The sequence below is a fragment of the Platalea leucorodia genome (genome assembly GCF_965183815.1).
Source record: "Platalea leucorodia genome assembly, chromosome: 1".
Classification (NCBI taxonomy): Eukaryota; Metazoa; Chordata; class Aves; order Pelecaniformes; family Threskiornithidae; genus Platalea; species Platalea leucorodia.
In genome coordinates this window covers 34,779,851-34,851,939 of record NC_138823.1, presented here as the reverse complement: position 1 = coordinate 34,851,939, position 72,089 = coordinate 34,779,851, and the positions used below count along the sequence as shown (strand labels likewise).

Below are 72,089 nucleotides of genomic sequence, written 5' to 3'. Positions count from 1 at the left end.
CTTTTATAAATTGCTGAAACTCTGACTTGAAGTATTTAAGCTTTGCCACCAGATCTTTTACTAAAAAAAATACTTGATAGTCTCATGTTTGTGGTTAGAAACCTTCTTCTAATTTCCAGCCTCAATACTGTCATAGCTAATTTATGACTTTGTCTTGTTTCACCACTGTTCTTTAGTTTAAACCGCTGTATTGTCTTCCTGGTGTGGAATGAAAAAACACCTTCAAGACATTTTTATAGAGAATATCTTAACCTGTGATTTGTTAAAAAAATCCAGTTGCTGTCACTTGTTATATAAAAGGCTTTTACTCTTGTGATCTTCCTAGCAGACTTTCTGTGCCTCTGTCCCATTCTGAATCGTTCTTCCCTGGACATGGACAGCTACTGTTATACATGGAGACCTACCAATGATTCATATAAAGGCACTATTATTTCATTCCCTCTTAGCAGATATATCCTTCCTTGCCTGTTTCACAGACACATCACATCATCCAGGTTTCCTGTGACTGACCAGCATACACAAGTTTTCCTCCTCCTCTGTCATTCTCAACAGATGAGCTCCCAAGTTTATAGCAGAGATTCTTGTTATTAGTCCCTAAGTGCATGACCTTTTACTTTGCACTCTTGAATTCCTTCCCATTTCTATTACGTGGGTCTTCAAGGTCATTCAACTTTTGTGCTAATCCCTTCCTTATCCAGCTCAAATACTAGTTTCCCATAAAGCACACTGTAACACAGCAGGCTGTCCTGAAGTTTGATTATACTTTGGTTGAAGTCCTATTTGTTTCTGTGCTCTCATTTCCCATTAACCATCTTGTCTGCCCTATGTTCAGTATAATTACTCTTACTGAGAAGGAAAGCAAAATATTAATCCGGGCTGGGATTATATTTTGATTATCTTTAAACTGTACCTAGTCATCACAGCATGGCATAGTGATTCTTTATTCCTTGACCTCTTTTCCCACACAGATACATGTCTGGCAAATCTGCTATTGGTTTTAACTTTTTTTTCTTTAAAGACAGAGCTTAGTTTAGCTTTCAAAAATCCTCAATTTATCTCAGTATATCTTGGCTTTCTAGGCAGAGCTCTCTTTACTGACCTCTCTGCTCTATGATTAATCCTAATATGCCCCTCTCAGCTTCAAGACCCTTCTTCGATTTTTTGCTTACCTACAAGCCCCGGACAGCTTTCACACAGGCAAACACAAGACTTCTAGCGCTTCTCACCAGTTTCCTTCATTTCTCAGTTCAGCAGAGCCCCACATCAACACAAATCATGCGCAGCATTCATGACTGCTGTGTTTAGACAGACCTTCCTGAGAGTCATGAGAGTCCATGTGATGCACAAAGGATGTTGAGATGCATCTGCAGGGTGATTTCCCATGAGACCCTGCCCTAACAATAGTTTTGGGATTTGCAATTGTAAGATTGCAGGAACAAGAGAACAAGAGCAAGGGAAAAATACTGCCAGAGAAGCTCTGGAAAACACTGGCCTGGGCAACTTGAGTGATACAGAGCTGCAAGTGAAAAGCAGGCTACTGAATTGCAAATGGGAAGTCCTTTACATTACACAGCATAAGGAACTTAAGGCAGTGTGCAACACAGATTTGTGTTACTCCTATTGTATCCAGTTTCATCTACTCTGTGAGTACTTTGAGAGTACTCATTTTATTGCTAAAGCTTACTGTTATATAAATATTTCAGTGATTTTTTTTTTCCCTGACCTCATCTATTTCTAGCTGGGTAAGATACAATACTCTCAGTAAATGCATTGCTTTTGTTGTCATTAATATTAGAACACATTTTTATCATGCTGTCTCTTCTCTTACTCTTCAGTACTTCCTTTTTCTATTGCTACATCTCCATTCATCTGATTTTCCTTCAGCTGTGCACTATAACTATGTGTGAATTTACAGATGTTTCTTCCAAATGTCTCCTATCTGTTTTAAAGACCTTTTTATCAATATTTCCATTCTTGATACTAGAAGGCCCATTCTCCAAGTGTTCAGGTAGCCAAGATTTCCTGTTCAATGAATACATCCCATTTGTTCACCATTCCAACACCTTTCCTTACTCAGAATCACATAATCACAGAATGGCTGAGGTTGGATGGGACCTCTGGAAGTCATCTGGTCCAACCCCCCTGCTCAAGCAGGGCTACCTACAGCAAGCTACTCAGGACCACGTGCAGGCAGTTTTTTAATATCTCCAAGGATGGCGACTCCACAACCTCCCTGGGCAACCTGTGCTATTGCTCAGTCACCCTCACAGTAAAAAAGTGATTCCTGATGTTCAGACGGATCATCCTCTGTTTCAGTTTGTGCTCATTGTCTCTGGTCCTGTCACTGGGGACCAGTGAGAAGAGTCTGGCTCTGTCCTCTTTGCATCCTCCCTTCAGGTATTTACATACATTAATAAGATCCCCCTGAGCCTTCTCTTCTCCAGGCTGAACAGGCCCAGCTTACTTTGCCTTTTCTTATAGGACAGATACTCCCGTCCCTTAATAATATTAGTGGTTCTTTGTTGGACTCTCTCCAGTATGCCCATGTCTTTCTTGTACTGGGGAGCCCAGAACTGGAACCAGCACTCCAGATATGGCCTCACCAGTGCTGAGTAGAGGGAAAGGATCACCTCTCTCAACCTGCTGGCAATACTTTGTCTAATGCAGCCCAGGATACCTTTACCATTCTTTGCCACAAGGACACATTGCTGGCTTGTGTATTCATCATATCATGTCCTTGTCCCCCAAAATGTCTGTTATTCCTGCTGCATTCCTATAAATTATTTGGAATACTTTATGAATTTTCTCAGTTGCGTTCATTATTGTTTTTATAACATTCCCATGCATTATTTTTTTTTTCACTTTAAATTATCTCCTCAGTGTCTGTGTAATAACTGTATTCCTGTCCATTGTATCTTTTTTTTTTCCCCAATGGATGCTTCCTCTTGCTGAATAGCTTTACTCTTCTTGATATATGTCCCACTATTTTTTTAATTGCAGTCAATCTTCGTTAATTTAAAAAAAAAAAAATCCTTTTTGAAACTTCAGTAGTTCTGCATTAATGCTGTTCCCACACTTTTTAAAAGCAGCATTTTAAGTTTAATAGAATGACTAAGAGTCCAGCATCATCCAAATTTCTTTTCAATGGCTGGCTCAGACAAGGTATTAGGTCTAGACTACCTTATGAATTGATTTGACTATGCTAGAAGGAAGCAACATTATGTTTACTTCCTGAATATTTTCCTTGCCAGCTATGGTTTCCCAGATGGTCTTAGTCATTACAATCCCACATGATACATGCTTTGCTTTCTCCCAGTCTGTATTTTATGATGTTTTTCCAACACTATGTGTTCCCTCTTTTATCTTAACCACAACTGTTAAACCTTCAGCATCCAAAACACCAGTCTTTCTTTCATAGGACAAAGCACCAATACCCAAACAAAAAAATAAAAAAACACCAGTTAAAAAATCCCCACAGTGGCTTGCAATAGCATGTTATTGAACAGTTTTTTCCAGTGCAGGAAGTTAGGGATGGATAATGTCTTGAAGCATGAAGGTATGCATCTTTTTGTAATACATATATTGTGTTTTATTGAGTGGAATTTCAGACATTTTTAACAGGTGTAAAAATGCTGAATCCTCCTTAAAGCCCTGCTCTGCTCTGCTCTGTAACATCTTGTGCCAGGGAGCTCCACAGCTCAGTGTGCAGACAGGTGGTTCCCCAAGTATTGTCCATATACCACTGGGGTCTGCGAGGCAAGGGCCCATGGTCTCCAGCATGTTTGTAGTCAGCCTCTGCTCTCTGACAGGTGGTTATATAGGGCTCTGGTGAGCCAGAAGAATTCCTACATGCCTGGCTTTTGTCAGTGGTCCCAAACTATGCCTGTAAACACGTTCTTCTCATTATTTTTAAACATAATATTTAAAAAAAAAACTTTTTGATGTTCCTATGCCCTTTCATTGTGAAATAATTCATACACATTTGAGCAATCTCCTTCTAAAATATTGATTATTGCAAATGCTTGTCTTGTCAGATCTTGTTCTTTCATATAAAAATCATTCCAAGTCTCTAATCATTTGAATTGCCTTCTGCTGGATCTTTTCAATACAAGTGAGTAATACAAAAGTAATGGAATATTATAAGTGAATAGCAAAGTTATAATATTTAATTGCAGCATTACCTGTTGATGCACCTTTGTAATGTATCTTGTTTATTATTCTGAACATTACTGCAAAATGAGGAATTATTTTCAGTGTTGGTCAAGGAAAAATTCTTAGAACTTTATTTGTGTGGCTGTACTCAATGTAGAAGCCATCAGCAGCTCGGATTACTTGAAATCGTCCCTTCTGCTATTACTGACCCTGAGATTTCCGTTCTGAGATTAACCTATTGCTGAGTTGCCAAGTTACCTATGTAGCTTAGTTTCTGTAACAATGCTCATATTAACCTATACAATCTGCATTATTCTCCCTTTTGCTTAACAAAGTCTTCACTGAATTTTAGAAATTCTGTGGTCTGGTCCAATTAAATAGGAGAGAAATATTAATTATGTGAGAAATTTTGAGATTTTACACAGAAGAATAAAAAAAAGAGTTCATAGATTATGTAGTTGGATTCTCTGCTCATGAGCTACACCAAAAGCTCAGGGACAATCTTTCTCAATGCAAGACAAGTCTTAAAATGCTGGCGCTGTAAGAGATACATTAGCTGTATCCATTCAGGCATGATTTCTTTAAGAACTTTTTCACATGCCAGATGTTCCTCTGTGGAAGACAAGTTGGAAACATTGTCTATAAAACTAGTATCTTTTCTCAGGGAAAACAGTGAGAATAACTCAGGTGCTAAATTTATACCTATGGTTTTTGCTACATGTTATCAGACTACTCCAGAGCAGGAATGGTCTAATGAGGACCCCGACAATGAAAGGGATAAAAGTATATCCTTTAAAATAAAAATATAATGGCTATTTCACTTTATCTATGAGATCTAATCAGCTGTTGCCAGTAAGTATCTGGGCTGCTATGCTGTATCTGTGAAATTATCCATAAATTTCAAAAGTTCACAGTGGAAGTGCATTATTATGGGTTTGTATTCATGTTGAGCATCTGCTTAAAATGTTTGTTATCCATTTAATGAGGAAGCAAATCTCCCTCCTGGTCCGTGAATTACTCACTGGTCAAATGCCAAATCACCATTGAGAGTCAACAGTAAATAATCTACATGATTAGCTTTTAGCATTTCAGGGAGTGGGGTTGATCTCAAACAGTGAGTACCATATGCCTCATTGCCTTGTTGTATGACTCCTGGAGTGATTTCCAGAAATTAGCATTACATTATATTTTTATGATACAATTACTTTCTCTATTTTTTCTCTTACCTTTTGTGTATCTAAACTTTACTGCATAATATGCAGAACATAAAGAAGAGAGAGAGAGATTTAGTTCATTACTGCATCTCTGTAAATAGCCAGCACGGGTGCTTTAGGAGGAACATAAGAGCAAGGCAACCATATATACTTCTAGATATAATTTCCCAGTTTTTGGCAACCTGTGGCTCATGGACTTCCTCAGGCATGAGAGAGATATTTGTGTTTGGTATCTTTTGATATTTTTTTCCTCTGGGCATTTGTCAACTCACTTTTTAAGCCCATAATAACTCTTGTCATCTAAACTGCCACGTGATGGTGAGTTTCATAGCTTAAATATGACCTATGTTAAGAAATATCTGTGTTTGGCTTGTTTGTTTTTTTTTAACTTGTCACAGTGTTATGAGAGAGCTGCTAAGTGCTCACAGGTATCAGTGAGTTTATTTGCAGAAGTGAAAGTGTATGCTTGCACTTTTTTGAAGGCCTAAGAAATCATGAAAAGCAGAAGGGAAAAGCCTGAATTGCTTCATGTTGAGTAAAAGTTGAGTCAGGAAGAAATTCCAGGATCATGTAGAAATGATGGCTGGACTTGTAAGACATAGTATATTTTCTGCAGCTTTGTGGAAGATATCTTTTCAGGCTTGCAGGCTCCACATTTTCACCATGTGACAGATGACTCAATCAGAGCTCAAATGAAAAAAGAAATGGAAACAACCCTATTCACTTAGTAGATAACCAGTATACAATTAAGGGATGTATACAACTATGAAGGTTTCATGCTAGATCTGTGTTAGTTTAAATGCATGTTACAGATCCTTGGGGTTTTTTTCTGGAAATTAGTAAAATATCTGACTATTTGCCCAGATACTGTAACTGCTGCTGGCTATAAAGGTCTGTTTTTTTTGTTGTTTGCTGTTTTTATTTTCTTTTCCTGGGTGGAGTCTGCCATTCTCTTCTGACTATAAAGAAACTGTCTATATATATACAAATTCAGGCTGAGCGGACACTTTAAAGGTTGAGAAAAAAATCTATATAAAATCAGAAAGAGGTATGTGTTTATGAATGCAAGAAAATATTAAGAAGCAATTGGTTTGTAGTAAGCTTAAAAAATCCTAGCTGCATCAGCAAATGAAGAAATTTGTTTAAGAAATAGCAGTAAATCTATTGTTTGATAGTTCTGCTAAAGGAAAGTTGAAAGTATTTTCAAAACTGATGTAACTGTGTATTTGTACTTGCAGTTTTATTAAGAAATTAATAAATAGCAATATTATTTTGGTGCAATGCATTTCCCCTTGAAAAATCACAAAAGGTTAAAACTGTGCTTTGTGTTTTAGCAGTGACAGATGCTGATGTGAACAAGTAAAATGTAATAGCTGTATATGTATTTTTACTTCGGTACCCTCCCTAATCCTACTATATCCACACAACAGCTCTTAAAATTCAGGTTAAATGCCTTGTAAATTAGCACATTAAGTAACCAAAACACCAAAATAGTACAGGAAACTGTTCTTAGCAAGACATAATTTTTATAACCAAAAATTAAAACAACAGAAGAATAGAAATGAGGATCAAAACCTTTACCAAGCTAGCAGGCTCTTTGTCAAAGGCTCTTTGCTCTTTTCCCTTGCTCAGAAGTTCTCTACATATATTAGAGAGGGAAAGAAGTCAGTAAGAAATGTCTTGTTTGCTTACTGGTGCTCATGATGACCATATGACAAATTTTGGGCATGAGAAAAAACTTACGTTGAAAATTAGTGGTTGTGCTTAAAAATGTGGCTTATATCACCTTCTTGAAGAGCATACCACACTGTGTTAATGGACAAAATCATGAACAACAATGAACAACATCCGTTCATGCAGAGTACCGTTACCTACTGCAAGCTGCAAGGGAGAAAAAAGTGAGAAAAGGGCAGTCATATGCAAATTGTCACTATTTACCAGTATCAACACATACTAACACAAACTTGAAAACATTACAAACCTTTGAGTAAAACTAGGAAATTCACAAACGCTGCATTAGACAGAAAGAGAGGCTAAGGAAAGGCTCTTAAGCAACTGCAAAATTTGCTGTGTGAGAAACACTTACCTGATTTTGTTATGCTTGTCTTCTGCAATGTCCGTACCACATTGAACTCTGTACCGTGTCAGTAAGGAACTGTGAATTCCTCTCTCGTGCTCCTCAATACCACATCCCAGTGTGGCTGCCTGGCTAGCTCTGTCATTTACCACTAATCCCACCTCAGAGATAGTGCCCCAGTACAAGAGACGATGTGATGCTACATCATGCGTGACGCTATACAAGCCAAAGGACTTGGGGGACCCTGTGTTCACCTGATTGTACTGATACACAACCCAGCATGTGCAATCTGATACACAGGGCCTCTGGGAAAGTGAGAGCACTACAGTATCAATAAGTGCAGCTGCTTCTCTGGGAAACGTTGTTTTTCTCAGATATAGCAATTAAATTCAACACGTCTTCTCAATATTCACTTTTCTACATCATTTTTTGAACTAAAACCAATAAATTAAAAGTGTTGTCTTATCATGCCATACGCCATAAAATGTCATACCACCACAGTATTTTAGCCACTGAGATATCACTGCTACCTCCTGTGGAACCCTGGTGAAAATGTGCTCACGCTTATATTTAACACCTCTAGCATCTGAAAAGTCTATTTTTTTCAGCGTAGGCAGCTTCTTGTATGTAGTTCCTTGTTTTATGAATGCTAGTTTTGTGGTTGCGCCACTGTGGGGCTGCGGCTGCAGTGGTGATTACTGTTTGTCTTCGCTGCCCAGTGTGTCTTTTTTACCACTTATACAAGCAGCCTGATGTTGTGGTGGGGATAGCAGCCAAAGGCTAGCATGTAAAATCCAATATACAGAAGGCAATTCTCTGAAACTGCTTCTTAACATATTAACCTATAATTAGTCAAGAGCCAGTAAGCTACGGAAGAGGAGAAGCTTGAAACAGAGCATTGAGTCAGATGGATAGGATAGCTCATAGCTCCAATAACCTCTCTGAAAATGTTCACCTTTGCCTTCCTGCAAGCACTGAAATCTTTTGTTTTGCAAATCATTTCTTCTCGTATAACCATCCACTTGAATACCTCAACAATACTCAGCAACTCTTTACTGGTGTGAGCTACTTTTATACTTCACTCTACAGACTGTTTTGGTTTGGATTACAACTCTAAAGATGCTGAAGGTACTTGAGCTCAGTCTCTGGGTGGCAAAAGCTTGTACATCTCTTCCACACATAGCCCCTCATGATTATGTTGCAGCATCTCTGAAAACAAGAGGTTCTTACTTGCAATTTATCTCGTGTGTGCTCTTTCCTTTCAGACTGATGTGCCAGCAAGCCATGGTGAACCTGGAAGCCATTGGAATCACAGCTTATCAGTAGCTATGTGAAAGATGTCAGATTGCTAAAATTTCCTATAACCTTGATCTAGTCCATATGATTCAAGCCAAGAAAAAGTAGCAAGCCCTTGCCTGTACGCTTCTGCATTATTGTGTTATGAAGCATTAGAAGTAAGCTGAGTCTTTGTCAATGCCAGAAGAAATTACGTTGCTTGAACTGCTCACTGCATACAGGAAGCTATTATAAAATCGAAGGAAGTACACAAAATGAGGTGCTTTCACATTTTATTCATTAAATATTTTCTGATGGAAATTGTAGATGTTACAATCTACTGTTGATTATAATGGTAGGACCAAAAGTGCTAGAAATTAGTCCACTGGCAATGTAAAGAAGATGAGGAACTCGGACAAAGTACAAAAAATGCTGGCATTCACTTTAAACCATTACTTGATGAAGGCAAATTTACAAGAAATATAGCAGTCGGGATGAAATGTGGATGGAAGTTTGCAGGTAACAGAAGTTTGGAGGTATCACCAGGAAACTACTCCATAGGAATGTGGCTAAAACAAGAACTACAGTTAAACCATCTTTGTGAATACTTCATTTAATGAGATCTGGCTATTTGCAGAGACATAGAAAAGAGGTTATTCACACTGCCTAATTTCAGGCACCTAAACTAGGAGTCTGAGCTCCTGCATAGTCACTGTAGGCTTCTTTAGAGGGCTGGCCAAGATAAGGAGGTTAACTTTGATGTTCAAAGTCATCTTCATAATGGGCATATTTGTCATAACTGATGAAACAGTGAGATCATCTTTACTTAGCTACCTATCTCAAGTATTCCCAGTTAGAAGTTGTGAATAGCCTCTAGCAGATGCTGTCACATTAATAGTCAGCACATTTGTTCATGAAGCAGAGGCCACATTCCAGGTGTAACCATCTGACATTATGTTAGGAATGTATGTTCTGAGACTGTCATTTCAATTCACATAATTAACAAATGCATTATTTGTTTTATTAATGATAACTAAGTCTAAATGAGGTTATTGAAATAAATTGACTCTGATTTTGTAAGGAGAGTGAAAACCATGCTTCCCCAATGAAAATATTAATAAGTAATGAAAGGACAGAATAAGATTTAATTAAAAAGTCATATAAAAGAAGACAGAAAGGCAGAATAAAAAGGCAGAGAAGTAGCACTAACGAATAAATGCAAATGAGGTGTCTTATTTAGCACTCCAGGAAGGCACAGTGACAGACAAGAGTGTTTCTCTTATTTTAAACTACAAAGAATTGCCAACTATAGTACAGCCCTGACCTGAAGGAAAATATTCTTGTAGGTATGAAAAGAAGATGATGATGCAAAATCAAAGTTCTGTGTTAGATTGCTTAAAAAAATGGCAAATTATAAATCCAGATTCTATTAATAGTTTTCTGATAACTAGAATTAATTCTCAAAAAGCAAGTATCTCTCTGAAACTATATCTGCATAGATCTAAGGTAGTCTTTTAAGAAAGGAGGATTACCTCATTAATGAAATATTATTACAGATTTTCTTTTAATGGGGGAAAAAAGCGAGGTGCATTGAAATCAGTTTCCTCACCAGGAGATCTTGCCTTACAAATAACGTAATATAGTTCATTATGGGTTGTTTTCATCAGCTTTTTCTCATCAGCTCATCAGTTTACCTGTGCCAAATCAACATTTCATTTAGTGGATTTAAAGGCTAACCAAAGAATTTTCTTTCCATCCATCTTGTTTTTAGAACTTAGTAACAAAACCATGGATTTTCTTCAAAGACAAGTCATCCTTGAAATGGTCACAATTAAATGGCACACCTGGAACTCAAAGCAGTAGAAATATTATAACCAGCATACCAGTTTGTTACTCTGTGTAAGATTTCTGAAGATGCTTTCAGAGAATGAACAGAAAACATCTGAAAAAAACAAGGCAGACTACAATTTTTCAGTTCCTTACAGAAATCTGAAATGGTGCTTGCTGTTGTTCTTCATTCACTGATATTCCGTAGTATGTCTAATAACCAAGAACATCAAAGCCAGGATCCATATTATATTCTGTAGCCAAGTGAGAGACTGAAGAGATGATAGGTCTCAATCAAGGAGGTAGAGAGAATTGGCATGAGATTAGAAAGTGATTGTACTTGAGAGACACAGTATTATCTGTCAGAAGCTCCATACCCTCCCTACATGCTATGCAGCTTCTACTTCTGTTTTATTAACTATTTTGTAGCAGTGGTATTTAATTGATATTGTACTGCATTGCATCTTGAAGGGTAAAGATAAAAGTAGACATAAAAAAAAGAAAATACAGGCACTTGCCATTTAACAATCAAACTTTTAGTAAAAATCCTATCTGTGTAACATGACCTGGCTGTCTTCTGCCCTTGAGATATTTGGCATTTATAGCTGGAAAGGACATGTTTTTCTGAGTCTAATGCAATGGTATTGGCCTGAACTACCATGCCAAGCTGGTGGAGTAGGAGGGAGAGACAGTGGAGAGAAGATGATAAAAAAAAAAAGGTGAGGAAAGTGAAAACTGTTGGTGAGGAGTTGAAGAAAGAGAGACAGCGAAACATATGCCTGCTTTATTCAAAGAATGAAAGGAAAAGAACAGTGAGCATAAAAAAGGCAGCAGGGAAGAAGACTTCATGATCAAAAAAGGAAAGAAAAACTGTGAAATGAAAGAGATTGAGAAAATTCATTCTGGCAGGCAACAAATGGCTGAAACAATATTGTGGTGAGCAAATTGTGGAAAATATTTTTTAAGGGCTAACTGGAGAAAACTCCTGAATTTGATAAAAGACGGTTGTAAGTGCACAAAGTATAGGGTATAATATTGAATACTGCACAAACAAATTTCAATACATTCCAGTTAAACTTAGTGGATTCCTTGTATTCAGTAGATGGTATGGAACTGTTCATGGGTTATTTATACAAGTCTTCTGGAAATGCTTCAAAATGTAGCAGTCCTGGTTAGGCATTTTTTTAGGCTCTATCAAGAATAGATGGTTGTTCACGAGATCTGAAGTGCCAGCTGGCCTTCTTGAGGGTTCCCCAGGACAACTGGATACTTTCCACTTAGACAGGAGACGTGTGCAGCTTGCCTTGGCTTGTGCTACCAAATGTACTGTGAGATTAGGGAAATGTTGAATCACCAGAGGTCCAAAGTCTGGTTTGAAGAATTTCTGCAGTCCAAGAAAGAATAAACACTTCCCAAACAGTTTTGGGAGTAGCATCTCACATGGAAGGGAAGGTTGGGAGTAGGCATGGAGATACCTCTAAGAACCGATGAAGACACTGTACTAAGAGCAGCAGCCTGGCAAGGTATGGTAGGTATAAGCAGTTGGATATGGGAATTGTGAAATATAACAGAAATAATTTCACTTGGATGTTTTAAATCACTCTTCTACACATGGAAATATATACATTATAATAAATATTCTTATAAAAAAAGCTTTAAAATTAGAAGGAATTTGACCTTTAGTTTCCTTACAGCAATCTCAATAGACATTACCAATGCCAAACCATCTTTCCTGCACTTAGCGCTGTTTCCTTTATGTGCCTTTGTCCCTTAAACTGTCTTAAAAGTTGGAAGAAACTGCTTTCTCAGCATTTTCTAAAGAAACATGCTATTTATTATACATCTGGAAATAATGCATTATATAGCTCCCTCAGAGCATTTTTTCTAATGTATATTTTGGGAACCTTCGAAATTTCAGTTATTTTTATCATGATTAGTTAAGTATAGATGCGAGTCTTGCTGACAGGTCATTTTTCAAAACCTTATCATATGTCAGTGAGTGGGTGGTCCTGATGTCAGAAAGTGATTGTGAAGGGGAAACCTGGCTGAGGGGAGAAAGTGCGTAGAGTTACAATTTGCCCAGTGTCAGGTGGGTTACCACATTAATGCTATGTGGCTTTTTATTATGATAATATTATTTTGAGTATGTGGTATGCTATCATTCATACATAGTAATTCAGTTGTAAATTCGTGTGATATGAAATATTTAGGAGAAAAATGCCATAATGCATAAAAAATGTCATCCACAAGTTTTCACCAAAACCACAAGGATCGGGTTTCACAATCTTCCCAAAAAACTTTCAATCTCTGAAAATTTTCTGAGAAGTATTTACCCCAGGCATAAGCACCTTTTAATAAAACCTCCCTACTATGCACCCTGACAACTTTGCACATAAGTGGCAGTATTTTACCATTTCATTATTTTTCAAAGTGCTATGGTGAGATTTTTTTTTTAAACTGCTGTACACTTATTAGATCTATTACAGAATATATTACAAACCCCTAAATATTCAAATATTAAAACTTTACTTTCCTAATACTAGACTGGAGACCAGAAATTATGTGCTATTCCATTACAACACTGACAAGCAATAACAGAGAACACAAACACAGCAGTATTTTGATTTGGTAACTGCAAAGGACATACAGACTATCAGCAATATTTGAGGGATAGGTCCTTTTTTCCTCCATTACTGAATCAATATGATTTGCACAGAGGAAATGAAGGAATCAGAATATCCCCTTTCTAGCCATGCACTCACATATGGGGAAGTTACATGTCTAGCTCATTAGTGATAATGGAAGCAGACAGTGGTACCATTCCCACGTAGCACAAGCTTCCAGCTCACTGACCCTACCAGATATATGTCTCAATTGCACAATCATACTGTGCCAGCCACAGACTCCTTGGCACCCTCTTTGATGTGTGCCAAAAAAACTTGAGGAAGCCTTCTAACTTTCTGTCCCCACAAGATCCAGACTGTGACTCCGGCAGCCCTACTGCATTTTGAACATTTCACACCTCCTCTGTAGTCAGTGTATTTCTTGCATGGTCCAAACTAATTATAATGAAGCCACATCAAATTTCTTTTCCAAAGGAAGCAAACTTTGAGTAAACATTGTTGCTTCCACTTGGCTGCACTAAATTTTATAGCATCTTCAGGAGGACCAGTCACAAAAGACCATACGGCTCACAAAGTTTATCCTCAGATTGGTCAGGTACCATACTACTGCAAAGATGCCAAGATCCCAAAGCTCTCATCCACATCAGGAAAGACCTGTCCCTTTTCCTGTTTTTTTCAAGGCAAGAAGGAACTGTGGTGTGAAAATATTGCAGTCCATACTCTCTGTAACTGTCTTGTTTGCATATATAAATATTGCTTCTTTAAGAAAAACAGACACTGGCACCAGTGTAAGAATGTATGTTTTAATATTTGCACACATACAGGTATCAGTCTGTTTAGAGCAAGAAGGCTGAAGAACAGGCACACACAACTGGCACAAAAGAGAAGCTGACCTTTCAGTATTTACCCTGGTGGTGTTTTCAATGGCACTTACCTGGCTGACGTTGGCGACGCCGTTTCGGAAAGCGCCAATAGTCTTTGCAAATCTGAAAGCTTCTTTGCAAAACGTTTACTATACTGCTTGCTTGAACTTCCTTTTCTGGGGCCCCACATTCTGTAAGCAATTAATTATGTTTTATAACATAAGCATTCAGAGAACAGGTCAGTGCTTTGATAGGTATAACCTGCACTCCTTTAAAGGTGCAATTCCTTCAGTGCAGCAACTCAAATCCTCACATACCCTCCTTTAGCTGTAACTGTAGCTATAGCTGGAGCTGTGTGAGTTTGCCATTCACTGCAGCAGCTGTGGATGCAGCATATTCCCCAGTCCTTGGCAGAAGTGCTCTGTTTTAACTGTGGGTCAGAGGAAAGGGAGAGTTGGGATTACTGGATGCAGAACAGCAGGGTATGGAAGACTGATGAAATGGGAGATTCCTAGGAAAAAGGAATTCTCTAATAAACATCCCTTTATATTTTTCAGCCACCTGTATACCCATGCCCATACTGCTGCCAAATGTCAGATTTTTTAATTTAAATAAGTAATATATGTACTTAGAAATATGTGCCCAGTTATTCTGAGACGTGAGGTAGGCAGCTAGGGAATTGTAAAGAGATTGCTCCCGAGGAGGATTCAGAGGTCCCAGTATGAGGCAGGTAAGTACATGCAATAACAAAAAGTTGAAGAGGCAGAAAATAAACAGCTGGATCCTACTGTGAGAGAGAGGGAGTATGGGGTCTGGTTGCTTGTTGGTGGAAGGACACAGCAGAAGTGCAGAGGAAGGGGGGAAGCATGGGACTGGGACAGAGGGAAGTAGAGAGGAGAATTCAGTGCTTGGCTGCTCTCATACAATCAACATTTGACACCTTAAGTTTAAAGAATAAGTGAGGGAAGAACAGTTCTTCTTGCACTGCCTGCACTGCAGGTGCAGCAGCTGCTGCTGCTGGTGGGGGTGGCAGCCCATCTGCATCACGGTATCCTTGCGATGGATGGTCTTACTCTTCTACAATCATATCCATCTCTCCTTTGTATAACCAAATGTGCCACATGGATCAATTCCCAAAGCCATCATTGCCTCAAAAAAAGATACTGCATCACAGACCTTTTCCTGATACTGGAAAATAATTTACCCAGTGTGAGGAATGAGTATTTAGAGGTGCTAACAGTCAAGGCTACACATTGAATTGTAAATGACTGGCAAATAAGCTATTAATTAAAATAGAAATTGATTCCATCTTGTGGGATTTAAGGAGAAATAAGATTCTCACAAAGTCTCTTCTGAGTCCTCTTTTAGTACAGCTAAAGGCAGTATTTTAATTTTCAAATAATCCAACCCTATAATTAAAGTTACATTTTTGCCACAAATTTTAAAATATTAATGAAACTTGAATAAGTCTGGCCGAAGTGCTCCCAGGCAAAATATAGAAATATGCTAATGAGCACCTTCTTCAAAGATCTACTTATGAAAGAGCCATATTCCAACTGACAAAGTTCATTGCTTTCGTTGTCCTTTGTAATTCTAATTAAATCTTCCTTTATGAATCAATTTTTAAACCATTCCTTCCTTTCATGTGCTTGTGGAATCATATATTTAATTAGATTTATCTGGAAATTTACAGGAAATATAATGATAAGAAAAATTAATAATCTTAACATCTTTGTTTTAAACATTGTGTTGAATTTTGCCATCTAGAATGAGTTGCTGTTGAAAACTGAGGTGATGTGTAGGATGACATAAATTAAATCTTAATAAGTGGATCATAACTGTCCATGCTGGTATAATTTATAAAGACCCTGTTTTGCACAGCAGGGTATGAGTAATTTATATAGAAGAAAAAAGAATTACTAACAACCTATAATAGAAAAATTAGCATGATTAGTCATGCCAACATAAAATCAGAATTAAATATTCTTATTGATCCTTGAACAGTCCTGTTTCAGAGTGTTCCAGTTGCACTATCAGGATGTGGATAAAGGTAATTTCACCTGACCTTTAGGCTATGGTATCATGACATACTAAAGGACTCCCAGCACTAACTCAGAATTGTAATTGGTAAATAATACAATTTTCCTGTCTGATCTATATGCCTGTACCAGTTCAGATTTGTTCAGGAGGGAAAAAAAAAGTCAATCAACTGTGCAGGAAGTTATTCTGTGTTATTTAAAATTATCCTGTACTCTAGATGTACTAGCTGTACCACAGGCATGATCTCTAGTACCGCCTTTGTTCCTTTGGCTACTGGTGCTCCTGGGGGGTTCTGCCCCCCAGTTCCTTAAAAGCATCAATCCTTTCCCTAGGAGAATGCTACCTATGATCAGTGGAATTATGATGCCTCTGTCTGGTTTTGTCCACATTAAAAAGACATGTGATTCAGCCGAAGCGAAGCCTGAGAGTTGTACATCATTCTGTATTTCACTGCAGGATCCGATATTGAACATCTGTACCTAGGCAGAAGTGCTGGATGTACCAGATCTCTAGAAGAAAGGTTGCTGCAAAGAAGCCGCTTACTAGGGTGGCACGGATGGTATGAGATGTTACAGATACTGATGCAGATGATTCTGTATTGGCACTTGAACATGTTTCTCTCATGAATATGCTCTACCGGTGTCACTATCAGCCCTCTTTGTTGTTCTCTTCCAGTCATAAGAAGCTTGGAGTAAGTAAGTAGACCTGCTCTTCTCCACCTCTTATTCTCAGCATGGCAAACAGCTTTGAAGACCCAGGATGGTGTGGGAAGCAGAGGCTGAGTCCAAGATAGAGACACAATCATGGCAGAGGCTGTCCCAGGGTGAAAATGGGTTTCTTAGAGCTAGATTGCTCCAGGCCAGTCAAGACATCTGAAGTCCTCTGATTATGCTTCAGGGAACTGTGAGAAAAGAAGAGCAGCCTGTGTAGAAGCAGTTCCATAGGTCCTTTTTCACATGTGTTTGATTTAAAAAATAAACAAATATGTACATAACACGGACAAACCAGACCAAATCATTTCTGTCAGCAGGAAAGCCAAGCATTTACGCCTTGCACCATTTCTAGCTCTGGGGTCAGTGTAGTGCTACTTTCTATATTTCTCATCCCCGTAACCAGCCATGCATCACTCCCAGCTCACTCAAAAGAGCTCTGAACCTGCAGGATTTGAAGCACGTCATTGCTATTAGTTCAAGGTACCTCACAGCACTGGTCATACCAGTGCTATGTAACTCACAGGCCCACTGGAAAGAGTTATCTTCCCCCTGTGTCTTTTACAGAGCCTCAGCCTCCCTAAAGAAGCCAAGTCCCTCCCTGTCAGATAAAAGAAATGCCTGGTAGCTGGTGGGTCAATGCCTCAGTGGTGAGTGGAGGTGCTGATGACACAACGGTGAGGGAACCGCTTCTGAGAGTTCCACAACTGGAGGAACAGCAGAGGAGTTGCTCCCTGCAGCTCTCTGTGCCTCTCTAGCCAGCTCTGCCTCCTGGGCCGTCTCTGGGCCATAGCCACAGGCCCACAGGTTACCTTCTCAGGTGTTTCGAGACTTTTCCCACCTTAGAGAGGAATGTGCTAGACCCATGATTTAAACTTGCTGGTTTTGTCCCTCTCCCTGAGGTAACTGGCTAGGGGATCTGGATAGCGGGCCACATGGCAATGTATTAAGAGAAAGGATCAGAAGGCAGGGGAAGGAAGGAAATGGTGTACCCCCTGGAAATGATCCTCTTCCATGCCAGACACAGTTTCCTCTAGTTTGCTGTTCAAGAACCTTGTGTGGCTTTGTCATCTCCAGTCTGTTTTACTGGGTGTAATGGAAAGGGTGTAGGTGGTGGATTCTGCACTTGGGTGGGCTCTTTGGATAGTGTTACAAGGGAAGGGTGACATTCAGCTGAAGTGAGTCAACAGCAATGCCGTAGTCAGTGCTATCCACTGTCTGGGGCACCGGAGCTGCTCCTTGCTGCACCAAAGGGCTGTCCCTCCTGAGGTACTCGCACAGCCAGCAGGAATAGCACCCGGCTGCTCTTGCAGAACAGTTCACCAGGTAGAGGGATCTCTCCTTTACAAAGAAAGGTGACAAAAAACATTTCTATTCCTCTCTGTCACACTGTGTGCTGCCACTGGCATTTGGATGATGTTTTGCTGGCAAAAGGAGAGCATGTGGTAGAAGGCAAGGTATTTGCAGCCCGGTGGGCAAGGGCTGGGGGTGAAACTGGCCTAGTGAGACTAGAAAAGGGAAGAAGGGCAGCATGGGGGAGGGAGAAGAGGAAAGGCAGAAGGGGGATGAAGACTACTTATAAACATAGGGACTCAAAGGGGATGGTGATACTATACACTGAGATGTCCTTCTCCACTGCTGTCAGGGTGTTATCCCTCAATGCAAAGAAGGCCATTCTTATACATCTTAGAGAATTATCACCACAGCTGAGACCCCCATCCTCTCCTCAATGTCTGTGTGAGTCTCAGATTGGGGCAAGACAAGATGATCAATGAGGGTAAAAATTTGCCTTAACTCCCCCCCCCAAACAAACAAACAAAATTTACCTAGATACTCAGGAGGAGCAAAGGAGAAAGGTGAAGCAAGAGGGAAACAGGACAGAAGCCAACAGGAAGGACTTCCCTCTGTCCCTTCCCTTTCAAGGGAGGGTAAACCGAGGAGTCTAGGTATAGCAGGAGATAGCAATCCTGGCAACAGCGACAGTGGTTGCAGCAGTTCAGACAGTAAATGTTTGATGCTTCTCCTCAGCCCCCAGCAAGGCAGTAGAGATTTCCGTTTCCGTGCTGCTGTGGCCAGCAGGCCCTGCCATGAACACAGGCAGTGGGGCAGGGCTTGTCCTTCTGTCATGGCTGGCCTCTGCTGGGCTGCAGCTCACTCTGCCAGGGGAAAAGACAGCAGAAAGTGGCTGGCTCACCTACACTCCCTGAGTAATCTCCTCTATGGCTGGCTTTGGAGACAGCGCACTGGGCTAGATGGACCATTGGTCTGACCCAGCAACGCATTCCTTATGTCCTTCATTTATTCTTACTATTTAAAGTTTTCCTATGCTTAGATTTAGATGTTCAGAAGAAAAAAAATGCTTCTAACTGCCTAAACTTCATAGCATCTCTGTGATACTGTTTCTGTGCCAGCCAACTCAGACAAGCAATCAGGGTGCTTGGGCAGATGGAATTTACCAAAAAACCAAACCAAACCAAAAACCAAACAAACCAAAAGGTCGTTAGCATTTTCATTGGAAAGGTCTTGGTCCAGGGACATCTCCATAAATTCTAATTTTCAAACATTTTCCTCCCTTTTTATTTTGACTCTTTGCTGTAATTCACATGTTGATAGAGATGCTGCTTTTAACAGTGATACTGAAAAAACACTGATATTCCCACCTAACTTTAGAAATGCTGATATGGTTAAGTCAAGCCATTTCTTTTCCAGGGAGTAAACAAGGAATTCATGACTCTCAGTGGGTCAAACTGGACAGGACTGCACCATTACAATTAAACTGTTAAACTGTTAAACCACTGCAGTGTTAAATGCTCTAATTGGCAGGAAAGGATTCAAACTTTGGTTTGCTCTCTCATACATGCAGCTCAAGTGATTCATACATATACATTTATAAATAAATTGTCAGCCACATTTCATACAAAAAACAAGAAAAATACAGGCAGCTCAGTAGTAGGTTTTGTTCAAAACTTACCACGACTAAATCCACCTATCTTGGAGTAGAAGTTGATTTGGGGCAAAATGTGCCAATCCTGTCTCTGCAGCAACACTGAGCACAAGAGCAACATTTAATTCAGTTAAATTATTTCATGGGGCAAATAGCTGGAGACAATACAAACCACCAACAAAGTTCTCAGTCCTATTCCAAATCAATCAGCAGCAAAGGGACTTAGAACAAAGTGTTTCTGCACATAAGGCTTGAATTTGTTGGAGCTTTGGGTATAACTGTTCAGGCAGAAAAAACCAGCATGCTCATAAGTCCCCTATCCCCCCAAAACAAAAAAAAAAAGAGAGAAACATATGGTTGTGAGCTTGAGAGAGAGCAGAAAGAGGAGACTAAATCAACAAGAATATATATGGTACTATATACCTTTCCCAATTAGTTCTTTATTTCAAATACATTAAATGTAAATACTGTTTTTCAGTGCGATTTCATTTTACCAGAAGTGCCCTCATCACTGGGTTACAAAAGCGTTACTACACATCTTCCCGGCTCAAAGTATACTTGATTATTTTGTGAAATAGAAGTGACAGAGAGAATGCCATCCTGACTCACTGTAATGTACAGGTTGGGGGAATTAATCAAGGACAATCAGGCTCAAATTCTTTTAGAGAGGGGTGGAAATGGAAACCTACTCTTTCAGATGCTGACTGATTGTCTCCTGTGGTACCGTGTAAAAGAAAAGGGAGTATGTATTTGTCTTTTGTTATATTTTATGAACAGCCATATTGAAACAACGTGTATATGGGCTAATATCTAAATGTCAGAGAATGTTTCTGTGAGACTCCAATTGTTCTTTACCTCAGGAGTTTTTTTGGTAAACACAATACTTTTTGATCTTTATATACTTAAGAGGCAAGGGGAGAAAAATTAACCAGTTTTATAATAAACAACAGTTCAGAAATCAGAACAATTCCTTCTATCTTTCTTTAAAAATGTATCTTCAAAGTAATTTAAATCATGACATTTTTCTTTTTAATGGTAACCTACCTCCCATTCACCCCAGCTCCCCAGTGGCCTGCAGCTCTGACATTTCTCCATCTGTTAAAATCTTTCTTGGATTTCGTATTAGTTGCAGGATTTTAACTGCTGATAACTCTTATTCATTGTTGATCTTGGGCAAAAGTAAACTAAAAAAAATAATTGCTCTTAATCTCAATTAGAAGCTCCCCTTAGTAGAAATAATTGCTTCCAATCACTGTAAATACACAAGAATGACTTTTTCAAAGTAATACAATGATAATAAAATTATAGTTTTCTCCTCATGCAATCATTGTATTCAAATTTTAAAATGAAACTTTTTAAACTAGTAACATAAAAGGAAAATATTCATGCCATCTATTCATAACAAGTATAAAAAGTTATGTTCAAATAATTGTTCTAGAAAACATTGCATGACTATTTCATGTATTTCATGTATCTTTTATAACCCAATTTATATTTGACTATTTACTTTTACAGACCTCTGTGATTAATTTTTCAGTCACTTGTGTGAAACAGCTGGTGAAGATGGTGCAGAAAAACATTTCTACCAATTTTGTTCTTCATCAGCGTGATGGATAATACATGATAATAGGTATGGCTCCTTTTTCCAAAGGCCAGGAACTGTGGAGTGTTAAGAGTATCTTTGTTAAGTCCTGTTCTTTTAAATATTTTTCAAGCTTCTCGGAGAGACAATGTGAAACCATGATTTTTGTGAACTCTACTGGTGAAATACCAAAAGCAATGGACATAAAATTTTCTCTATGATGCTACAATGTCTAAAGATGACCAATTCTTGAATGAACAGCATGTTGCACAAACTGTGCTAGAGAAAGCATAGTGATGCCTGTTGATAAAAGGAAATGCTTGGAAATGCTAGCTGGTACATGCAAAATGTCCAGGCACTTGAGTGACTTCTGATAGATGATACACGATCTTTATGCATCTTTTTATCCTGGTAAATCTGGCCATAGGAAAGCTATGTCCCATTTCTTTTTTTGGTTGAGTTCTGTCTCCAAATTACCAATATAGCTGCGCTCTTTGACAACAAAACAGTTCACGAAGTCTTCAGCAATGGACGTGGTCAAGACATATTCAGCTGAAAGAATCCATCTATCAAAAGATCTCACAACACTGGAATAATTTTGTTTTGGATAAAGGTTTCCCACCACACCCAGAATAGCACAAATACCAATACCCATCATCTCTTTACTTCATTTGTTGTCCTTGCCAGAAGCCTTTTGTGACAGTTTTTTAAACCTGACCAGGCAGAAAATCAAAAATCTGCAGAGGCAGTTTGGGCAAAAGCTTAAAGCAAGGCTCTGAGCACAGTTCCCCCATTTTAGCCACCGACTTACAGATGAACATATTTGTTTTTTTCTAGTGCTATGTATATTTAATTGTAAAATGGAACAGGAACCACCGAAAGCAAAATCAAATCAGACCTCTCAGCAACATGGTGGGCATATTTAGGTTCCAACAAAGGAGCATTCACGAGCCTGCTCCAAATCAGGAACAGATTAAATTTGAAGACTGCTCTCCCACCTTACAGACATGTCTCCTTCTTGGCTGTATTTGTGGGAGTCTGGAGCAATTTGCCACATTGTTAGGACAGGTAGGCAGGGAGGCCACTGATTTGGGAGAGTCACTGGAGCTTACGTGCCTGTCAGCAGGTTTGTGATACACACAGTAATGCACACCTCCGGGGGTTGAACTTTAGGTGCACAGCAGATTTTTCTGGAAAAAACTTTTTCCATGAGTATTAGCTGCCTACAGGACCAGGCAACAACTAAACACTGGTTTTGTGGGTCTAGTTTTTGGAAAAATAGTGGCACCAAAGTCCTGTAACGGATCATACTTTTTAATAGTTCTTTTTGGTCAATGTAGTGCTGTGATACTGTAATGACAAGCAGCAAACCAGAAGGTATATTAATTAAAGATGTTCAAAATCAACAGAAAGATGGCCTGGATTTTTCTTCTTCCTTCTGTTTTCAATTAAAAGCCCAGCTCTTATAATTTAGCAGATTTGCTAAATATGTGTTTATATGTATTAGAGTCTTTCTCTCTGTCTTTCTTACTTGGTGGTGTCACTCTTTCTTAACCCAATTATCGACACTTGGGGGCCCTGTGTATTATTTCTATTAGGAAAACAAATTGATGATGAAGTAAAATATCTTTCATTCAGGCCTTTGTTTATTTACAATGACTGCTGAAATTCTGTCTCCTTGAACCCAGGAAGACTCAAACAGCAGAAGATACTCTTTCCCTCAAACTTTAAATTATTTTTTAGCCGAAATTTAGGTTAAAAATCTTCTGTTTGAGGATTTTCTCAGTGCCATATTCTCAGTGCTTGTCCAGCATGCATGTGGTGACCCCTTAGTGATTTCTTTCAAGTGGATTTTTTTGTTCCAATTGTTGTTGTTGTTGCTGCTACAGCTATTCACAAAACAGTTACTGAATCTGTCTGTTTGCATATGCCCTGTCTGCATGTGCCTTTGGGAAGAGCGGATAGTTAGTTTTAACTGTTTATTATAACAATTTTAAATTATGGATGGCAGTTATATCCTCAGTGTCAGAGGTTTAAACCAATCCAGAATAACAAAAACGGAGAAAAGGGGCTGCCCCAAGCTGATTAAGACAACATATCCAGGCAATTACGGTTAATTATATACACAAAATTAGTGGATAGGTCAAAATACCATTTGTCAAAGTCACAACACTTTTACCTGGTCACAAATCATATAGCCATAAGCCAATACAAAGGGCATAGTCACAGAGTGCAAAGGGTTTATTCACTTACTGATAAATTAATTGATAAACAAAAAAAAATCAATTTCAACAAGGCCTACCTATCTCTTTTTGTATTACTATTTATTTTATTGAATCTAAAACCTGCATTACAATATAATAAGGTCTTCAATCTGACAAAGACCAAATATGATCAAATGATTTCTAAAAAGTATGATGAATACTCAAAATGAAAGATGGAAAGTGATGTTTGCTCTATATTCTATTTGAAGCCCAGGAGATGTCTAATGCTGATGGAAAGGGGCAACTACGGTGTTTTCCAATGATTGACGGGAACCCCATAAATATCTTCATTCCTTTAGAATTTTTCAGTTTCTTGTGTGCAACCATTAATGGCTATAACAGTAAACCTTTTCTGCTGCTTTATAATGAAATAGCACTTGTGCCTGTACACAGAATAAATGGCTTGGTATGACACATATTCTTTATTATGTGATGATGGTGAAGCTGTGCCTCGATGATATAGAGTCTACGTTTTGACCTCCAGAGGTCTAAAGAGGATGGAAGTCCATCTAGCAAGACAAACGGAATGTATTACAAAAATCCAGATTTGATGTGTAGACTGTATCAAGTTCGTTTAATTTTTAGTTTCCTTCCTCTCTCTTCAAACTCTTCTGAATGACCAGACTATAAGTAAGGCTCATTCTTCTGTGTCAAAAATGTCAGATGTTTAGGCATCTTGGTGCATAAACTCTGAAAAAGCTCGCATCTAGTCTGTGTATCCAGCTGGACAGTGTCATTTTACCTCACACAGTTTTGCTAGGAAAAAAATCTAATGCCTGATACTTGAGTGCAGAAGCCCACTTCCCAGCATTGCAAAGAAAAAGTCGTAAAGATCAACCAATACAGAGCATAACATTTTTTGCGTATCATGGTGCGTAAGTAACAGAGTACCTATAGCATCCTGCAAGACAGGTTAGTTTCACAGTCTTTAGGGAAATTATAACTAAAACTGAGAAAGAGAGAGTACAATAAGAAGCAGTGTGTTGCTTGCATGGCATTGTTTCTCTTGGGCCCATGAAATTTGGAAGCATTCATAGAGCTGGTCTGAAGCCAGTTGGATTCTGACAAATTTTAACCTCAGCCTCTCAGTTTCTGAAAATGAAAATACAGAAAACCTTTGGAAGCTGGTACAGCAGTCCTGTGAAGACTGGAAGCTGGTCAATCCTGCTGTTAGCTCAATGTACCAAATTATACAGAATAAATGAAACATTGTCCCCATCAGCTTGCATAAAAAATTCAGGCTAGAAGATTTTGACACAAATACAATGAAGAAGTACGTATTTGATGCCTAGCCTTGCCGGAAACAGAAATGAGTAGCTACAAGCTTTTGAATTGTACTTCATACCAAGAAGCCTCATGTGGCTGGTCTGAATCCACAGGAACATTCCCATCCTGATACCTCCAGCCATATTCACACGTTCTGGACTTTGCGGAGCTCACGTGTGAACACCCATCTTTCTCACTCTGCTGTCTTTCAGCAGGAGCGGGCTGGCTTAGCATCCTCTTGCCAGCTACCAACGGACGGAGGCGGCAGGGGACGGGGCCCCCCTCGACCTTTTCTGGGCGATAGCTTTTGCAGGACCGAGGCCAGCTTCTGGCAGGAGGCAGGGGTCCCAGCCAACCCTTGCTGCCCGCAGGACTCGAGGCACCGCCCGGGGAGCTGCTGCGGGCTCCGCCGCCCCGGGCCGTTCCCGCGCCCGCCCGGGCGAGGACCGGCGGTGCGGGTGCGGGTGGCGGGGCCGGGGCCGGGCGCAGTGCCCGGAGCGCGGCGCGTCCCGCCCCGCGGGGTGCCGGGGAGGGGTGTCCGCCGCACGTCAGCGCCGCCCGCGATAAATGCCCGGCGGGGCGGGAGCCAGGAGGAGAAGCGCGGAGCTCCTCGGGGCGGCGGCGACCCGGAGGCTGGCGGGGGAGGCGGCGGCAGCGGCAGCGGCGCGCTCGGCGGCAGCCCCTCGCCGCGGCTCCGCTGCTGCACACGTCCGCACCCGCTGCGCCGCTCCCACCGCGGCTGCCCGCCGCAGCGAGCGGGGCGAGGCCGTGCCTGCGCCCCCCGGCCCCGGCCCCGACGCGGGCCTGGCGAGGAGGTAGGCGGTGGAGCGAAGCTGGCTGCGGAGAGAGGAGGCAGCCGCCGCCGGAGGGGTAAGAGCGTTGGTGGGGGTCGCCCGGCGGCTCCCCGCAGCATCCACCCCGCGGCGGGGGGAGGACGGGGGCCGGCGGCATCCAGGGCCCGGCGGCCGCGGGGCGCTCGGGTCGGGGAGCGGCTCCTCGGGGCCGGCTGCCCCACGGAGAGCGGGGCCGGGACCGGGGCCGGGCCGCCGGCTGCGGGCGGCGGCGGCGCGCTGGGGAGGGCCCGGTTCTGCCCGCTTCGCCTCTTTTTGTTTCCCTCCCAGCGGCTGGGTCCAGCGCGGTCGGTGTGGCGGGATTTCGCCCAGGGTGGGGGGGTGACCACGGCTTTCCTACCTAAAGCACTCAGTCATGTAATAGGCGGTGTTGGAATGTTGTGTTCTTGGAAGTGGTGCTACTTTTTCTGAGAGTTATCTGTGCTTTCCTTTGTTCGGTGAATAGGCTATAACCCCATCTCCCCCAGTTTTCTTGGCCGAGTTGAATACCTTTAGTTTTATTAGGCTTTTGGAAATCGTAAAACAATAGCTTTAATCAAAGTCATATTTTGAAATGCACCAAGAGGGGATATTTCATATCAACTTTATTGTGTTTTTCAGTTTGCATTTTGGCAATGAATGCAATCCTTTTAACTTTTTTTGTTCTTAAATTCCAGTACTGGAAGACCTTATCTCCAGTCTAATCTTCATTTATGTCTGGCTCCTTTTAAGTAGATATGAAAAGCATGCTTTCTTGCATGCAGGCAGTGAAGTGTGCATGCCAGTGTAGTATATAAAACCACTCGAACAAACTGAAGTTCATAAGGTTGAAGACAAGCTATCTTCCCCGAGCAACAGTGTATACTAACTAGAGTAAAAAAAAGTAGCGTCCTGGTTTCTCCCTCTAAAACAACAGTGGCAAACTCTGTACAAACTACAGTTTGACTTTTGTTGCTTAGTAAGTTCATACAGGCCAGTACTTCAACCTCCAAATTACATTACTCTCTCTTATGCATTTACAGCCAACAGACCTGGAAGAAAGACTTTGTCTTGGAGCTAACTCCTGTGCATTTTGAGATCATTCATCATGAAGTATGTAGTACAGGAATGGCTCAGAGTAACTACCTTGCTATTCATAGCTCAAGCAGTTTCTGCAATGGTTCTTCCCAATGCCACGCTCTTAGAGGAACTTTTGGAAAAGTACATGGATGAAGATGGTGAGTGGTGGATCGCCAAGCAGAGAGGGAAAAGGGCTATCACAGACAGTGATATGCAAAGTATCTTGGATCTTCATAATAAATTACGGGGTCAGGTGTATCCACCAGCTTCCAATATGGAATATATGGTAAGGAAAAACTGATAGCGACATGCAGAAAGAAATGTTCTTAGAATAGTTACTGTCACTTTATAAAACAGCATACTTTCAGTCTTAGCTTGCTTGTTTTCTCATTTAAAGCACTCGTTACTTGTTTGTCCTTTTTTTGTACAGGGGTAAACTGTGAGATAAAAATGCCTGTTTGTGGATCAAGTGTCATGTTCTGCTGATATTAATGGGTTTAGTCTCTCACAGCTGTGCTGATTAAGTGGCAATTCCTCAGTGTAAGGGGCCGATTTCCAAAACTGCATTAGTCAAAATAGTTGATTGTAGCCTAAGAAGTTACCATCTAAGAAGAGTACTGAACTATGAAGTTTTAAAATAACATGGATTCTCTCCCATGCCTCTAGGTTGGATGGAATTTCTGAGCAAAACGAAGCTCCTCTAACAAGAAAGTTGTCTATTTTAGTTGACATGTGCTACTAGACTGGAGTCCTGTATGTTCCTATGTTTAATAATGTAATACATAGTTTCTCGTTATGTTTTTCCCTTAAGAAGCATCTGTTTCATTTGTTATTAGTAGACTTAAATCTCCCATGTTTTTCAACTTTAATTTTATGCGTAGTTCAAGGCTAACTATATCTCTCCTTCTTAATTAGATCAAATCAAGTCATTAGAGCTTTTAAGAAGTCCAGACGTCTGACAAGAATGGGCAACTTTTCTTCTGTATTCTTATTTCTGCAGAAAAGCTCAAGTCTTTTTTCTGTGTCCACACTGTGTTATCTGTCCAGGCACCAGAGAAATAGCATTATTATAGGTTGGGTTGTTTATACCAAATATTACACAGATTTCCTGACACCTTCCATTGTAAGGTTATGACAGAGGATCATATTAACACATTTCAAGATGTAAATATCTTTCCCATCTTGGAGTGATGTCTCTCAGCTTGGAGATCTGATTGAACTGAGCATATATGTGTCCTGGAGAAACCATCCTTGCTTAAACTGTCAATAAAGGTAGTTTAATTAAGTTTACCTATATAAGTGTTACTATATTAGTCTAAGAGCCATCAGAGAATGAGTTACCACATTCCATCTCCAAACAAAGGGGTGATAATTTCTGAAACCCCTTTAACCCTTTCAGTTACAATTGTCTGCACATATCCTTAAACTTTTTTTCTGTTGTGAAATTTTCAGACCTTTTTGTAATATAGGTTACCTTTTTGTTCCCAGTAACTCAGGTTGATTTATTTCTGGAAAACTTAAGAAAAAGCTGTCCAGCCTTTTTGTAAATTGAGAATAGGGAAGACTATTGTCTTCCCATGTTAAAATACCACAAAACTTTTTACCGAGATTCTACAAAAGGGTAGCTTTGATTTTTAGTTATGCTCCTTTTTTGATTCCTAATGCCATTCTACATTTGCCTGTGTTATATATCTCAGAAAGAAGAATTTGGATGTACTCACTGGAGTTAGATTTTTGACAGCTGTATTCTTCAAAGATTCCTCCTGCACTGCACACACTTTGGCCTAAACTTTGTGTTAGGTCTACATCTGGAACAAGTTTTTTTGGTTTTGTTGTTGTTGTTTTTTCTGTGCTCCTCAATGACCCCTGACCCAGAGTACAAGTAGCATGGAAAAGAGATTACCCAATTTTAACGTTGAGGAGATACTCTTATGTCCCATTATTCAGAACGGGACAGCCGCTTTCAAGAGAGTGGAATTCAATTTTGGCATAATATCCAAGGGGATCAGAGATTGGGATGGGCAAGAGTTTGGGATTTGTGAATGCAAAGGGTCTGGCCAAAGGGATGGATACATGTTCAGGGACAGGGACCTATGAGAAGGGAATGGAGAGAGGCTGAGAGTCTGATCAGGAGGGTGTTGAGAAATCAGTGGTATGGAGGGAAAGAGCATTTAATGAATATATGTGCTTAGGGGAAGAACTGTGACTCTCTGGGCAGAGAAGAATTGGGAGCAGGAGTTTTTGGAGGGAGGTTAAGAGCACAGAAATTTACGAAGAGGCTATTTAAAAAGACTAAGCCTGGGAGTGGGAAGGGAGATTGTACCTGGAAGAATCAGGCGGGAGTCGGTGTTGGGAACCAAGAGAAGATGGTTTAGGAGACAGGGGGAGCCCCCCGCGGCTTGAACAGAAGGATGAAATGACAGGATTTCTGATTGCACATTTTTATGATGCAGTTTGTGATTGTGTGATTGTCCACCTTCTTTTCTATACAAGGTGTCATAAAGGAATCGGGGCTGTTTTATTGTTCAATAAGAGCGAAATTTGAGTACAAAATTGTAAATGTGGTGTGGAGCCACAGATTGAACAGCCAAGAAGGAGCAATAAATGATAGCTCATTAAGGAAGTGTAATTCGTTTTGTGCAAAGAGACTCCTTTGGAAAAACTAATATCTAGTCATTATCATAGTACACATAGGCAAGAAATAAATTACAGGGGCAAACTCCATTCTATCATTTCAGAACTTCTGACAGATATAGCTGTATAACTATTACTGCTAGCTTTTTTGTCCATAATTAAAGCAAATGCCTGTTTTGACACTTAATAGTCACTTTATTTTTCTAGATGCATATTAATAATAGGACAGACAAGTTCCACTTTTCCAGGTAAAGAAATAAGCACTCTTAGATCTGGTCTTCCAAGGGTCTGTGCCCTTTGGATCAGTTTTGTGAATGACAGAAAGTTTAAACACCCAAGTATTGATAGAATTAATACTGTACTTGGCTATTTTTTGTAAAATAAAGGATGGAGATAAATGGGGATGTTTAATTAAAAAAAAAGTTTTAGCCGATAGACCCATACCACTTAAAAAAAAATAAATCCTTGCAATGTGATACGTCGGGTCTTACCAAAGGTGAATTCCTGTGCTCCAGAATAGGGAAAGAATCCCCCTAAATGTTTGGCTGATGTTTAGCGAGCTAGATAAGTACAGCTGAAATACTTTTGTCTACTTTTAGGGTGCTCTATTAGTATAGACATGCTGGCAAAAAAAGTCTCATGCTGTGAGCACAGTCATGTCACTTTAAGCTGCCCCTTGTACTAGTAAAGCCTTTCCTTGTAAGTAGAGTTAGCTCTGCTTGTGGAAGTGAAATTTTATGTCTTACTGAATCCAAGTGGAGGTGGTCAAGGTCCCGGTGCCTCACTGGTACACCTGTCTCTCTAGAAGTCTGTCATATAGTTGAGAAGTTTAAGATATCCAAGAGTGCTTGGAACTGGGAGAAAGTATGTGGGGGCTGCATGCTCTCATTGCACTGTGTGTGACAACTAAGCTCACCTAACAGGTGGCTCTGGCTGAAATGCCTCTCTCCTCCTGCCACTGGCACCTATCTGAGTTGATGATGAGACTGATCCAAGTACATAAAGAATCAGATTTTATTTTTTTAAATGTAATTTTTTGAATTTTTTTCCAGTCTGAGTCATGAAACTGGCTCCCTACATGGCTGAATCAAATGAGTACCAGTGCTGATAAAAGAGGGTGGGAATGCATAGCTAAGGAATGGGAGGGATGAAGAGAGAGAGAGAACTGCAGGGCTAATGCCATATTTTGATTTAAGTTGTGCAGAGGAGAAAAGCTTTTGAGGATGGTCTCCAGCATATAAGATCTTGGTTCTATCAAAAAAAAAAAAAAAGGGAAAACAAAAGCGTTGAATTACTGATTTTCTGTACAGCTCTACACTCTTCCCTTATGCCTTGAAAAAGAAAAAGGGTACTGGGCTATCACAGTTCAGAGACCTAAAGTTACGAGCTGCCGTCAGATTCACAGTAGATATGTCTAATGAACAGAATGTTCTCATGGTTGTTTGGCTGAACTTACCGGATGAAAAGTTCATCTTCCCAAGTACTGTGGCTCTGGTGGTGAGCAGTAATGGATTCCTAGGGTAAGAGGATAAGAATAGAGCATGTGAACAGTGAAACTTCTGCAGTGAAACCCCCCAGCTTCCAGCAAACAGCAGTTTAGGGACTTCCTAAATCTGCTGTTGTACTTTTTATGTCCAGTTGTCTTAGATGGAATTTTCTTCTACGAATCTCGACACTTTTGAGTCCATTTATAGTCTTTGAATCCACGGCATCAAATTGCAGAGCTCTATAAATTTAATTATGCACTCTGTGAAAAAGTACTTTTTTTGCTTTAAACCTATTCTTTTTTTTGATGCCTTGGGCTTTTTTGTATTGTGAGAAATAATAATTTCCTCAGTGGTCACATCTTTTTCAGCTAAGAGTTGTACTTCTCTTAATTGAAAACTGTTCTATCTGAAAAACTATTCCATTTTGTTTTCCTTCTCCATCTGCTGTGGTTCTACTGTTTTCCTTTTAATTCAAAGGGAACAAACCAAACTGTTGATAGTTATGGCATACTGCAAATTGATATAGTTGTATTTTTTTTCTTTTTTTTGCTTCCTAATAATTTCTAACATTCTTTTACTTTTTGACTGTGGCTAAACTAAAGCGGTCATTTTCATAGAGCTATTCACAGTGGCTCCAAGATCTTTCCAACGTACTAAGAGGTCATTTACTACACTACAGTGTATGTATAGTTGGCTGTAATCTCCAGCAATGTCCTCATTATTTTGCATGTGTTCACATTGAATGCTATCTATCATTTTATCTTCCAATCAGTTAGTATTAGTGAGTGTCCTATCTCTATCTTTTAGTTTCCTATCTTGTTTTTAACTACCTTAAGTAGTTAATATAATCTTGCATTCCCTTTTATTGGGCTATTGTGAAGAAGGTATACAGCAGAGGACCATGGACACATCTTGCAGGGAATTTTAAAAATGATTTTGTATTCTTAAATCTGTTTTTTGTCTTTTGTCACTTTTGTCTTTATCTCATGATAGCTTAATTTTATTCATTTATTAATTTTTAAATAATTTAGGACCTTCGTAGAAAGCTTAACTGCACTTAACCCTTTTCCACATGTTGACACCTTCGAAGTCTAATATATTTGGGAGGAATTCATATTATCCATATATTTAATATGTTTGTAACTTGTCCTATGAAATCATCCCAATGGAAGTCAGTTTTTCAGGATCTACTGGAAGCTTTTTAAAATATTAACACCCACGTGCTGTTTTTTTTGTTACTGTGGTAATGAGACCATTTTAAGAGAGGTTGTATACCACACAGTAATTCAGAAGTTTTATGATCAAGTTCTTCCAGATTCTTGAAGGATATTGTCTGGTCCTGGCAATTTGATACTGTTAATATTTTCAGTTTCATCTAATGTATCTTAAGTCTGATATGGATCCTCTGACTTGCCTTCTGTCTCTTTCTCTATATAGAAGGATTCTGGTGTGAGAACCTGTGTAGGTTCCCCTCTGTAGGGAACAGCAATCCAACAAATTCAGCTAACTCCTCTGCAGTGGCCTTATATGACCTTATGACTGCATGTTAGATCATTCTTTCCTAGACCTCTTCCTTCGATGTTGAGAGAGTTTTTGAGTTGTCAACATTATGACTTTAATGGAAAAAAAAATAAAATCTTTCTTGGTGTTATGATGAACAGTTTGTTATGAAAACATACAGCAGATGCATGCTGTATATATGTTTATCCTGCCATATGCTGTACACAATTGTTTCCTAGTAAAGGAAGGAGTAAGGAACACTTTCTTTTTGGCATGCACTAGAATTTAACAGCACTGGAAAGAGAGCAGAGAGAGATGATGTTTCCCTGCGGCCCTTCCAAAATACCCAAACAATGCTTACCAGAGCATTGTATAAAATACGATGCTTTCACCATTTCCCGCCCTGAGCCATTGACGCCAGCATGGCCTTCACACCATGTATGCGCTTGGGGTACATCTGTATGGAAGAGAGATCTGAGCTAGTACTGAAAACGGAAGCCAACTGCTGTTGGCAGTAGTCAGTCAGACCAGAGCAGTGTGCTGTTGTGGCTCTGCTGCTCTGTGGCTGCTCTGCTGTCCCTGCCTGTTCCTCTAGTGTGCTGGAGCTGTTTGTGCCTGCCCAGCCTCCCTTGGCAAAGACCTAGCCTTTAAGACAAAAATGGGAACCATTGTACTTTGTCATATACTTGTCAATATATGTAATAATCTTGGAATATATAAGGCAATACATTCTTTCTGTGGTTAAAATTGTTATTTGGTGGATTGACTTTAGACAACCTTATGCACTCTACTGCCATCAATCCCACCCTTAAATAAGTATCATACAAAGAGACTGTGACCAAATCAGGAAATCAGTACATTGGTTTGTTGTTCAGACTGGATTTATATGGAAGGCCTTATTCTATGTTATTGAGTTAGAAAGGGTTTTATTGCATTATTAATAAATTCTTACTAGATTGTGAAGTGTTAATAAAACTTGAAAAACTTGTTTTAGGCACCATAACCCTACAACTTCCTAACCTCTTGATCTGTTTTTGGTAAGCATTATTTGTGTATCATGGACTGCATTTACAAAAACTTTTTTTCCCTGATAATTTCATCAGCAACATTGCACCTTAAAAAATCTAAACATTTTAATGAAAACTGAGATTTTTTTTTTTTACATGGGTATCATGGTCGACACTTTAAAAATAGCCATTATTATTTGGATAGTGGAAGTTGTTAGTTCCTTTATATTCCAAACAGTTGTACTCTGCGAAATAAAAGCACCCACCAAGAATAAAATTTATAAAAGCAATTTTGATTAATCAATTTATAATGCATTCTATTTTAAACCGTTCTTTTAGTATTCATTCCTTGATTTCATACATATTTTCCCAAACAAATGAATAAGTAAAATAGCTCATGTGAGATCCTCATTCAGTGCATGTGCTTTTGCTATACTGAAAAGTGTTTAGGTTCCCAGCTTGATAGATAGCAATGCATTTTGACCTGGTATTTCTTGGCACCTAGCCACACACTGCATTTTGTAATTACTGTAATTGGAGAACATCAATGTCCTCTAGGGCAAGGAAGTCTTTACTTCTTTAATTATTTTTAGTTGTCTTTTGGCCAGATCCTGACGATAAATGCAGGAATGTCATTGCAAAGCCCGTGCCTTGCTTCTATAAAGTTTTATTTTGCAAACTTTGTGAAGAAAATACAATCTTCTAGAGGTACTTTTTTAAAAGTTCAGATTAGAATAATTTATTTGGTATAGCTGCATGGTTCTTAGGGACAATTATGAATGTGTATCTGGCAGCAGTATTGGATCCATATTTTGTTCACAGGGGAAAAAAAAAAGAAATATATTTATTCTTACTTCGTATTGGTATAATACCTCTGAAGGTCTTAGTTTGAAAACCTTGACAGTGATGTGTTGAAAGTCCTGATACCATATAATTCCCTTTCAAAACCATGACTGACTCGTGACTTCTGTGAGGCCTTATATTTTGGGAGGCTTGAAGGTTTGCCTCACCATTTCAGTAACTTCATGATGACTTCAGAAGATGAAAATTAAGAACGACTGTAAATATTTTTCATTTAGATTTTTCTTAATTTTTCCTCAGGCAAATTCCTACTGTATTTAAATACAGATCACTGGACTTTAGATCATATGATAGAGTACTTGCATGGATAATAGTAAAATGTTGTTCATGTCATCATTGTGACTGAATAGGGATTGAAATAAATTTTTTGGCTGTTTTGTGATGCTTTTAGATCCTGTGATCCGCATAAGTCTGGATGTAGCAGTTTCTCTCTCTGTGTGTGTCTGTCACCTCCCAGCTGAGATTTTTTTGTCTGTAGTATACTTAGGAGAATTGAAACAGCATTAGGAAACATAAAGGAAGGCCTTGTAGTGGACTTAGACATTTTGGTGAATTTTTCTGTGCTGAACAGAAGTGCCCTGTTAAATTCCCTAAACCTTTCTGACAAAACTTTTTCATGTCTCTGTTTAGTGTATCTTGTCCATTTTGCCAAAACTCTTCAGGGTCGCTTGATTAAAAACAATTCCCATTCCTTTCAAGCAGAGGAATTTGGTTTGTGGAATCCCTTAAGTGGCTGGAGAGCACTTTGGGTGCCAAGAACAGAGCAGCTCTTTTCAGAGTGAATCTGCCTGCTTTCCCTCTGGTTTTCCACTTTTCTGCTTCACTTCAAAGGTTGGTGGAAGTGCTTCAGCTCCTTTGCCTGTGCTCAAAGGCTACTGACACTGCATCAAAGAACACAGTGACGTTGACTTATCCTCTTTTTCTCTCTGGCAGTTTTAGCAAAGGATTGTGCAATGTGAAGTGGCCGAGAAAGCAAGTGGATAAGTCCACGGTATGACTTTTATTGATGTAATGCCAACAACAACTAAGCAAGTCCAAGTAAAGAAACTGAAAGTGGAAAGTAGCAGAAAGGCTCACTGTCTCAAAGTTTAAGGGAGCCTTCCCAAAATAAAATAATTAACAACACAGGACAGATACTGTTCATCTTTTATTTTTGTTGTCAGAGAACTTCTTCATCCCCCATATCGAGAAGATTATTAAAAATTAATCAGTAGTAGCAGAATTGGAGCTTAAATACAAAATACAAACCTAACAGTAAAAGAATCAGTGAGATTTATCAAAGGAACTTCATGTAACCTTTCATCTTCATGATATCTGCCTGGGAATCTTCTTTAACTTAAGATTTTTTTAATTGAGAAAAAAATATTTATTTCTTAACATACTTTCATTGAAATGGTAGATATGAATTTATCCTGTTACCTTTAAATATAGCCCTCGACCTTAGATTTGGCATAAGTAGAGTGACTATCATAGTTAGAAAAGCATGATTCATTAAGACTGTCTTCTGTCCATATAGAGAAGGACAATTTTTACTTTATTATGAAGGAAGATAACAGTTTCTTAAGATGAGTCTTTTTCACTCATTTAATCCAGAATTTTGGCTTCCTGATACATATCACAATATATTTGTCCTGAATTCCCTGGTGGATCCCCAAATGGTCAGGAACTCCTTTAGTACATTTTCCAACTCTTTTTTTAGATTTTATTTAAACATATTTCTAACAGTAGTGCCAAGTCACATATGATCAATGGGTGCTCTCTGGCAGTAAGTTCAGTTCGCCTATGTCAAATCACAGTGGTCATCTTTTAAAAGCAAACATTCACTGTGACACATATTTGAGATACTGCAGCTAATTCCTGTTCAAAGTCCAGGAAATTCTGCAGCATCTCTAAAACTCCTGTATGAAAGCAATCAGTTACAGCTAGTTTATTGTAGTAATCACGACTAGGATTTGAGGTAAGGACCCATGCTCTGGTCAATTTGTAATTAACGATAAATATTTATGAATACTATTTGTAATGAATGTGTGTAATTCATACTTTGACAATGGACAAAATGCAGAAATCAAGATCAGCTTTAACGCTGTTGCTTTTCTTGCATTCGTGTCAGAATATAGAAATGAATAGATGATTTTTAGTCATGTTCTAATAGAAAGTCTTTATGCACTGCTTTTAAAAAGTAGCAAAGTAAATGCACTGTTTCAGAACACCTTGGAAAGCTGAATATTCCAGCAAGGTTTTTTTAACATGCTTAGAGTACACACAGAATTAAATGTGATTAGTCATGTCTGCTGGTTCCTATTCCTGGTTTTACTTTTTGAACACAAAAAGCTCAAACACATGAAACGCTAATAGGGAGATACTTCTAAATATTCATGCAATTTATTCAGTGTTCGGGAACAATATTTTTGGCCTCATACCACTTTCCTGTTTCCAGGCAAAAGCCACAGTTTTCCTGCTTTTTACTCTTTTCCAAAAGAGTACCTGAAACCTCAAGGTCTATTCAGGGATCTCTGCCCAGTTTAAAGCTCTATAAACTCCAGTCTACCACATGGTAGCATGTCAGGTCCTTACCATTTCATTTCTAGACAGGCAGTAGTCCTCCAACAGAAAATGGATGCCTAACTTTCTTGGTAGTGGAAAGTTTAACAACTTTAGCTATCCTCTTTCTTTGTGCTTAAAGGATATATCAGTACTGGTTAGTATGGTTTGTTTTGTGTTTTCAAGGAGAGTTCTCTGGTGTTTCAGTACTCCTGAGTTTTTGTGGTCACTCTGCTGCATACTGTAAGGGACCTTGGGCTAGTATGGAGGCCACATTTTTTTCAAATTCAAGTGACTGAAGGTAAGCATCTGAGTTGTGTGCAAGTTATTGACTTTTCAGATGTGCTAATTATCATTGGTTTCCATGGACTTCCTTCAGCAACCTTGGTACAGGTGAAGATGCCTCACCTAAGCGTAACTGAAAGCCAAGCCGATGAAAACTGCCAGTGTCTGTTCAAGAAGAGATCATGTCAAACCAATCTATTTTACTTTTCTTTTGACCCAGTAATTAACCAGCATAGTGTATCAGAGGGAAGTAGTAGGTGTCATGTTTTTGACTCTGGAAAGTTTTTGACACTTTCCACCCCGACATTTTTGCGAGTGAAAACTGATGGAAGATCCCTGTTAACTGGCAGAAGACCGAAGGTGCTGAGGCTGTTGGAGCCCATCCCTTTTTGGTTAAGCACTTAGGTTATGACTTGTGTGAGCAAAGAATACTCTTGAAAACTGCAGAATACATTAACACGGGCACAGGTTGGGCTTGTTTTAGAGAACGTGATCAAAATTAGAAGAACTTGGCAAGTGGAAGTAATGGCCTGGAATCAACATGATGAAATTTAACTGCAAGGTATGGAATAAGGAAGAAATCAAACAGGTAAAATACAAGGAATAAAATGTAGAGGTAACACTGCAATAAAAAGATGCAGGAGTTGCACTGAGTTAAAAAATAATATAAGGCAGCAATCTTTGAAAGGAGACTTCTCTGTGTGAAACGGGTGAGACCTTGTCTGAAATGCAGTGTCCAGGTTTGGTCATTTCTTAAGAATGGTCTAGCCATTCTAGAGAGAATTAAAGAGATTAATGGGACACAGAATATGTGATTTATGAGGAAGATTGAAGGAATGAAGCAGCTGAATTTGTTTAATGTGGGAAATAAACAAAGGTTGTTACAGGAAAGAGAGTGATTTCTTTTTTCTTAGCAGTAAAACATCAGCTAGCATTGCAGGGCAGGAGGTTTAGGTTGCCTACCAAGGAAATCTTCTTTACTCTTACAGTCATAAAACTCCAGAAGAAAATGACAGTAAATATTCTGAAACTACTGTTATTAGTTTTAATTTTAAAAACGTGGATAATACACATATATTTGATTCTGGCTCGGTGGAAGAGGCTAGATAGACTACAGTCATGATCAGTCTCTTGAAGTCATTTTCAGCTCTACCTTTCTGTCATTCTGTGCTGGTGCCATGCAGCTCATTTCTAGTTCTAAACTGTATTTCTGGCTTATTTGCGCATGGCATTTCTCATTCTATGTTTCATCTTTCCTTTTTTCCTTCTCAGTATCATTAGTCTTAAAGAATACAGTGGATTCTATTAAAAAATAAATAAATACCCATACTGTACAGTGGTATTTACTTTACCACTCTCTCCCTATATTTAGAATGTATACAGCAATGAGGTATTTATACTATGCCATGGTAAATGTTTACTTTCAGTGGTGCCCACTGTACTTACTTTTCCATCTTTACTGAGCTTAAATTTTAGCTCTTTTTTTCGTTCCATATAGTCCCATTCCATATGATTTTTTCTGCCTTCCTACATATATGAAAATCTCTCCAGTTAAAATGTTATCACTGTATTTTTTGTATTTTAATGGAAAACATTTTTTGAGCTGCCGGGCTTGCCAGTTCTGTTGCAATACCAGTTGGTATAATTGGTGGACTCACTTATGCTGGCTGGTCTGCCTTGGGTGAGAATGTATTCTTTTAATTTAACACTTGCACCAGACATCTCACCAAGCTTTTGAGGTCTGTGGTGTAGATCTCTGCATTTGAGCCAGTCTTCTTTATAATTAGTAGAGAAAAACGAGAATTTCCAGCACACGGTTTATCTCAATTACAGGTGGGTAGCTAAAATTACCTCCTTCTATAGATGCTTATTTGTCTATGTAACTGCAAAGGTAATTTAGATAATTAGCTCAGATGTAGGTATCTGCTTTGAGGCTGTTTAAATTCAGGGGAGGTTAGTCCCACCCCATGTGATTAGTTTGGCTGTTGATGAATTGTAATTTAAGCTGCGGTATGCTCGCTGAAACATCAGATCCTCTATAAGCAGAACATTGGTTTCAGCCTACACGGTACTTGAACCCCATGTTGACAGAGGTTAAATACCACAATTTGTAGTCCAGTCCGTAAAGTTAAACTGGTGTTGGTTGTGGTTTATTTTAATGTGATATGTTGTAAACCAGAAGCATTCAGAAGATCCATGTTGCGTGCAAAATCCCTGCTGCAAAACTTGTAACCTCCTGGGGTAGAAGAAGAACCGGCAGCTGGAGTCAGTAACTGCTGCTACCATTCAGTTTAATCTGCCACCTGAGTTTTAGCCTCAGCTAGTCTAGCATATGTGGAACATTTGTGAAACACTGATAGTGCCATTTCTGTGTGAATGTCTTTGATGGTCCACTAGGTTTTAACGAAATACTGGTGAAGGCAATGCCTGTGCTGGCACGTGTTCTGGTGCAATAGGAGCAGATTTGTAGAGCAAAAGAATTGGTGCTGAGGACCTGAAAATCAGGCTGCCTGCATTTCAGGGTTTTTTTTTATTTTGAACTAGGTCTAATCTGTGTGGACATGAACCCATGAACAACTGCAGAGTGTTAGATGCACTCCTGGAGCACAACTCCTGGCATTTTATCTGGAAAGGATCCAGTTTGTACTCCAAGAGCACTCTGTGATGCACAGTAAGTGAGACTGATCAGGACTTTAATTTCAAAAGCACATTCCTGATCTAAATTAAAAAAAAAAAAAAAAAAAAAAAAACCAAACAAAAAACACAACAACAAACCTAATCCAATTTGAGTTCAGTCATGGTGCTATTGAAACCCAGTCTAAAAGATCAGCATTGCTTCCTGACTGCTGGCTTCATGAAAGGGAATGTTTTAGATAGTAGATCTGTGTGAACTTGAAGAAATGCAGCAGAAATAGCATAAATAATCACGATACTCGGATGATATGCAAGTTGTTTTCCAAAGCTGAAACAGGAAGACACTAGATAAAGTATACAACCCTACTGAGACTGTAAGGCTGAAGTACATAGAGCTAAATCTTTTCTTCTCTTACTGTAAAATAGATGCTTGCAGGGGCTGGAAGTTTAGGCAATGCTCCTGCTGTACATGGTGGCTCAAATATAAGTTTGAAATAGCAGTTTTACTGTGCGGCTATACTGTTTTGGATAGTAGAAGCATTTGAGCTTTAGACCATGCCATCTTGTCAGTAGTAGACTCTTCAGGGTAGATGATGAAATTAAGCCTAGAGCAGCTCTGAGCCTTGAATGAAGGATTTTTGTGTGTGGATGAATTATACCATGGGAGGAACACGCCTCACAGCAATGGTACCTAAAATGTTAATGTAGACCATTTCTGTCACACAGGAGGATACAAGAGTAAAAGGGAAGTGGTTATGCTGGTAACTTTGTACAGAGAAAGATATATCTGCTTGGATGGCTAAAAAGCTGGTTTCCAGCATCTGGATCTTCTGTTCTGAATGTGCATGTTTCATTAGAAGAAAAGATTGTTATCATAGAGAGGGTATTACTTGAGAATTTAGTCATGTCTGCATGACCTAGATGTTTTACAAAGAGTACATTTGGCAAGCTTAAAAGCTAAGAGAATATCTTCAGTAAATATTCGATAACACTTGCTTGAGGAAGTCTGCCTTGCAGGATGTTGATCTTGAGTATCAGCAAACTCAATATTACCTATGCCTGTTTTGTTGTTTTTTGGTCCTCTCCTTCTGAATTTGGAAATTTTTATGTCAAAAATGGAAGAACAATGAACATCTCTAAAATTACGATCAGCATCACTACCCTACCACTCAGCAATCTCTGCCAGATATTTAAGTTTTTCATTTTGTTCAGCGAAGCACAAACATGCTCTTGTGAATGCCACAAAAAAAAAAAAAAAAAAAAAACAACAACCAAACCAACAAAAAAAACAAAACCAAAGCAACCAACCAACCAAAAAGGCATTAGAATAATAAAAACATGATTTGTTTCTATGGAGGAAGGTCTCGATTAATGAATCTGTCCAGCACTTGGAACTAGTCCAGTAGGCAATAATGGAGGAGGGAGGAACATCATCCTTCATCTTCATAAGAACCTAGATGTCTAAAGTCACTTGTTGCTGCAGTCTTCAGGAGTATGTGTGCACTCAACGCTCCAGCCGTCAGCTATCAGCATAACAGTACCCAAAACCCTTTGGCTGTTAGGACCATTTAATGTACCAGATGTCTGAATTAGTTGTGAATCAGAAGAAATGTATACCTGTATGCTTGCAGAGCAAACATAGACTTGTGGTGATACCATCGTCTGTAGCTGAATTAAAATAGTATTTTTTAAATTACATAGTCCATCCTTAAAGCAGATATGAACAAAAAATCTAAGAAAAATTTCAAAGAGGTGAAACATCAGACGCGGACTGGAATACAAGAGATTAATGTCTTTCTAGTTGAAGCCAGGTCCATAAACTTGTAAAATGGGTACATAACTTGTAAAAGCCATGTATGTGACTTGTGAAAGTTGATAAAGTCAAAGTCTGCAGGACTGCAGTTGTAGAGAAGTCAATTTGTTGGATACAAATAGTTATCTGTGAAAGCGGAAATTAGGAAGGATTCAATGCCTAAGTATAATATAGAAAAGAAGTAAGGCAATGGGATCAAGTTTTCACAGACTGAAATTTCACATTTCAAAGGGTGATCATTCATTATTTCCTGGAGTTTTGGTGCACAATTATTTAAGTATGCAGAAAGTTAGAAAACACTGAACCAAAGGCCATCTTGAAAATTTTACTCTGGGAAAATGTAGTTTATGAGCCAGAAAGCTGTATTTGTCATGATAACCCTGTATTCAATAGTATCAGGGAAGAAACTATGGCACTGAAGAGATTGTGGAGCACAAAATGGTACCATTTTCTTAAACTTGAGTATGTATTGATTTGCACTTGTCTTGCCCTGTTATGTCTGAAGCAGAAAAGTGCATTTCTCAGGTTGGCTGCAGCTGTGAACTTGATCTACGTGACAGGGAGGGAAAGAGAGGTGCATAACTTGGTAGCTATGGCCGCTTTGACTTCGTGACTACTGATGGACGAGAGGGCAAAAAAACCTCTTTAGTTTCTCCCAATCTCTGAAGCAGCACTGCATCTTCCCATTGCTAGGTAACACCTTTTGGTCTTTATAATTAGCATCACTGAGTGATCTTCTCTTGGAAGTAAAAAATGCAAGAAATATTTGGAAAGTAGAAGGACGTTTTTCAATTAAAGACATGCTAGCAACTCCTTTTACATTTATTGCTAGTCTAACAGAGTTCTGTGAAACAAAAGGAATAGCTTCAAGTATGTTTGTGTTATTGAGCAGTTAGTGATATGTTCGGTGTCTACCTGTCTTTCTATCTCAATGTAGAAAGCCAACCCTGATGATGATCCCTTATACAAAACGTAGACCACATGTAGTTTTCCAACGATGTGAGCAATACTTTTTCTTGATAAACAGGCTGAATCATCTTGCATGTAATAACAAACAATTGCTAGTCAAAAAGCTTGTCAGACTTGGGAATCAGCTTCCTAGTTGCACTTTTGTGCTCCCATCAGTACCATGTATTTACCAAAGAAATCTGACAGTGCAAATTCATTGAAACCTGGTCGTGAGAGCATGAATAAGGGAGCTAGTGGATGAGGAATCAGGTGCCACACACATCCACATTTCAAAAGACCATAGTCACCCTTTTTATGAAACGAAACAACTTCTGTTTTTTTTTTAAGTAATTGTGTTTGAAGGGTATATTGATCCTTCGTCAAGCAAAAGGATCCTTGCCTATAGCTATGCAGAGATTTCTTTCAAACTTTTTCTGTACCAATTGTTTCAAAGAGTTAAGTTGTTTTAGAAGTGTCCTTAGTTTAAATCTAAAATACCAGCTGCTGCTGCTGAATGTTGTGAAAGAACTTTCTGAATTAAGTTTAAAGCATCAGAACTATGTCAGGTCAGTTTATATTTCAGAAGCCAGATTTTAATATCACTAAATACTTCTGGTAGGATGTAAAATACCTATGGTGCTGTGGCTCTTTGTGTTCTTCCATTTTCATTCTGGCTTTTTTGAAAATGCCAAGCACCTTGGCATTGTAAAGATGCACTAATTAGTTCGATATTTGTTTGAAGTTCTTCGTTGTGTAACTTGCTCTGAATGGACCTGTCTATGTGTTTTTGGAAAGCTTTCATTACACATTTGCTTTCCTGCCTTTATCTTTTTTCTTCACTGCTTTAAGGAGGAAGGGAACACTAGGAGAACAACAGCCTTTTGAATTTTATGAAAAGAAACATAAAAACATATGCATATATCTTTCTTTATATATGGAGGTGCTTTCATTGTTTGAAGCTAAAAGCTTGCCATCATGTAAGTGAAACAAGGGAATGCTATTAAGAGCACAAGAATGAAACTCCTATTCCAGTAAGGAGATAGGTTTTATGTACTTATATAGTTTATTTTACATGTTTGTTTCATTTAGCCTGCTATGTGAGCAAACACAGAACAAATATGATAGAATGCATTATATTTAGAGCTAATCTGGCTGGATTGGTATGAAAATACTTTAAAATTAACAGTCTTCTAGTCCTTAGAATTAACATGCTCAGTTTTTCTTCATGTAACTTCAATCCGAGTAATTAATTTAGGAAGGAAATGTGGACCCCCTATTTTAACCACTGGAAGAGAAGGACAAAACTGAAGGTGGCATCACCGATGCAAAACAACTTCTTCCTGTTCTTGATCCAATCTCTGAAGCCATGATTAGCCATGTTGGCAAAACAGTAGAAAACCTTTTGAATTGTTTAAGTTCCAACTACATGTAACTGTAGAAATCACCTTTAAAAATACCTTTAAGCTAATTTACTCTGTATCAGCTGTGATATGGAATTCCAGTCTGTCAGATTTCTTGTACAAGTTTTTAATTTGTTTTGAGAAATTCCATACCTGTTCATAATGTTATTAACACCTGTGTAAAATTTTTGCATCACTGGAGTAGTCAGATATAAATTTAAGATAAAATCTTCTCAAGAATTGCATCAGAAATTAGGATATCAGTTTCCCCTTTTTTATTAAAAATCATTAGAGTGATCCTGGAGATTGAGAAAAACTTATTCATTTCTACATTGTGATTTGGAGTTGTGTTGTATTGCTTCTGTCTTGGAAGGGGTTGGAGACCCAAGTAGCTGATTTCTAATCCCTTCTACCTTTTTTTACTGACTTTAGGAGGTTATTGGTGTTTTATCCCCTTTTTAATTTTCTTTTGAAAGTCTCTGGCAATCAAGAAGGTCACTTGGATCTCTAGGAAATTCTTTGGAATGGGGACATTGGGTCATTTCTTCCAGAATATTTCATAGATTTGCTGTAATTTAGGAGAAGTTTTATTTTAATTCTAACTGCTGTTACAGACACTTCGGGAAGCAGTGGTTTTGATGAGAAAATGAGACAGTTGGGCGATGAATACTGCAATTAAAGAGATTGTTTCCTATATCTGATTTGCACTTCACAGGTTTTTTTACATCTGAATATGTAATGGCTTTGAGATGTATCCCATCACACCCCAAAACAATACTTAAATAATTAAAATGACAAATAAATTAAGCTATATCTTGGTAATCTACTTCATGTACCTCCGTTCTGTGGACTGCAGTTTGGCACTGAGATACCTGAAGTAGCTTTGAAATAACTGGCTCCATTAACAACAATAGTCATTGCATATTTGAGCACATTTGAACTCAAACGTAGTCTTGATGAAGAAGAAACAATGTTAAGTTGTACTGTAGGTCAATATTTCTTCATGACCTCCTTCTCATCCAAAAATAACCTGGATCAAACTAAACATTGGCTGGCAAGATAATAGGCAGCGTTTTCTGACAATAAACTCTGCTAGCTATATGTGCACGATATCCATGCCAGGTAGTTTTTGTATATGGCTTTAGAAATAAGGGATTTAGGTGTTAAAGGCTGAGAAACGAATGAGTCCTTTCTTCTACGGCACACACAGAGAATTTCCTGAACAGCTGACTGTTCTGGAGTGACTTTATTGTGTGGTACATGCATAGAGGAGAAAAGCAAGACATGTGGCATCATTTGCTGCAAACCCAAAATATATATGCAGGTTTTTTGACATCTGATTCATTCCAGATATCTCATGACACTTTGAAGTTGGGATTATCTGTTGATTGATCAGTCTACTGTGCATTTGGGTTAGGCAATTAATTCAGTCCTTACACAGCAGCAACTATTTATTGTTAGATTTCTCATTATTTTTATCATAAAACTTTTTATTCACTACTTTTAATCAATATTTTAGTGATTAAGCTTAAATCAAAATTAATGAGTGTATGAAATGTATGCTGTGAAATTTTATAGTGTATTTTTGATAAAAAGATACCTGTCTTTTTATGCTTGTATTTAAATTCTGATTTATGAGACAGTTCCCATGAGACAGTATCACAGACATTTGACAAAGGTACTGAAATAAGAATTACTCAAGTTTTAAAAATCATATTCTTTATCCAGTGTTATAAAGATTAGATTGCTAATTGTTCTTAGAGAACAGTTGATAACTGAATAAATGATGCAAACATATTTTTTATATAAAAAATTTACCATGCTAATTAAAACAGTGCATCTCATTAGGCTAAATAATGACTTTTAGTACATTTTAAAGATTTCTTATTTCTTTGACACACTAATAAACAATTGTCTAGCTTGTTAATGCTAGTTAGAATACTTTTTAATTTTTGATTACAGAAAGGAAAATTGAAAAATTTCAATTGAAACAAAATTTGTTTTTAATCTTCTAATTATTTGTTTTCAATGAAAACTGCCAAAAATTGTGATTAGCTCAGTTCTAACTCCCCTGTTACTTCATTCCCTTCCGTCCCTCTTACATGTGTCATGAACTGATGCCTCTGTGGAGTTTCTGTCATTAGACCTGCCATTATGGTTGACATGGAAGGGCAGTGACCAAGGAAGGCTGATGTTATCACTGTCTTAGAGGACTCCAGAGCAGAATCATAAATGAAGCTGCTTCAAGGAGAGTGCGCTATGATGAGGCTCACTTCACCATAAACAGTAGTAAATAAAACCCCTGGAAAGTACCAATGGGACGGATTTAAACTCTAACATAAAAAGAAATAAGGTGATTACCTCATCATGAGCCTTAAGCTATGACCCCTTGCCCTTCATTAATTGTGCAGATTCCTCTCTCAGATAATCTCACACACATAAACCCATTCTTGGGGAGAGTGGAGATGGCTCTCTAGCTCATATACCAACCTTTTCTGGAGTCAGGAATGACTGTGCAATGAGCGAAATATCCAAGCACCCCAAGCTCCTCATTACTGATATTGTCTCCTGTGCTATGCTTCCTGCAAAGAGCTTCGCTGCATCCCGTCTGCTCAGCCATGAAGATTATTTCTTGGCTGCATGGAACAAATCATCTTGAGTGCCATTATGCAGCAAGTGCACGACAACTGAGGGATCAGGCCCAGCCAGCATGGGTTTATGAAAGGGAGATCCTGCTTCACTAACCTTGTCTCCTTCTATGACAAGGTGACCCGCTTAGTGGGTGAGGGGAAGGCTGTGGATGTTGTCTACTTGGACTTCAGTAAGGCCTTTGACACTGTCTCCCACAGCATTCTCCTGGAGAAGCTGGCTGCGCACGGCTTGGATGGGTGCAGTCTACGCTGGGTTAAAAACTGGCTGGACGGCCGAGCCCAGTTGGCAGCCGGTCATGAGTGGTGTTCCCCAGGGCTCAGTACTGGGGCTGGTCCTGTTCAATATCTTCATTGATGATCTGGATGAGGGGATCGAGTGCACCCTCAGTAAGTTTGCAGATGACACCAAGCTGGGTGGAAGTGTCGATCTGCTGGAGGGTAGGAAGGCCCTACAGAGGGACCTGGACAGGCTGGAACGTTGTGCTGAGGGCAATTGTATGAGATTCAATAAGGCTCAGTGCTGAGTCCTGCACTTGGGTCACAACAGCCCCATGCAACGCTGCAGGCTTGGGGAGGAGTGGCTGGAGAGCTGCCTGGCAGAAAAGGCCCTGGGGGTGTTGGTTGACAGCCGCCTGAACATGAGCCAGCAGTGTGCTCAGGTGGCCAAGAGGGCCAATGGCATCCTGGCCTGTATCAGGAATAGTGTGGCCAGCAGGACCAGGGAGGTGATAGTGCCCCTGTACTTAGCACTGGTGAGGCTGCACCTCGAGTACTGTGTTCAGTTTTGGGCCCCTCACTACAAGAAGGACATTGAGGTGCTGGAGCATGTCCAGAGGAGGGCCACGAAGTTGCTGAAGGGTCTAGAGCACAAGTCTGAGGAGCAGCTGAGGGAACTGGGGTTGTTCAGCCTGGAGAAGACGAGGCTGAGGGGAGACCTTATTGCTCTCTACAACTACCTGAAAGGAGGTTGTAGTGAGGTGGGGGTCGGTCTCTTCTCCCTAGTAATGAGTGATAGGACGAGAGGAAACGGCCTCAAGCTGTGCCAGGGGAAGTTTAGGTTGGATATCAGGAAAAACTTCTTCACCGAAAGGGTGGTCAAGCATTGGAACAGGCTACCCAGGGAAGTGGTTGAGTCTCCATCTCTAGAGGTATTTAAAGAACGGATAGATGTGGTGCTCGAGGACATGGTATAGTGATGGACTTGGCAGTGCTAGGTTAACAGTTGGACTCGATGATCTTAAGGGTCTTTTCCTACCTTAATGATTCTATGATTCTAAGGTTGTGGCCTAGAAGTGTGCCTGTATCTGGCTAGGCAAGCAGGGAGGAGTGAAGAGAATATTTTATACTTGGATGAAGGCAGAGAAACAGTTAAAAAAGACAGAACTTTTTTGAAGATGGTATCCAATCTCAACAATACCTTGCAGTGTGGGTGTTCATCTGTCAGGAGCATTAGCAATGAATTTAACTTTTTCATCAAAAGGCTATTCTTGCAGAAGTCTGGATGGCTCTGTCATGCATAGCTATAATCAGTCTCTAAAAGAAATTTTTGTTAAAGATAACTACTTCACAAGCTTGAGGAAATGATTCAAGCAGCTACTCTTGACTACCTGGCTCTGATCTTCCAAAAAAATCACTATTTCAGTTAAAATAGCTGCATAAAATATTTTGAAACTTGCATGGAGGAAAAAAACCCACAACAACAGTACAATTCCTTTAATCGTGACTGCTGTTTTCAGAGTTGAAAATGTAGAGGGATGCTTTACAAGACTATATATTGTGGCATTTGTTTTAAAATGTTATAGTCTTGTGATTCCGTTGTAGAATGATGAAGCAATTGTACCACAATTTATAAGAAAAAAATACCTATGTGGAAGAAGTGTGTTAATCTTTGTTTTTTACAATGGGTACAATAGGAAGAACTATTTATGACGGTGTGACAAGGAAAGGGAAGAGGAAAAGATTTGTACAGCCTGTCATATAAAACTTTCTTATTTAAGAGTAGAATATTTTCTTATGAAGATTAAAGAATGTTATGGCTTATGACATTGAAATACAGGCCCAGGAGGGTGAATAGAAAATTCCTACTGTTTCCTAAAATCAGTGGGTTTTGTATCCATATTTGGGTTAAAAGCTTTATTCTGTCATTATTATACCATTAGAGTAATTCTGTCAAAATAAATGTTGCATTTTGGGAGTCGAAATGTACCCTGTACATCTCTTATTTGCTGATAATATTAATAATAACAGACAAAATGGAATTCAATGCATTAGAGACTTCTGAATAAGAGAACTAAGAACCAAGGACATATTTGTTTTTAATGAGTAATATGATTAATAAGGTGAAAACTGAATGTCAAAATCAATAGAAAAATACATTCTAGCACATGGAATTTGTCTGTTATATTTCTGTTTTCTTTGGCTGTGTTAAGGAGTTTTTTACCTTTAATTTGTGCCAAAAATTTGTAGTGATCTCCATGATGTCCAGTGTCTGCATGGGAATTTGCATTTGGAAATACTGAATTACTGTTATTTAGATAACACAGTCTCACTCTAAGAAGCTTAGTTTGAACTTATGATGAAATAATTGAGCTTCCATGAAGAAATGCGTTTCCTTCCTGGAAATATTCGGTTTCCTAACCTGAGCATTGGTATCAGAGAGTCAGATATCTGGAAACTACCACTGCAACTACCAGGAGATTTTAAAAGTCAAGCAACGGCACAAGAAGGACCACTTTGAGCAAACCCCAGCTTACTGCAGTAAAAACTATGTATACAGAGTATGGTGTAATTTCTTTCAAGAAGAGTACGTTTTAGTATGCTTTTGAAAGAAAGAAACTTGCGTTTGCCTTTCAGCTGCAAGCCTATTCTTCCATGTCCCTTAAAGAATAAAAAACAACCATAAACAATTGTGATAAACAATAATTTATAATCTTTTTCATTAATTTGTCCTAAGCATGCCTCTTACCAATGTGAATGCTTCCTTTTTTGCCAGCCTAGCCATAAAACCCATGAATGACAACCTTACTCTAGTTTTCATATTTTGTGTTTGTACTGTGTATTATTTCAACAAAAGCTGATTATAGAAAAGGGAGAGAAAAGCTCTTTCATTTCAAATAAACTATTGGCTTAGATGAAATAAAGCCTTATGTTGAAAGTGTGTTGGATAATACCCTTTTGGCTAAGAAAAGTGCCTATTACTAAATAGAAATCTCACAAGACAGAAAATGCACTTAATTTAGCTTGGAAAGTTGAACTAAGCCTTTCAGTTTCATATTTGTCTTTTAGTCACTGCAACATGGCTGCACATGCTTTTAAAGAGAATGCTGTGCAGGAATTAAAACTTTTTTTTTTCTCTTGGTGAAAACTTTTTTTTTTTCCTTATGTAACACAAATGGGGCATACAATTGTCAAGTCCCATTTTTTTCTTCAGTTGTCTGCCCTGGTAACAGAAGCTTTAAAAATGGACAATCCTCTCTTTTTTTTTTTTTTTTTTTTTTTTTTTAAATAAGAGATACCAACCAAGTATTTTGAAGAAGATGTCCCTTTCTTTTCTTTCAAATTTCAGACATGGGACACAGAACTGGAGAGATCTGCAGAGTCGTGGGCTGAAACCTGTCTATGGGAGCATGGGCCTGCAAGCCTTCTTCCATCAATTGGGCAGAATTTGGGGGCACACTGGGGAAGGTAGTTTAAGATACTGTTTTATACTGTTTTATACTGTATGTTTGTTTTATTAAGTCTAACAAAATTTCTTTAAAGTAGAATGATAGAAGCTACAACTTTTGAATGATCTAATAGACTGCTACTGGCTTTCATAGGTACAGACCTCCAACATTTCATGTCCAAGCATGGTATGATGAAGTGAGAGATTTCACATATCCCTATCCTCATGAATGCAACCCATATTGTCCTTACAAATGCTCTGGTCCTGTTTGTACACATTACACACAGGTATGTAGGTGGGTTTGTTTTTTGTCGGCTATGGAAAAGAGTGGTCAAGACCTCCAGTTACTTTGCTGTATGACATGTAGAACTTATTAATCTTGCAGTATATACCATAGCCCTAAAGCACAAAAGGGGCTTGTTGTTATTAGACTCCATAGTTACAAGCATAGGGTATTGGTGACATAGAGTAGGGCTGTCATACAAATCACTTCCTTAACAGGATTAAGGAAAAAGCTCACAAAACCCAGTACTGAGTGTTACTGCTCAGTGCACTTTGTGTAATCCAGTCTCTGTGCTGGTATGCTGGTAGTCCTTTCTGTAATATGCTGAAGAAACAGCACATTTTAAAAAAAAAAGTTTTTCTTAGGTGAATTCCTCAGATCAAACAACAGTTTTTAACATGTTGCTTTAACTTCAGCAAGATTTTGAAATTGCATAAGAACTAGTTTATTTGGTACTTCTGAAATCTGTATATTTAGCCTGAATTTTTCCAGCGGGGAACCAGTCATGTTTTCAGTGAGTGGGAAATACGTGATCCTCAGATTATACTAAAATCCACATATAATATTCAATATAATATTAGAAAACTTCAAAATTATTACTTTTTAAACATTTTTTTGCTTGTTTACTAGCACAATTTTAAGACAGAATTACCTCCATATTCTTATTTACCATTTCTGTAAAAATACCTATAATGACACTTATCCATTACATGCGAGATCTACAATACCTATATTTAGGTCTTTGTGGTACTAATTCTTCACAGTACCTATTTCTTTCAACTCTAAAATCCTTTTGGAACTACATAGTTGGCTTATCTTGAATTAATACAAGTTTAGCACCTGTCATATTTGTCTAATTTGAACATTCCAGCCTTTGTCATTCATATTATTTTGAGATCTGCAACGAAAATGGTTTCAACAGATGAATAAAGGAGCACAGCCACTTTAGATTGCAATGACGTGAAAGCATATTCATTTAAAATCCATGACTTGAGTCTTTTTGGTGTATGAGTTTTTTTATGAATAGTTTTATTGTTTACGTTACCTCCTTTCGTTGCTGACGAATATCTATTCTCTCAGTCTAACCAATCTAAACCCCTCTGGGTCCTTAGGTTGTGCTGAGAACTCCAGGGCGCAGGAACCTAACTTCTAACTCAGGAATATCTTATTAATTGTAATTCCAAGATTCAGTTCTTCAGATCATGTTTTGTAAATATTTTGCTACACTTCCAAATACATGCTTAGACCATTTATATAAAATGAAAGCCATATCTTTTGTATCAAGCTAGAGCTTTTCTTTCGAATAAGGATATAACCGAATGGCCTTTTGACAGTTGTAATTAGGTCACTTCAACCCATTTATAACAGAGAGGAATATAACATCACTTTTGTGATTTGAGTTTTATACATTGAAGTTCAGAGACAGTTTTGATTAGTTAAATCAACTTTGGTTTTCACATGCCTTTCTCTTTCCTTTTCCATAGGTTGTTTGGGCTACAAGTAGCAGAATCGGTTGTGCAATTAATTTGTGTCATAATATGAACATCTGGGGACAGATTTGGCCAAAAGCAGTCTATCTTGTATGCAATTATTCTCCTAAGTAAGTAGGCTGAAATCCAATAATATCTTGAGTGGGCAAGATACTTTATAATAATCCAGGCAATAATCTGAAAGGAAATCAGTCTGGGTTTTCTATTTTTTGTACTATTACAAAGTAGAGCATTGTTCCCAAGGCAGTCTTAGGCTTGCACAAATACTCTTGTGATTTTCTAGAGCTTCAGTTTTCTGGTCTGTGTTTTAGCATACAACATCAGAGATCTTTGTTGTAGTGTGATATTTGTCTGAAAAATTAGTGTATCTCCCCATTGTGACTTTAAGGAATGTGTAACATGAAGCCAATGGTTAAGATCAAATTTATAGAATATTCCATTTAGGAGCGTGGAGCCTGTTCTCATGTAACTGAGGAATTTAGTCTAGCGGTGCTATGCCAATCTAAAAAGATCTTACAGCAGCTTACGGCAGTACTTTCTTCATGAACTTTTCAATTACTTCCTTTGCATTTGGTATATCAAAACAATGTTATGGTCTAAGTGTTTGCTGGTTTTCATCATTTATTTGTCCATATATTAAATGCTGTTTAATGTTAAAATGTTCATTTATTAAGGCATATTTTACTAGGGTGTTTGTTTTTTTTTTTTTTTTTTTTGGTTTAAAGGGGTAACTGGTGGGGTCATGCTCCTTATAAACCTGGCCGCCCTTGTTCCGCATGTCCCCCTAGTTTTGGAGGAGGTTGCAGAGAAAATCTTTGTTACAGAGGTGCGTACTATTTCAACAGTATAACTATAAGTGGACAGAGAAATGTAACCTTTCTTTTGCTTTCTTTCCTCATTATGCTTTAACATAGTGGAATAGAATATATTATGCATGTGCCCAAAGACCTGGTAGGGGCCTACTTTACTATGATGAATGAGGTCACGTACTTATGATACATGAGGCCGAGCCTCACCAGAGGGAGTGGAGTGTATTGAACTCCTGCTGATTTAAGTGCTGATTGAGGGCTTTTAGTACACAAAGATGTATACTGTCGCTGTGTGCTATTTGTATGCCTCTCTGTAATTATAGTGGAAGTCTATGCAGTGATTTGTTTATAGGGAAACATGTTCTCTCAGTGACATTGCCACGTGCATTGCCATAAGAAAAATCAAGAACAAAATGAAGACATTAGTAATTAAACAAAATGTCAGCTAGGGTGATTATTATCTTCTTACAATTTTCATAATCCTGTTCATATTTTATAGCATTGAAACACAGCATATTATGAAGCTGCTATTTCTTTTTGGTTTACTCTGTGTACAAGTAATTATTTTTGTTAGTAACTTTTGAAAGTTATTCATCTATTCATATTGACCATAAATGCTTCACCAGCGTGCCCAAATACCTTCCTTATGGTTCTTGCTTAAATAAGAAATGTATATTCAGTGATAAGTATTTCAAAATTATTTTCATTATGTGTGAATAGAAGGGCCTCATTTTCAGGTGTATGTTTTTATGAAATTGTCATCTTTAATTACAAGTTATCTATGAACTTGCTAAAACCTCTCCCATGTGCAAGAGAAATATTACCTTTGTTCTATTGGGTTTTGGATGGCATAAACAAGATGCTAAAACAGGAGTGTTAAGAGCACTTTAATACCTCAGTTGTGCTGCCTGCCTGTGCTAGAAAAATTCTACCTTTTCTCAGCATCAGAAAGATACTTGAGATGTATTATTAAGCTTGAGGTCTTCAGCTTATGAAACAGCGGAAAGTTTTCCTTGCTTTCTTGCTTGTATTCATCCACCATTTTGTAAGAACAAAGCCAGGTTACCAAAACATGGTAAGGGATTTACATTCCACAAACACTGAATTTTTTTGCCTGAGAGATTATTTTTTGCCTGTTTTCTGAAACAGAGGACTCAGAAAGGCCTTATTCTCCCCATGAACCAGAAGAGGAAACCAATGAGATTGAACGGCAGCGATCCAAAGCCCAGGATGCAGCGGCGCAAAGCCGGCCAAGAACTCATTCACCTTCAGGCTCCACAGGCAGTGATGACAGTGAGAAAAATGAAGTAATAAGCACACAGCAAATGTGTAAGGAATTTACCTGATTTGCAAGTGGTCAACAAATTTTAATTCTGTAGTATCAAATTCATTGCAGTGAAATTGCTTTTTGCTTGTTTTAGCTCAGATTGTTTCATGTGAAGTAAGGCTAAGAGATCAGTGCAAAGGAACAACTTGCAATAGGTATGGTAAATTTTACAGTTGTCATTCTGAGATTATTATAAAAAGCTGTATTTGTATGTGAGCTGGAACATTTTCCCTTTTTGTAATCCCAGGATTTAAGACCAAGTTGTATTTTATTTTCTTAGATATGAATGTCCTGCTGGCTGTTTGGATAGCAAAGCCAAAGTTATTGGAAGTGTACATTATGAAATGGTAAACATTTTTAAATTGGATTTTGTATCAGTAGATTGTTTAATGAAATGTCTTTTCTGTTGGAATACTAGTTAAAATCATATTAAGAATGGATTTTGAAGAAATCAATATTCACCAAAAATAAAAGCCTACACCAAATGTTTAAGATAGCATCAGACGATCTAAGTTTGCATCTGCTGTTCTGCCTGTACTGTCTGAATGTACTTCATACTTCTTATACATGCACAGAAGTAGAATTTTTGTGTCCACATATTTTGGTATAAATAAATTTGGGTGAAAAAAAGTGAAGGTGCGACTTAAGGAGAAATACAGCAATTTGTGGGTATATTCATATAAATTGTTTCAGTAAGGCAGGCCTACTTGTGTAAACTTAATGCTAGCTGAAAATATATAATTTACTCTGTAGAACTGAAAAACAGTATAGGAAATAACAGCTACTGTGAACAAGTATACTGTAAGTGAGTATAGTTTGTCTCTGAGTAAGGCAAAGTGGTGTTTTCTTCATTTGAAATAATATCTACATAGACCAGATCAAACTTAATAGACCATCTACCAAGTTTTTAATGACACATTCTAATTAAAACCTGATTTTTTCACAAATAAATTACAAGGTGAAATAGTGGCTTTGTCTGACATGGAACTGATTTTCCTTCTCTGTTTTTCAGCAATCCAGTATTTGTAAAGCTGCCATACATTATGGCATCCTAGACAATGAAGGTGGTTGGGTTGATGTCACTAGGCAAGGAAGGAAAAATTACTTTATCAAGTCTTACAGAAATGGCATTCAGTCAATTGGGTAAGTTTTCTTAAAATCAAAATGTATAGAAAGTTTTTCACCTGTTCCTTTTTATTTCATACAAAATATATCACAGTAATAACATTTTCTTCATACTTTTTATCATAAAGAATATGAAAATGCTATAAAAAGGCATGTGGATATCCAGGTATTGTACCCATTCTGAAACTTGAGCCATTGTCCAATGATACACAGGAAAGTGATGCAATAATGATGCGAAAGAAGGTGAAATAATTTACAAAACCATTTGGGCAGTAAGTTAGTATTTGTAGTTAAATAATCTCAATATTTGGAGTATTCAGTTAATTCATTTGTAAGTGTATATATTTATTGTAGAAAACTAGTACATATGGGCACTGAACTAGATTGTTTTACATGTTTTGGACAAACCTGGTAGTATTTCTAGGGTTGGCCCATGGACACAGTAATCTATGACAGCTAACAAGGCAATAATCTTTCGAGTTTGTGTTTGCAAGTGACCCTCTTGTAGTGTGCATATGTACAATATGAACCAAGTAGAAATTACACCTCTTCCTATATGTTTGATAGCTTCATCACAATTCCACAATTTACATATGATATTTTGTGCCAATATTTTGCACAATTTCTGCATTGGTCAGTGATGGAATAATAGTGTATACTGTGGAAGCGTCATATGGAGGTGTACCACACTGTTCAGGTCCTTGCCCTAAGACTGGTATGTGAAAACAGGTCCAAGTACTTGTTGACATGCTAAAAGAAAACCCAGAAAAGCAGTGCATAAAGGTGGAGAATACTTGGCTGTTTCCATATGTAATCATCCAATGATAGGACAAAATTGATATTAGTATGTTTGAATCTGAGATTTTATTAGTATTTGCAAATTACACTTCACTATATCTTAATGTATTCTCCAGAGATGTACATTGCTGTCCTTACTTCTGTCTATAGTTGGTATATGTGTAATAGTAGTATGTGTGTAACAGTTAATGTATGAGTAATATCAAACTGAAAGAAAACAGAATTTTGCTGAGTGATATATTTGGCTCAGGTGTGAACCTGAGGGTAAGGAGACAGGTAATTGTTAGAGGCTGTGCTCTCACTCTGCTGTGCAAACAAATGCCACATGCTATGACACCTTTCATAATTTCTCTTTTCAACAGATTTACCTAATCCAGGATAGAGAGAAACACTGACCAGGTAGACTAAATTCAGTGGCCTATAATTTGGGCTACCTGGGTAGCACTTAAGGCATTGATATCAATCTGTTTCTTTGGGTCATCTGAAGATCTGACTGTGGTTTAAGTTACCCCCCCACCCCCCCCCCAAAAAAAAATGAAGATACAGACAAATATCTTTTTTTTAAATTATTTGAGACAAAGAGAGAAGTAAATCTTGATTATATCGATACTAACATACTAGAAGCCAGCTTTTTCATAAATGTAGGAGTAGTTAAACTATAGAAAATCTTCAAACTAGAAGGCATTGATTTCCCATCACTTGAAATCTCTGTGTTTCTATGCCATCTGAGACAAAACTGTACCAGTGTCCAGTCTACTGATTGTGTTTAGTACCTATTGTCTGAGAATCAGAACTCAAAGCGAGGTATTAACACTTAGTTTTGTTTGCTGTGGGCATGGATAATCGTGTCATTGCTGAAAAATAATGGTCATTTGGATTTTGGTTTTGTGATTCAGATGTAAAAAAAAATTAAATGCCTTATAGATAAAAGACTGGTAAAGGACCAAATCTATGCCTTGCTATCTACAAGTATATTTCAGGAAACTCCTGCCGCTGTGTGTGTGCACAGATCACATAGTTCTTCATTAATGTCCTGTAGTATTTAGGACATCACCTTTTAGAGTGAATTTACAAAATACTGTGATGAGGCATCAGCTTTATAAGTCAGTCTATAGATCAAAGTCTTTGGGATAAATAAAGATGATTTACCAAAGTTTGCACCTTCAGAAGGACGGGGATAGCTTGCAGCTACCTGACTCTTGCCGGTGTCTCTAGATGGAGCCTTGCATAAACTATGTATGAATCAGATCTCACCTCTACTGCATATTGCAAAACAGAAAGGCAGAAAAGGGAATATCAGTGCAACATACAGCAAATTTCCTAATCTGCAGCTCCTTTGATTTATAATCAAGATTGCCAATACAGGTGTTTTTTCAACTGTTGCATTTTCATAGTATAGAATACCATTTTTAACAATATCTCAGCCAGCTAATCAACAATAAAATACAGTGAACTATTCCCACATCAGTGTTTGACAACGCTAGGGCAACAGAAGTATGAGCTAACTCCGTGAAAGCAAATTGGAATCCAATAAGTGAGCAAATGTGAAATTGGTGGGCCATACAACTAAATAAACCAGTGCAATAAAAATTGCAGTGCTATGGAGCACACAGGAGTAATTTGTTCCAAAGGTGGGTAGGGAATAATTTCCTTGTTTGTTGTTTTTTTTTTTTTTTTTTTTTAAATAATAAATAACTTTATGGGTGCCAAAGGCATCATCAGCTTCTTTGTTACAGATGAAAGATATTAGAATCAGAGGCATATCCAATGAGTTAAGAGGAGTAAAAGAGAAGTAAAATAGGAGATAAAAAAGGAGTAAAATAGAAGTGTTTATCAGTTGTAATGTAATAACAGAATGTATGTACCTGATTTTATATAACAACAGGAAACATACATCCGAGCAGCGTATAATTACTGAGAAAAACAGACTGTTACATGTTATACTGGGTTTATAGTGATACTGATGATAATTTAACATAGACACAAGATCCAGAAGTGAAATTTACTGACTTTTTTGAAAAGGCTGCCAGGAGAAACTCTTTTCAGTGTTGGAGCTGTTTGTAGGAATGAACCTTTGCGGGAAAGCGAATGATCTCTTCTGGTAGATGGATGCTTCTAGGCAATTCTCAACCACAGGTTTTGGTTGCTACATTTTGAGGGACAAATAGATTGCATAATTTGTTCCTAGCACATGTATTCTCTTAGCAAATTAAATTAGTGAAAGAGTTTAACATGGATTCCTCGTTTTCAAACAGATTCACTAGGAGTACGAAGTAAATGTGTCATTGCAATAGATGCACAACTGGGGAGAGGGGATGCAGTGAATAAAAATTGATTGAGGACAATGTCTTGTGTTTTTTTCTCTAAATTCTCTAATAACAATTCTCCTAGATAGAAGAAATCATTGAGAGGTGTTATTTACTGACTATTTCTATTATTTCTTTTTCAGAAAATACCAGTCTGCTAACTCCTTCACTGTCTCTAAAGTAACAGGTTAGCATTTATTTCTTATAAACTCAGTATTACTTCGAGTTATGTTTTTTCTAAATAGCACACATTTATTCGTTTCTGTTTTACTTTCTTCAGTTCAAGCTATCACCTGTGAAACAACAGTGGAACAATTGTGCCCATTCCAAAAACCAGCCTCACACTGCCCAAGGTAAAATTCTTTGAGTCTTATTAATTCAAAGTGCTGCCATATTTTCTGTCAGTTACTAATTACCTATAGTTGTCATTGATAAAGGTGACAACAGTAGCTGTACAAGTGAAGCCAGAAATGTTTTACCGGTGTTTTAGTCTTTGGTCTAAGGTAGGTAAAGATGGTTTATAGGCTTTTTCGTTAGGAGAATCTCACTTTTGCCCATAATGATCTTTCTTTGGTCCCTTGGCAAATCTTAGTGAAATCATTGTTGGTTAGACCAAAGAGTGTGAGGTGAAACGCATTTTTCTTTTTCATTGTCCATTACTAAATCTATGGACCTTGGGCAAAATACATTTTATTTCAGTTTATTTGCTGGTGAAACAGATACAATAAAAGGATATGATACAGACATTTATCATCAGAAGTTATCAACTTGTTTGGGAATTTTGGAGGATAGAGTGAGCAAATATGTTTGCAAAAAAATTGCAATATGTATTGTTAAGATAAGGTGTGGTCTTCAGGTCAGTTAACAGCTTTAAATATATGTGCCATTTCTTTGAAGCCTACGTTTAACTCTTCGAAAGGAGCCTGTGCCGCAATATTTTGAGGAAGGAAATCGGTAACAGTTCTTAAAACCATAGATGAGTCAAAGGTAAATACACTGTAGCATGATTTACCACAAGCTAAGCTGGAGATATCCACAGGATTACTTTCATAGCAATCCTACAGCCAATACAGGAAGCAAGTACAAAGCCAGAACTGCTAGGAAAACATCCCTTGATGTAGCACTTGGGTCCGTGGACTTGTTTGGTGTTTGGCTATGACTCCTGGCTTTCTAGCTGGAAGATGTGGAGAAGTAAGCGAAGGAGCGGAATGCGGGAATGGATGGGTACAGTCTCATACTTCTATCTTTTTCTTTTTTTCTTCATTATTAAAAACTAAAACTAGCTTCATTAAGAGAAAAATAGGGTCTGTCTTTAAGAAAATTTAAAAATAAAAATAAGGTTGAGAATGACTGACTAATTCTGATACATCAACTTAAGGAACTTCACAACAGCAGTGATTCATTCAAGATTCTGTGCATGCTCTTAACTTAATTCTGAAAATGTTGTCTCAGGAGTTACAAGCAGTAATCAGCTATGGCATTGATTGCACAACCTCGTTTTTCCCTCTCATGCCCTAATCATAAATCACCAGGTCTTCAAAAGGCCTCTTTGACATCTTGTTTCCTTCAGACAAAAATCTCTTTCCTAGCTGCATCAGCCTGTTTTAATTACCCATCTAGTAAGACTGTAGCATGCCCAAGTGGTGTGACATGCCGAACATTGACTAGAGCATGGATGGCATCCCAGAGAAGAATGCTTGCCCAGGGCTGCCCTGTGTAGGATGGCTCCAAAGTCAATAGGGGCATGACCCATTTTTTAAATGAAACAGCTCAGAGTAGACCTGGAGCTGACTGGCACTTCTTCCTTGTAGCATATCACAATTACCAAACAAGATGCTTCCCACATGTTTTTCCCGTGCATTTTGGAGCTATAGCAGGCACAGATAGAGTTTTTCTCAAGGGTTAACAAAATGCAGTTGAATAAAGACAGTCTTTGTTTCAGTGGATTTCTGATTTCCTAGAACCAGCTGGGAATCTCATTACCTTCCAAAGTTTTTCTTTTTAGCCCCAGATGCCAAGTGCTCACCCTCAGTATAAGTTGCTAAATTGGCTTACATCACCAGGTCATCAGCGTAATAGCAGGTCCTCATTCAGATATGCTTGTCCTGTGAAGGTATTAAACTGTACAGTTTGTATAGGATGCTGTAGAAACTAATAATAGTATGGGTGAACAGTCTCTTTTCTCAGTGGCTTTTCTACTGGCCACACATACGTTGAACAAGAACACAATCTGCTTATCCAAAGGGAAGACCAGACCTGTTGAAGTATGTTTTCAAGCACTTTATTATGAAACACAACTTACATCAGCAATGCTTTCACCTGTATTGTCAAAGCCTCAAAAACCAACAGCCTTTTCGTATCAGTATGGACCCATATGTATGCATCATCAAATTGATTTATACTCTAATAATGCTGATGTTGACTATGATATAGTAATACTCTGATATCATTCTTCCTAACTGGGTGTGGTTTATTTTTGATATTTCAGGGTGTATTGTCCTCGCAACTGTATGCAGGCAAATCCACACTATGCTCGTGTAATTGGAACACAAATTTATTCTGATGTAAGTATAGTGATTTACATTGCATTATATAATGAAATATAAAATCCTATGAAAAGCTATAAAGTATTGATAATAAGATATAATACAGGTGTCCAGTTTTCCTCCATATGCTCATTTTTTAGTCTTTTCAGTTCTTTTTCAGGGGCTCCCATTTAAGTTAGTAGTACTCAGCTGCTGAAGATATGGAAAGATTTTTGAAAATTCAGTGTAGACTTCAGTAGTGTCTGGACCCATATTTTCAATTTTTTATCAAAATTCCCACTGATTTGTTCAGCATTGGCAGTGTATACTCATTTAAAACCTTGCTCTTTAGACCCTGATGCAACCATAATGTCTGTCAGATTAAATTAGCCAAAAAAAATTATTCTGAAAATAAATGTCCACAGTCTCATTATTTTGGAGATTTCTTCTCTGTGCAGATAGCTACATACTTGCAGTAGGATTTTGATATATTTGTGTGAAGTATCTCACATTGTCATATTATTTTAACAGACTAATACTGTATTTTTTTTGTCATTCTGTTTCCTAGTCAGCTTTTTCTTTCTGTCTTCTCTACATCATGTTTGGGTCTGAAGTGGGTAGAAATAATGAAAAGAAAGTTCTTTTTTATGCCTCTCCTTTGTCATCTCTCTATGGAGAAGCCAGGATGTAGCGGCAGAGAGAGCAGTTCACATTTTTGCCAGTAAACTGTATGTTTTAACGGTCTTTTAGCTGTCATAAGGAATAGTATGGCAACCAGCTGGGTCAGGTGATGATTTTCACTACTTTCCAGCACTTTGAAATGTGTGAAAATAATATGCAAATATTTATTCATCATTATTTTGAAACTAACTAATGTCCATTAGATTACCTGAGTAACTTGTCTTAAAAACACCCTTGTCCATGAGTAGATGTGTGAGAAGTGCTTCCACTTCAGGAAGTAAATTGATTTGTGCATGTGGCACTGAGTCCTTAATGTGTATAAGAGGGGCAGTGAAAATAGATTCAGTAAAAGTCCATTTTGTGGAAGATAATTTTCTTTCAGTCCTGTGGTTGCAATCAAAGGTTACAGCTGAAGTTTCCTAGCGAGTTAGAAACGATTTTGTTGTAGGAGAAAGAAGACCCATTTCTGTTTAACTTACACAGGAGAACATCTCAGAATATGTACTTGCTTTGGTTGGAGAAGTCCCAGGTGACTTTAATTAGTATTAGAGAGTTATGCTTTAAAATTATTTTAGATGTATTATCTCATTATTCATCTCCATTGTATAGAAATGTGTGCAGCCATACTGCTTTTAGGAAAAAATGGACGTAAATACAGGTAAGCAACCAAGGATGGGAGTCATCTTATCAACTTCAGATGCTGTCAGGGTAGATATCTACACTGAAGATGCTATTCTAGGTTATGTTTATAGTAGTTTGTAGTACATACAGTATAGTAGTAAAGGAGATAAATAGGCATCTGTAGAACAGAATTCATTTGACCTTCTCAGAGCGTCTACCTCAGTATGAGATTAATTGCCTAATAGAGATGTCTATTCCTCATCATTTCCTACAGTAGGGTCCTAGGGCACCTACCTCAGCTATAGATAGTGTCTTGCCTATATTTGTATAGATGTTCCCATCAATGGTGTCAGCATTATGCAATTTTCTATAATGTTCCTGTGTTGCCAACATTTAAATTATTTTAAAGCTAAGATACTTTTTTGTTGAAATTTTCACTAAATAATATGATTGGGTATTCTGTGTTTTATAATTTATTACTGAACTAGTTTCAGGTGAAGTGTTTATAGAGAATAATTTATTTCATAAGTGTATCCTCTTTTTCAGTTTTTCATGTATTCACAGACAGATCTGTTCATAGATACAGAGAATCGAACACTTGCAGTCAGTAAATGAAGATGTTGCAGAGATATTAAGACAAAAAGCAAATAACATTAATAGATGTCACTAATGCAAAAAGATATTTTTACAAGACCATTTTTGTAGTATTCATGAAAATCTAGTTAAACTTTTCCTTTTCTGGCTTTGGTCTGATCAGACATTCATTCTTAAATTCATTTAATATTTTATGGTGACTTCTTTTCCTCCCTGTTCCTGAGAAGGGTTGTTCTCTGGTTTATCAGTAGTGCCCCACAGAATTTCTACCCTTTTTTTTCCTCTCATTCTTTTTTTACTTTGACATTGCAATGACTGTCCCTAACTCAACTGAAACAAAAACTCGATTGAAACAAAACCCCCCATTATTTCATCCTCCATTCTTCCATTCTGCTAGCTATTGACTCTTGGTGTGTGACCATGGTTCATATAGCCAGCATCTATAAACTTATGTGTGTATGGAGTTTTCATGTAATATCCATCCCATGGGCTCTATACCTTCTATTTCTTTAGTTGATCTCCCTTTGTTTCACTTGTCTTGAGGTAGGTTGCAAGCTCTTTAAAACAAAAGTATCTCTAATTCTGAGTTTATGGTACAATTAGTTTCCTTCTGAATAGAGCTATTATGATATGAATAAAAACTGTAGTATGTGTTGTTCTCAGCAGACAGAAGTACAAATTAGTCATTCTGCATATGGCCCAAACACATTGCCACCTTTGTGCTTTGTGTCTCTGCTGGCCCCACTGCTAAGACTTTCCACATGGCGATGCTTTGTCTTGTTGGGAGGCGAGCAAAAAAGAAAGTTTCCTCCTATCTTGTGCTGAAGAGTTGGTTCCACCTTCCAACTTCGGTTAATCCATTTTGTCTAAAACTTTTTGAGTCTTATTTCTGGAATTTCAAAATCATGTCATGTTGACAAGCATTTTAACAATATCTGCATTTTTAAAGCACTTTTCAATATAACCTCATTTGTGAAATAAAATAAAAACCTTCCCAAGAACTGAATCATGTCAGGCCCAGTGTGGTTGTCTGAACTCTGCTGGAGATGGTCTTGCAGTACCTGCCTGTACAGAGATTGTCCTCTGTTTTTGCTGTTAGTCTGTGGATTATCGAGGTACCAAAATAATAAACATTTTCATAGAGAGAAGGAGAGGCTGCAATAGTTGAGCTGAAAATTCTTTCACTTGCAGATTTTTTTGGTAAAATTTTATTTTAGTGGACCCACCTTAGATGTGTAGATGGTAGAAGTTCTTAACTACATTCTGGTTGCCTTATAAGAATTTCTAAAGAAATTAAGGTTTATATTTATCCTGTTGTTTTCACAGTAGGCAACATTTTCCCAAAGACAATCTCTTACCAGTAGTGACTCTACATTATGGGTGTTGACTGAGCAATTCTACAAAAAAATTGAGCCTCCTTTTGGGGGCTAGAGATCAACAAAGGTCTCTTATCTAAAGAATTTGAAGGAGTTGTATAATTTCATACCATCTGAGGACTTTGGCCATATTAATTTTTGTTTCAGTAACCATATATGGAAATATTTCCCTAATACTTGTGCAGAAGTATTCATAATTCTCAACTGTGGTGAAATGTAAGCAATATGATGTAAAAAAGCTATTAAATAGTTGTATGGTCCTGTGTTGGTGAGGGAGAGACGCTTGTGGTTAAAATGCCTTTGCAGAGTACTGCTATGCTGTGGTAGATACTTGGTATTTTGCTGAGTAGCTGAAGAAGGAAAATAATTAAGCAGCTTGGTATTCAGGTTCTATGGCCTGTTAAATACTAACGAATTTCAGAGGGTTCACAGCACAGCAATAAAGTGGGGTCATATAATGCTGTATGAAATGTTTATGTTAACTTAAAAATACTGCCTTATATATCCTTTGGAGTGAGTTCATCAAAATTAAAGAAACAAACCCAAATCTCTGATGAAGACTTCCAGAGAGTGGCATAAGACTGCTAATATAAAATACCAATAATATGCTGAAATTTGTGATAGAGCTAATTGTGAAATCCTGCTCTGCTTAAATTAACAGGAGGTTCACCTTAACAGTTCAAGGAATTGTGATCAGGATGACATAATATTATTAATTATAGGAAATATTATGGCATCAGTACTGGAATCTGATTCCCTTTAGATGCAGATTGCCAAGCCAGTGAGAAGTTCTTGAAAGCTCAAAGCAGATAATACTTTCTCAAAAAAATTATATTCTGTATATATTGATAAAACTATATGCATTTATTCATCTGTATTCTTACAAGCTAATTCATAATTATGTATTTGTACTTATTTAATTGTTCATATATTCAAAAGGTATGCACATTTGTTCTCCAATCTCATGTGGAAAGCAGAATCAGAATAGCAGTTTATTTTTCACATGTCCCATATAAGTGCCTTGCCTTTAGCTTTAAAATCTTGTGCATTAGCTTAGCCGTGCTTCATTGATCCGGTAACCAGTTGTGGTACCAGTCCTAACAATGACGCCATCCTTTACTGGAAATAGTTTCCAACAAGTACTCAGCCTCTTCTGTCAAAATCTCCATCCCTTGACTTTTCCTTTCTTTTTTACTTGGCTGGAAACTTCCAGGTAACATTGGAATAGCCAGATATCTGCCTATCTAATGATGTACACAAAGTGTAGCCTTTTGGTTACTATTACAGAGGTGACCAACTTTGATCTTTCTTTTCCCTAATTGTACCTCTAGGTTTTTTTATATCTCCAATGTGAACTGAAAACAAAGTTGCTACTATATTACAGTACTAGTAATTAATAGTGTTCTAGTTCTTCACTGCAGTTAATTGCTTGTAAATCTCATCTTTTGTTTCTTTAGACTGTAATCCTGTATTGCAGAGGCCATTTTTTCCCCTGTATATTTGAAATTGCACATGATCAATCTGATCTTAAGTCACTCCCATAGTATGAATACATAAAGGACACTATAATCCTAAAAATAAGGCGACTACTGGTGTTCAGGATATAACAAAAGTCTTGTAGCCCTGGGAGGAGGAGAAAAAAGTACAGAGGAGCATAAATGGCATCCCTTCTGGCATTTTCAAAAACTGCAACCAGCAGTGTGAAGAGAAAAACTCTAAAGTGACTTTGCAAAAGATTCTTTGCATAAACAATTTCAAATCTTTGCTCCTAGAAATGTTGCTACATTAAAAGACAAACTATGTAACAGTGAAACTGGCAAGTTCTATGCTTGGAATGAGAGTAGGAAAATCATTGCTATTTTAAATTCCTGATTTTATATAGCATTGAGATTACAAAATAGCTACGGTAACAGATAGAAATTATTCCAATTATAATTGGAAGAAATGCAGTTCTTGTTTAAATAGTGGTCTGTGTGAACAGCTATTGATATTTATATTGGCTAAGTTTTTAAGGTTGGTTGAGGAGAGACCTATTGCAGTGAAGACTTTTTCCACAAAACAACTTGGCTTCAAGTGGAGACTCACTGGAGCTGGAGCTACACTGTGCTGTGCTGTGTATTGAAGACTGGGACCTACATTCTGCATGTCTAAGAATTTTCATTCTTCTGGCAATTAATTTTTAAAATGCTGAAAGAGTAGTAGAGAACAGCAAGTTTAAATCAATTATTTAAATGAACATTATCAAGATTGTCACTGATCAGTCCTTCTGTGGATATTATTTATGCTACATAGGTTCGTGAGAGGAACTAGTAGCCAGAGAATCTAGGTTTCACTCAGATGAAACTGCTGTTAACTTCACAGAGAATTTTGCCTATGTAAAGTTTGTGGAATTAGACCCTGATTTAAAAATTATTGTTTTCAAGCAATTTTGAAGTCTTTACCTCCTGACTATTGCCTCACTCACGGTTAAGAAGCCAAAGCCATTAGTCTGCCATTAATCCACTGTCATAGCTAAGGGATGATTTTAGATCTCTGCCTTCTGTTTGATGCTCAGATTATACCTTTAATCTAATTAGCTTTTAATATTTTCCCATGCCTGGGTAGGAAACTGTGGTGTTCCCTTTGAATATGGAACTGCTGTTTGAGGTTTTGCTGCTAGAGATGGAATTATTGCGGTCTATCCTTCACCTTTGGGGTATGACATCCTCCTAGAAACATATGACTGCAGTGTGCCTTTGCTGTTCTATGGTTCCCCTGTTTGGCTCTGGCTGGAGATTAAAGTGAATCTCCTGATCTATAATAATTAATGGGACTAAGGCTTGAGTTTTACTACCTCTCTGCTGTTGAAGTGAAGGCTGATAGAGCCCCAACATTTTGAAAGGCTCAAGAATTCAAACATGTTCCTGGTCCTTGAACTGAAATAGCCTGAATTAAATGACTTTGGGGTCATGCTGCAGGAGATTTTTGAAGAGGCAGTATCTGTGCTGCTATAAATTGGCCTAATTCCTATGAAACTGAATTAAATACTGTAAGATTAATAAAACTAGTCATACAATAAATATAATTATTTTATGTTTCCTAGAACTTGGTTTAAATGTCTTTATTAGTTTTCTTCTAAACAATTTTGAAATAAAAGGATGAATGAAAACTAATCTTCTCATTCTTTCTTAGATATCCAGTATCTGCCGGGCAGCAGTACATGCTGGTGTAGTCCGCGACCAGGGCGGTTACGTTGATGTTATGCCAATAGACAAAAGAAAGGTGTACGTTGCTTCCTTTCAAAATGGGATATATTCAGAAAGGTACAGAGCCCAGTTTCAAAAATTACACTTTACCCTTCACCTCGTTAAGATTTACAAAAAGTCTTGCATTGTGTCTGTTTGTACCTGAGGCAGTGCTAGAAACCAAACAAATAGGCCAACATGGGTGATTTACAGAGCTTGTGTAACAGCTGTGCTGACTTTGGAGAAGCTGTGGTACCAGAGCTGCCTGCCTCCTCTAAGCTCATAAATCATTACTCTAAAAAGCTGCTTATGAAATAAAATAACCCTCTTGTTTACTTTGCCGGTTCTGTTGCAACTAACACAATATTTGATAAGAAAATTGCCTTTGCTTTCTTCAGGATTTTTTCAAAATTAACATTAATGATTTATTCTGTCCAAGTTAGAGGATCTGCAGTAGACAGTACTAGTAGCTGATGCAAGTTCATTGGTTCATGATGAAAATCAGTAAATCATTATGATCATAAATAATATTCACAAACATTAACATTCACAATCATTAAAACATATTTTTTTAATTTCTTTTTTTTAATGGTTTGACTGTTTTTAACAGTGTTTTTCTGAAAGACATGGAGATACTGTGAAAGTTCATTTAGTTGTATTCAGTGTATTTGTACGTTATCATGATGATAACATATGGCTGCATGTTGCAGATTAAATTTAATCCCGGAAAGAGTTCACCAGGTTCTAAAGGAAGAAAGAGAAATTACCTTAAAAAAACTCTTGTACCACTCTTTTAGTCCTGTAGAGCTAAGAATGATTGTTACCTCTAAAACTGTAGGCTTTGCAAGAAATTTGTGTGGGGAAAAAACCTCTAAAAGTTTCTGTAGAGAACTGGGAAGTAGGAAAAAATGAGTGGTTGGTTTGTTTTTTTTTTTTAATGGGGTGTAGGGGGATGTCTTGCCTCTTTCCCTCAAACCTTTCAACAAACCTGGAAACTTGTAAAATACAGATTTCCTTTGCTTAGTGAATGACTTAGTTTACCTACTCTTTGGCCTTTCCACATGACCATCCAATTCTCTCAGAAAGAGTGCTTCCTTAGTGACACTTTTGTTCTCCATCTAAATCTCCTCATTGAGTAGAGATGTAGCCAGGAAAAGTGGTGCAAATTTAATCATTATTTGTACTTTACCATCTTGGTAAAGTTTGGAAGGTCAGTGGTTTGGAAAATAGTCCCGTTCAAGTTTTCTGTGAAGCAGAATAAGATGGATTGTAATGCCGTCGCAGGCAACCTGTTTCATTGTGTCTTTCCTTACTTTCACCTCCATTTCCCTTTCATTCCCAGATATGCCTCAGACAGGGTTTGCAAAAGAGAAAACAATGGGAATATTAAATATAACATGCTAGTTCAGTTTATAAGACAAAAATATTTATTCTAAAAAAATTTCATTGCAGTTGGGTATTTTTGTTTCATTTCTTTTGAAGCCAGGTATTTATCCATTCAGAAGGCATTTCCTTTGTTTTTGTAAAATATTAATTCTCTTTAGAAGCAACTAACAAACAAGTGATCTCCTGGGTCTGCAAGTTCTATCTGAATATAGTTATTAAAATAGTGAGCATAAGATGCATGCTTTCTCTTTTTCCTAAAAACTTTTTTTAGTATTTTGCTTCAATAGAACTTTATTCTTGAAACCAAATCCCTCATTGCAAAGGATTACTTGAATTTTTTTATGTTATGATTTGTTCCTAATAAGCTGCTTGGAAGAAAAATTAATCTGAAATTTATGTAATTTTAATTTGTAATAGCTTTAAAAAAAGTTCTTAGATGGTTAAAGGTACACGTAGTCACAGGAAGAGTGGCAGGATCCTACAATTGTGTTTAACAATTCACAAAAGTCATCACTGGAGTATTGCAGTCTTAAAAATAACATCAGGAATGTTTTTATGTTTCAGTTTACAGAATCCTCCAGGAAGCAAGGCATTCAGAGTATTTGCTGTTGTTTGAGTCTAGCAAGTAAAATGTAAAACAAGCAAGTGAAACCAGAGCACTTGGAAGAGAATAATAAAGGCCATTTCTTATAATTCCTAAAGTTTGTATAAAGCTGTAACATTATTGTACAGAAGATGTATACTGCTTTCCACCAAAAAGTTTAAATTACATATATATCTTAATGAAAAAAATCTGTAAAAGTAAACATGGGAGAAAAATTCATTTGAAAATCTGATATATAACAATATTTTGAATCCTGTGTTAAATATTGCTATATTTTCTTAGCAGTTACTCCTATACAGTTAATTCAAAGCTCATAAATGTTCTTTGTTTTCTTCATCTGAATATATTATTGTATGGTGCTTTATGTATGCCACTAACAGTAACCTTAAAACTATACCATAGGGAGGCCTGAGTTTTTATTTCCAATGTACGTAAAAGAAGCCATCCCAATAATTCAATAGAATAAATCATGCCTTAAAGTAAAACAAATATATATATAACTTTTTGATGATTTACAGTAGCATTAGCCATGCAAGCATAAATGAAGAAATAGACTGTTTTCAATTTCACACTAATCATAAGTACAAATACCTATTTTGAAGTAAAATGGAAAATATAAAATATAGGGAAGTCCTGGGTCATATTAGCATGTTTTCCTCTAAAGAAATATTTTTAAGAGACTGGGCCATTCATGTTTATTATTTCTTAAATATGTTAATAAATAAAATGTTTATTGGATGCTGCTAAGCTCTTTAGTTCAAATAACCAATTCCTTATGGCCTAGTCCTTCACAGATATTCAGCTATCTTGGAATGGGTGAGTGAGAGATAGACATATATAACCCGGAAGAATCTAAGAAAATTTTCATATTGAGAAGTGGAGTAAACTGAAATTAAGGAATAAGCCATCAGTTCTGTAATGCAGCTCTGCACACATACATGCTTTATTTTTGCCATGTGACTCCTTCAGTTTACCTAAATTGGGTTTCAGCAAAAATGTAGAATTGTACACATACATAAAAATTTGCAAGCTTGAGGCCTTAAGCTGTGCATGGTATCCGTATACTATACATTAGTATGAGGGTAAATGTTTAAGAAAATCTTAAAGAAAATGGTAACAAAGGCTAACCTTGCTCCTCATGACCTGGCAAATACTCCTGCAGGCCAGGAAGTATAGTGGTACGGAGCCCAGTGATGATTATGTCATTTGTTGCTTCACCATTTTTAAAAATGTATTTATGGTGAACAGCCTTGTGCATTGATTTTACCATATTATGGTATATGAAGAACATGTAGTGGTGATACTATGTTTCTTTCTATGAAAAGTGTATTGGTGCTTTAAGACTGAAAAGCTGTTAAACTTTATTTTTGGTATTTTTTGTTTCTGTTGTTGAATTTATTTCCTTCCAACTTGTAAACTTACTCGTATTCTTCGTATTTCAGAATACTATATTCTGCCTTCTGTTTTGCTACATGTACTACCTCATGTAGTTAGGCAAGCTTTGTTAGTTTTTTTAATCTGTTTTGAATAAAATTAATTTACATAGTAAGAGTACCTTTGACAGCCTTTATTTTTGGATTGTTTGTCCTGCCTCTAGAAGAAAAAAATAACAGCTACCCAAAATTTACTTTTTTTTTCTCTGATCTAAACATTGCAAGTTTAGGACAAAGCAGTAGACATAGTCTGAGGTTTCGAAAGCTGTAAAGGCAGTTTAGGCACACAACTTCCATTAATTGCATTGGGAGTTTACGGATAAATCTTCTGGTCATTTTTTTGACCAGGGTCTTTGGGAACAGATTGCTTTCTCATTTTAATGGGGAACTCTGTGTCAGGAAGTAATTATAAAAAAGCCACCACCTTTTACGCAATCCAACTAACTCTTTGCTGTTGTGGTAAATGTTTCTAGTGCAAATGTTCCTAGCTACATTTTTTGGGAACGAGCAGGTTTTTATATTACACATTTTTTTGCCTCATAAGACTAATGGTCAACTTGGGAGTTCCAATTGGGAAATCTAGTTAATTGATGAGGGAGAAAAAGAGCCTTTGATGTATAACTCCTTTTTTTGCAGGTGGTGGCAGGGGGGCATTGGAAGAAGCTTTATATAGATTTTGCAATACTGGCATTAACCGTTTTTCAGAATTGAAACTGAAGTGCAAGTAGACTTGGACTGTAATGGGACTCCAAGTCACTCAGAGGTTTAAGATAGACTTGCATTGCCTTTCCTTAAAAGCACCAAAGCAGTAACACAGAAAGGCCTTGCAATACCTACAGCTGGGGTTATCAGAACAAAGTGGAGTAAGGCCATTTCTGAAATTAAGGACATGCAGAACTGCTGAGGGAGACATTTGAAACAAAATTGTGTCAATGCAACTGTAGTATCCTTTTCCACACAGGTGGGATGCTTTCTTGCAGCAGCTCTCCATGTCCCCTGCCTGGCCCATGGTCCCCAGCAGTTGCCTCAGGAGCCCATGGGAAGTCTGTTGGGTGCTGTAGAGCCTGGGTGGCAAGCTAGCTCCCTGCTCTGCTGATGGGCAGTAGGGTGCATGCCTTTCTTTGGGCAGAGCAGAGCCTGGGGTGAGGGAAAAAATAAAACAGTCACACCTTCAGTCATAACCACAACTTCGTCACTTTGGGGAGACAGGTGATTGGATTCCCATGCGGAAACACAGTTGCCACACAAAATTTCTGCCTTTTTCCTCCATTTGTTCCTGACATCTTTTTTGTTCTGCTGCGTATCTTTGCTTCCTCTCCTCTCTCTCATCTGTAAAGTCCCACCTACATTTCCTG

The 72,089-nt window shown here is 37.9% G+C and overlaps 1 protein-coding gene across 1 annotated transcript; it reads left to right on the top strand.

Moving 5' to 3' along the window:
* The first annotated feature begins 25,588 nt into the window (after positions 1-25,588).
* Positions 25,589-70,655, top strand: CRISPLD1 (cysteine rich secretory protein LCCL domain containing 1). The gene is made up of 15 exons (XM_082309567.1): positions 25,589-25,708; positions 26,691-27,013; positions 50,054-50,172; positions 50,307-50,439; positions 51,920-52,035; positions 52,651-52,751; positions 53,884-54,063; positions 54,156-54,216; positions 54,342-54,408; positions 55,074-55,204; positions 58,434-58,477; positions 58,571-58,643; positions 60,779-60,854; positions 67,259-67,389; positions 69,262-70,655. Exons 2-15 carry the CDS (start codon positions 26,756-26,758, stop codon positions 69,311-69,313), a joined length of 1,542 nt encoding a protein of 513 aa, XP_082165693.1. The 5' UTR covers positions 25,589-25,708; positions 26,691-26,755; the 3' UTR covers positions 69,314-70,655.
* The last annotated feature ends 1,434 nt before the right edge of the window (positions 70,656-72,089 follow it).

Coding starts and splice junctions, on each gene's coding strand:
- CRISPLD1 (XM_082309567.1), top strand. CDS start 26,756: ATGAAGTATGTAGTACAGGAATGGCTCAGAGTAACTACCTTGCTATTC. Junction 54,217..54,341: donor AAAGGAACAACTTGCAATAG/GTATGGTAAATT, acceptor TTATTTTCTTAG/ATATGAATGTCCTGCTGGCT. Junction 67,390..69,261: donor AATGGGATATATTCAGAAAG/GTACAGAGCCCA, acceptor TTTATGTTTCAG/TTTACAGAATCCTCCAGGAA.